This window comes from Canis aureus, chromosome 31 (genome assembly GCF_053574225.1).
Source record: "Canis aureus isolate CA01 chromosome 31, VMU_Caureus_v.1.0, whole genome shotgun sequence".
Taxonomy (NCBI): domain Eukaryota; kingdom Metazoa; phylum Chordata; class Mammalia; order Carnivora; family Canidae; genus Canis; species Canis aureus.
In genome coordinates this window covers 21,910,836-21,982,924 of record NC_135641.1, presented here as the reverse complement: position 1 = coordinate 21,982,924, position 72,089 = coordinate 21,910,836, and the positions used below count along the sequence as shown (strand labels likewise).

At 44.8% G+C, this 72,089-nt stretch overlaps 1 protein-coding gene and 1 pseudogene across 25 annotated transcripts; one reads left to right on the top strand and one right to left on the bottom strand.

Moving 5' to 3' along the window:
- Positions 1 to 14,737: 14,737 nt before the first annotated feature.
- Positions 14,738 to 28,530, top strand: LOC144302515 (transmembrane epididymal protein 1A-like). Of its 25 annotated transcripts, none has more exons than XM_077879924.1 (6): positions 14,738 to 14,950; positions 15,065 to 15,129; positions 15,252 to 15,358; positions 15,654 to 15,755; positions 26,188 to 26,308; positions 27,117 to 28,530. In XM_077879924.1, exons 5-6 carry the CDS (start codon positions 26,305 to 26,307, stop codon positions 27,770 to 27,772), a joined length of 660 nt encoding a protein of 219 aa, XP_077736050.1. In that variant the 5' UTR covers positions 14,738 to 14,950; positions 15,065 to 15,129; positions 15,252 to 15,358; positions 15,654 to 15,755; positions 26,188 to 26,304; the 3' UTR covers positions 27,773 to 28,530. The 25 variants fall into 25 exon arrangements, with proteins under 25 accessions (XP_077736050.1, XP_077736054.1, XP_077736048.1 ...); XM_077879928.1 differs by having other exon boundaries at positions 14,738 to 14,955; positions 15,069 to 15,129; XM_077879922.1 differs by having other exon boundaries at positions 14,738 to 14,955.
- A 21,561-nt stretch (positions 28,531 to 50,091) lies between these two features.
- On the bottom strand, positions 50,092 to 51,520 carry LOC144302514 (glyceraldehyde-3-phosphate dehydrogenase pseudogene; annotated as a pseudogene).
- Between the last annotated feature and the right edge of the window lie 20,569 nt (positions 51,521 to 72,089).

The window sequence follows — 72,089 nt, the reverse complement described above, 5'->3', positions numbered from 1 at the left end:
GCAAACCTTTTTAATATTTATGGTGTCAGATCTGTCAGCTTTCCCTTAATGGTTTCTGGGTTTGGTGTCCTGCAGAGGAAATTTTTCTCTGCTCTAAGACTAAGCAGAACTTCTAGTAGTTGCAAAATATGCCATTGTGCAAACATGCAAACGTGCCCTGATTTATTTACAGATGAATATTTAGTGCATTTCTGCTGTTTAAGCTATCATAAATAATACAATGAACATCCTTGGAATATACATTTTCCCTTCTGCAGTTTAAACCATTTCTTTGGGCTAGATTCTTAAGGAGTTCATGGGTCTTTCTATTTTAAAAGCCTTAATAACAATTAAATATTTACCTCTTATAAAGTTACACAGGCCAACTAAAATGCCAAAATTACTTTCTTTTGCTAGAACTGCAGCAGCTTAGTGTGATTTATATTTCATATTTATTAGAAGCTATGGTAGTTACAAATGTCTTTGATCAATAAAAAATGAGAAAATCAACTATTAGTTGACAAATGCAATTTGTTTGATAGACTAAATCTTTTCAAAAATAAGGGAGAACGTATAAAATTGTTTCTTATTTTATTTTAAGATTTTATTTATTTAACAGAGACGGCACAAGCAGAGGGAGGGGCAGAGGGAGAGGAAGAAGCAGACTCCCCACTGAGTATGGAGCCCAATGCAGGGCTCTAACCCAGGACCTAGAGATCATGAGCTGAGCCAAAGTCAGACACTTAACCAACTGAGCCATTCAGGCACCTCGTTTCTTATTTTATAGAGAAGTCATGAGGAGACAAAAAGATCATCTCAAAGATACCTAGTTCATTTCCAGTGATCAACTTCTAGATTTCATGTTATCAGGCCTTCTTTTGAACAATAAACTCATTGTGGCCACCTAACCCCCCATCACATGGCCCTTGTGCTCTGGCCAGCTTCCCTGCAGGCCAGGCCTGAGCTGTGCTATAAAGGTGTCACTACCCCAAGCTCACACATGAGAACACAGAGTTCCAGACATGTGCTTGCACGTGAACGGGAGGGCCAGGTTTCTGCACCTGGGTCTGCCATCTTGTGAGATACAGGACATTTCATTAGCTAAGATATTAGGCTCTAGAGTCAGACATTCTGGATTAAAAAGCCCAGGGCTCGGGATCCCTGGGTGGCGCAGCGGTTTAGCGCCTGCCTTTGGCCCAGGGCGCGATCCTGGAGACCCGGGATCGAATCCCACATCGGGCTCCTGGTGCATGGAGCCTGCTTCTCCCTCCTCCTGTGTCTCCGCCTCTCTCTCTCTCTCTGTGTGTGACTATCATAAATAAATAAAAAATTTAAAAAAAAAAAAAAAGCCCAGGGCTCTGCCCCTCACTAGATATTGACCCTGGGCAAGTTTATTTAACTTTCTGAGGTTTAATTTCTTCCATTATAAAAAGGAGATAATGAGAGCACTTACCTCAGAGGATCAAATGAGGTGATCAATAAGAAAGTACAAATAATAAGATGACATATAAATGGAAAGGGCTACCCAGGTCTCTAGGCTCAGCGCTCCCACATAATACAAGCCATATATAGCCATATATATATATATAAGTAATAGCCAATAAGAAAACTTCCCTTTAACACTGCCATTTAAACGTACTCCTAGAGTTTGCCAGAACCAAATTTCCCTCAGTGGGACCTGTCCCAGAAGCTCACTTAAGTGAGCACACATTTACTGAGGGGATAAGTTGAGCCCCCTGCCAAGCCCCGGGGGCTGTGGGGTCCCTCCCCAGCAGCCTGTAAATAGATGCTCTGAGCTCAAGAGGAGGAGCAACTAATCCAGTTTCCCACAGAGGCTGAGCTGTGAACTTCCGTGTGAGTCTTCTTTTTAAAATAAATAACTTCCGTGGTCTTGAGAGACTCTTTTTGCTTACAACAGGAGCATGCATTTATGGAAGAAATTTTAGAAAATAGACATAAGCAAAAAGTAAGAAGTTAATATCGTTTGGAATCCCATCTCCCAGAAAAAGATACAGGTGGTATGTTTTTGCACCTTTCGTGTATGTGTAGCTGTACACATTTGTGTGTTTGTGTAAGACAAACACTTTAAAAAGAAAACAGGGTTCATCCCACATAGACTGTTCTCTCATTTTATCATATAACCTAGATATTTCTTCACATTGATACATAATTCCTTTTTTCTCTTTTTAAAAATTATTTAATTTATTTTTTAAAGTAGGTTGTGATGTACGCCCAATGTGGGGCTTGAACTCACAACCCTGAGATCAAGGGTCCCATGCTCTACCGACTGAGCCAACCAGGGGCCCCTAAGCTATAATCCCTTACACTCTTGCGGCTCGTCCTGTGGTCCTGAAGCAGCAGCACAAGAATTACCTGGCAGCTTCTGAGTCATATAGAATCTCAGGTGCCATGTCAGATCTGCTGACTTAGAATCTGCATTTTAACTCACTCTCCCAGAGGATTTACAAGCAGGCACAGTTTGAGAAGCGTGGACTTACAGCACCATTTTTACAGTTTCCTGTAACATAGCTAAACCATAATCTATTTCATCTCTCACTGGCGGGGATTTTTCCCTGTGAAAAGAAGCTGGTCCCTGGAGGACCTTGGGCTTCTTCAGATCTTCCCTCCAGCAGGGTGCTCTTCCGTCACTGAGGGGTCCTTTCCCCCACTTTCCAGGTGACCTCTTGGTCCCTTCAGAGTCCATCTCCAGGAAACTCCTGACTGAGGAGGCACTATCCTTGCCTGTTCTCCACAGCTGAGTGCACACTGCCCACCTCCCTCATCACCTTCCCCCACCTGGCCTGGAGCTGAACACTTCTCTCCCCTTATGGAGGCTCCAAGCAGAGCCCTTTGCCCTCCCAGGTCCTGCAGGGCCTAGTACCCCCCTTTGCACACACCCCCAGGCCAATTCCTCCTCCTTCCTGAAATTCCTTTCATCCTGCTAGTCCACATTCCCTTCTCATTCCTGTAACCCCTAGCTGGATCTGAAAGCCCCCCCCCCCCCCCAATGCTCTCTGGATCTCCTCTTTGAGCCCTACGTCATCTCCCTATCCTTCCCCTGTCTCTCCCTTCCTCCTGAGGCCCGTTAGGTCCCTACCTGAGCCCCAGTAGGTCCCCACCTCTCTGGTCGGGAAACCTGCCCTCAACCCCTCCCTTCCTCCCCCCTCTGGTCTCCCTTCTCCCACTGCACCCCCCCCCCATCTCTTGAAACAGCCTCCCACTTCTCACCCAGTTCTTCACTCCTCCCTTTCCAACTTCCTCAATTCCCACCTCCCCCCCAAATTCCAGCCCTGCCCCTGGGAAAGGACAAGCTCCTGGAGTCCCACCCTGCCTGTGTGTGGCCCGCGGTGGGGTGGGGGCCGCCCACCCCTCTCCCCCGGCCTGGGAAGGGTGAATGGAGCCCTGTGTGCCCCGCTCTGTGGGCGGGACGTCAATGGCCTGTGTGTCACTGGGTGAAAAGAGGCCCAAGGACCGCTGCGAGAGGGCCCTGTGAATTAGCCCCCGCCCACCCGCCCAGGCGTGAACCCAAGGCAGGAGACCAGAGTGCAGGGGGGGTGGCGCCCCGGATCAGAGCCACGTTCCCCACGGGGGGGAAGGGCTGCGTGGCCAGGCCGGACCCGGACCCTCGGAGCTGCACCTGCCGGGGCGCCCCCCCCCACCCCGGGGAAGGACTGCGGGTCCCAGAGCGCCCTCCGCAGTAAAGCTTTTCTCCCTTTATAAACGAATGATAAGCAGCTGGGGAACGTGTTTCTCAAAGTAATACAAATAAGCTTCTATTCTCACCGGCCAAAATAGTTTTTTTTTCTTTCTTTCTTGGTTTTTGTGGTTTGTTTGTTTGCGAGAATATTTAATGCTGACAACGCTGCGGAAGAAACGGTGGCACCAGTGCTCCGCTGGGCGGTGTGAGGGCGAACTGGTCCAGCTCCGGAGCACTGAGAGCCTTGGGGCGCTCACACCTGTAACCTGCTACTGTAATGCTACCTGTGAAGACGTATCTGAAGGAATAATCCCGAATATTCCCCCAAGTACAGTTATCCTTTGTACTGAAAAATGAGAAATCACCCAAGTGACAGAGTATATACGGGACAGTCACAAGTATATAAATCAAGCGTAGAAGAGTGGAGGAAAATCAGTTAAATGGAAGTAGGTGATTTTTCTCTTTTTTTTTTTAAATACTGTTTTATGAACGATCTCAGAGTTACATTGAGATATGAGAATAGTTTAGCTATCACTAAGCATTAGAAATGCAACATTTTTCCTTTATTTAAAATTTAAATTCAATCAATGAACATGTAATGTGTTATGGGTTTCAGAGGTAGATGTCAGTGATTCATCAGTCTTAGATAATACCCAGAGCTCATTACATCTCGAAGTTACCCCATCCCTCCCACCCGCCTCCCCTCCAGTGAACTCAGTTTTGTTTCCTATGATTGAGAGTCTCTTATGGCTTGTCTCCCTCTCTGATTTCATTTTATTTTTTATTCTTTTAAAGATTGTTTGTTTGTTTGTTTGATAGAGCCAGAGAGCACAGACAGGGGGAATGGCAGAGGGAGAAAGAAAGGAGAAGCAGGCTCCCCACTGAGAAGGCAGCCTGTTATGGGTGGGACTCCATCCCAGGACCCTGCAATCATGACGTGAGCCCAGAGCAAACTTAACCAACTGAGCCATCCAGGCGCTCTTTGTCTTGTTTAAATTTTTCCTTTCTTTCCCTGTGATCCTCTGTTTTGTTTCTCAAATTCTACATATGAATGAGATTGTATAATAATTGTCTTTCTCTGGTTGACATATTTCGCTTGGCATGATATGCTCTAGTTCCATCCACATCATTGCAAATGGCAAGATTTCATTTTTGATAGCTGAGTAATATTCCATTCTATATATATATATATACATACGCACGCACAACATCTTTATCCTTTCATCTGGGCTGGTTCCATAGTTTGGTGATGGTGGACATTGTGCAGCGTCTTTCTGGTGAAGCCCCTCAGGGACCCTCACTTACTCCCCAGCATCACTCTCATCCCCACCCCACTGGTAACTGCTCTATACACATTTATTATATATGAACAAATTATTGAACATCATATAATTCTGTTTTAAATATTTCAAACTTTACATACATGATAAAGTACTACGTGAATACTTGTGTAATTTGCTTTTCTCCATCAACGTGGTGCTTTGGGGATTTATCCAGACTGACTCAGGTTGATACATCTAGCTCAGATTCATTCAGTAGATGAGCTAATATTTATAAAGAACTTAGAATAGAGCCTGGCATGTGGTGCTACCTAAATTTGGGGGTCTCCTTTATATATAAAACTTCATTTTCATGGAAGTATAGTATACTATTGTGTTAATATTATATTAAATTTATTTATCCATTCTCCTACTGATGAAAATTTAGACTGCATTTTGTCCTGATTGCTAACAGTCCTGCTATGGACAGTCTAGTCTATATCTCCTGTGCCTATGAGAGTTTCTATAGGGTACACGCCTAGGATTGGGACTGCAGGGTTGCAAAGGATGCCTCGCTTCAACATTACTAATTACTTCCCACTTGATCTCCAAAGTGATCATAACAGCAATGGATGAATTATTGTGTCCCTAATCTTCTTTTTTTATTTTCCTAATCTTCATCAACACTTGGGATTGTCAGATTTTTTCCCCAATTTAATGGGTTTGGTATTATTTCTTTATGGTTTTAATTTGCATTTCCCTGATTACTAGGAGGTTGGAGTTAGGTAGCTGTTCATATGCTTACTGATCATTTGTATATTTTATTCTGTAAACTCCTGTCCACAGCCTCTTCCTATTTTGCTATTGGTTGTTGTAATTTTCTTATTGATTTTTAAGAATTCTTTATATATTTTGGATATGATTCTTTTTTCAGATGGATGTATTGCAAATATTATCACTCACCCCATGGCCTATCTTATAACTTTTTATGGTGTCTTTTAAGGCACAGAAAATGTAAATGCTAATGCAGCCTAATTTATTTCTTAATCGTTTGTGCTTTGGGTGACTTGGTTAAAAAAGGCTTTTCTTGTTTCAAGGTCCTAAGTCTCCCTATATTTTCCTCTAAAAGTTTAAAAATTTTGTTGTTTTATATTTGGTCCGACATCCGTTTCTTTGTGAAAGGAGTTGTAGAGAGATCTTTCTTATATGGATAACGATTGTGCTCTCACCATTTATTCCAGTCATCTGAAATCCTAGCTTTGTCATAAACCAAATTTCCCAAAATGCGTTAGTCTTTTTGGGGGCTCTCTATTTTATTCCTTTGGTCTATTTGTCTATTTTTGAGCAATACCACCCTCTTTTAATTACTGTAACTTGATAATAAGTCTTGATTTCTGGATGAGCATGTATTCTCACATTTTTTCAAGAATACCTTGACTATTTGGTGTCCTGTACATTTTCTTTCTCCTTTTTTTTTTAAGATTTATTTATTTATTTATTTATTTATTTATTTATTTATGATAGACATAGAGAGAGAGAGAGAGGCAGAGACACAGGAGGAGGGAGAAGCAGGCTCCATGCCGGGAGCCTGACGCAGGACTTGATTCCGGGACTCCAGGATCGCACCCTGGGCCAAAGGCAGGTGCCAAACCACTGAGCCACCCAGGGATCCCCTCCTTTGCATTTTCATATGTTTTAGAGTTAGCTTCTTTTAGAAAATCTTTGTTGGGGTTTTGATTTAAATAATGACTTCACAGCTTAATTTTGGGATATTGACATCTTTATGATATTGGATCTTTTAAAAATATATATATAAGCATTGCAAATATCTCCATTTATTTAGGTCTACAAAATCTTACCATGAAGTTTTACATGTTTTCCATATACATCTAACACCCTTTATTAGGTTTATTACTGGATACTTTAAGATTCATTTTCATAATTAAAAAAACACCTTTACTTATCATTTTAACTGTGTATTTTTTAGTATTGAAGAATTTAAACGACTTGCAGATTGGGTTCATGGGAAAAGTCTACTCTAGTTTTCTCAGCTTTGATAAAAAGTGTTAGAACCTTTGGAGGAAGGAAAAAGGCAAAATATTTTTTTTAAAGCAATTGAAAATTGAAAAAAAAAAAAAACTGTGGGTTGGTGGAAGGAGGGAGAGAGGTGTAGAAGAAATTTATAAAATGCCAAAAAGTATAAAGTGTAAAACAATGCAATGAAATTCAATGGCCCAGGTTTTCAGGCTCCCACTAGCTTTTTCCAAAACATCTGCTGCTTAGAAGTCCTTGAATATGTTAGTGTCCTACAATTATTTATATGGTTGATGCTTTCTCAAAATCAATCCCATCCATTTTTGACACAAATGGAAGCATAAAATATACAACAGTTCAGCTTTTTTCATTGAACAATTTATATGTAATCTTTCTAGCTCATTATGCAAATAGCTAAACAGTAGTTCATTTTCAGTTTCCTATTGGTAACCATTAAGTTGTTTCCAGGCTTCCTCAATAACAATATGGCAATCAATAGCCTTAAAGTATATATGACTGTACACATACAGAAATATAAGATGGACAGACAGAAATGCATATGTAATTTTGATAGACTTCGCCAAATTGCTTTCTAAAAAAGACTGCAACAATTTACAATTCCAACAGATGCAAGAGAATGCCTGTTTGCATTGCCTTCATTCACGCTCACACTTTATATGATCAAATTTCTTAATGAATAAACATCTCATTTTTATTTTCAATTGGCATTTCCTTATTTATGGGCAAATGGAGTGTCTTTCCTTGTCCAACCATTTGTATATCTTTTTCTGCCCTATGTCCATTTTTCTATTTTTGCCTTTATTGATTTGTAAGCATTTATGATATAATAGGGAAATTAGCCATTTATCTGACATATAAGTTGCAGTTATTTTATTATTTCTCAAACTTTTCATGTATTTTTTATTTTGTATTTGTTTTTATTTCCCCACTCAGAATTTCTTTTAATGCCCATTTTTTTTCCTTTGGTTTCTGAGTTTTGCCCCTTACCTAGAAAGACTTTCCCCATTCCAAGATTTTTATTTTTTAATTCTTTCATCTTCTATTCTAGTACTTCACATGCTTTTTCATAGTGAAATATACATATATATTGTTTAATTAGCTTGTCAATTCCATACAAATCTTTGTTGGGATTTTGATTAAAACAATAACTTCATAGATTAATTTGCAAAGTTGACAGCTTTGATATTGTATTTTCCTATAATAAATATGGTATATATCTCCACACAGAAAACTGGGATTTTATAATCCATATACAGATAGCAAACTGAAATATATATATATATTTTTTTGTATAATAGTATGTATGCAATACTGTCAATGCCCTAACACCTTTGAAGTCTTCCCCCTTCCCCACTGTGCTCTATGTAGATTATAAACTTCTCTTTCCCCAGTAGAGGGAAGAATTTCTAATTCCTGTAATAACTGATTTCTGAAGTAAACTGTGTATGTATCACTAAACAATATAGGTTAGTTTTGCCTTTTGTAAGCACTATTCAAATGGAATGATATGATACTATGTGTGATTTTTTTATCCTTTGCTTCTTTCACTCTGTTACACTTGTGAGATTATTTCCTATTGTTGCATGTTACAATGAAATAAGCAAATGAGAGCTGATTTTGTATACTGACCTTGCTTCTAGCATCCTTCTTAAATCTACTTATTAAATAAATATATTGTGTATAGATTATTTTAGATTTCCACATACGTAATCACATTATCTAATTGTGTAGGGCACTAAAGGACAATAAAGAATTTAACATTTTTCTTTGTATACTTTTTTACATTAATTTTATTATTATACATACATAATAGTATTCACTTTTAAAGTCTTTCACATTTTCTACTCTTTTTTAATGAAGTATTTCATACCTACAAAAATACACAAACATGTATATAAAATGTATAAAGAATAATATCTGTGTATCCAACAGCCAATTTAAGAAACAGAATATTACTGCATTTTTATTTTTTTTAAGGTTTTATTTATTTGACAGAAAGAGAGAGAGAGAGCGAGAGAGTGCTCAAGCCGGGCGAGAGGCAGAGGAAAAAGCAGGCTCCCTGCTCATTAGGAAGCCTGATGTGAGACTCAATCCCAGGACTCCAGGATCATGACCTGAGCTGAAGGCAGACACTTCCCAACTGAACCACTCGGGCACCCCATTACTGCATGTTTAGAAGTCCCCGATGTGCCCTCTTCTTCTCAAGGAATTATTATTCTGAATGTTGTGTTTATCATTCTCTTGCTTATTATAATTTTACAACATATGTATGTAGCCCTAAATGAAATGTTGTTGTGTACGTTTTTCAGTTTTATATAAATGATATAATGTAAAGAAAAATACAAATATGCAGAATACAAATTAATGACAGTTTTATTTCCTGTTTAATTGCATAAGTTTTTTCTTTGTTTTGCCTTATTATACTGGCTAGGAGAGCCAATAATATGTTAAACAGAAGTGGTGAAACTGGGTATCTTTGCCTCATTCCCTATCTCAAGGTAGAGAATGAGGTAGACTTCTAATATTTTATCATTAATTATGATGTTTGCTATAAGTATTTTTGTAGGCACTTTACCATATTAATGAAGTTCCCTTCTATTACTAGTTAGCTAAAATATGTTTTTATTTTTAAATCACAAGCCTAGAAGCTAAGGACAGAAGAATAACACTACAGATATTGAAAGAGGGGATCTGATCCCTGGGTGGCTCAGCGGTTTAGCGCCTGCCTTTGGCCCAGGGCGCGATCCTGGAGTCCCGGGATTGAGTCCCTTGTCAGGCTCCCTGCATGGAGCCTGCTTCTCCCTCTGCCTGTGTCTCTGCCTCTCTCTTTCTGTGTGTCTCTCAGGAATAAATAAATAAGATCTTAAAGAAAAAAGATATTGAAAGAAATGAGAGTCACCTAAGAATTTTATACCCATGCAAGAAAGCACTCACCTGTCCTATAAAAGAAATATCCATCATGTACTGGCCACACTGTTTTGTGGCCATAAATAAAACTTGACAGATTCAAAAAAATGAAAATTTCATAGAATATATTTTCTAATCAATATTTTAGAATACAATGAAGAATGAATAAAGACCTTCCCAAACTATTAACTACTTAGAATAAAAGTAATCTCTAAATCAATATGTAAATCAAAATTGAAATTTAAAAAGTATCTAGAAAGTAATGAAACCTATGTTTTGGTATATTATACCCATATCCAAGGAAAAATCATAATCTTAAGTGCCTTCATTATTAAAGAAGATGGAAATCAAAGAAATTAATAACTCATTTTAGGAAGTCAAAAATGAACCACAAATAATCCAGCCAAAGTAATTAATAAAAATAAAAGCCAAACTCAACACCAAAAAAAAACAAATAATCTGATTAGCAAAAGGACAGAAAACCCAAACAGACATTTTTTCAAAGGAGACATATAGATGGCCAACAGACACATGGAAAGATGCTCAACATCACTCATCATCAGGGAAATGCAAATCAAAACCACAATGAGATATCACCTGTCACTTGTCAGAATAGATAGGATCAAAAAGACAAGAAATAACAAGTGTTGGCAAGGTTGGGGAAAATAGGGAACCTTCATGTACTGTTGGTAGGAATGTAAATTGGTGCAGCCACTGTGAAAAACAGTATGAAGATTCCTCAAAAAATTAAAAATAGAGGGATGCCTGGGTGGCTCAGTGGTTTAGCGCCTGCCATTGGCTCAGGGCGTGATCCTGGAGTCCCGGGATCGAGTCCCGCATCAGGCTCCCTGCATGGAGCCTGCTTCTCCCTCTGCCTGTGTCTCTGCCTCTCTCTGTGTGTGTCTCTCATAAATGAACAAATAAAATCTTTAAAAAAATTAACCAAAGTCTTAAAAAAATAAAATAAAAATAGAAATACCACATGATCTAGTAATTCCACTACTGAAAATGAAAACACTAATTCAAAAAGATATGTGTACTTCTATGTTTATCACAACATTATTTACAATAACCAAGGCATGGAAGCAACCTAAGTGTCCACTGACAGATGAACAAATAAAGAAGATGTGGCCTATATATACAGTGGAATATTATTCAGCCATAAAAGAATATGCAACAACATGGTGGAGCTAAAGAGTATCATGTTAAGTGAAATAAGTCAGACCAAGAAAGATGAGTACCATATGATTTCATTTATATGTGGAATCTAAAAAAAAAAAAAAAAAAAAAGAATAAACAAACAAAAAGCAGAAACAAACCATAAGTACAGAGAACAAACTGATGGTTGCCAGGGTAGAGGAAGGTAGAAGGATGGACAAAATGGGTGAAGGGGAGTGGGAGATACTGGCTTCCAATTATGAAATGAGTAAGTCATGGGGTTGAAAGGTACAACATAGGGAATACAGTCAACGGTATTGTAATAGGGCTGTATGGGGACAGTTCGTAGCTACACTTGTGATGTATAGACTAGCATAATATACAGACTTCTTGTACACCTAAGCTAGTGTAACTAGTGTAACATAACTAGTGTACATAGTGTGTCAACTATACTTCAATTTTTTAGAAAAAAAAATTTTTTTATTTATTTATGATAGTCACACAGAGAGAGAGAGAGAGAGAGAGAGGCAGAGACATAGGCAGAAGAAGAAGCAGGCTCCATGCACCGGGAGCCCGACGTGGGATTCGATCCCGGGTCTCCAGGATCGCGCCCTGGGCCAAAGGCAGGTGCCAAACCGCTGCGCCACCCAGGGATCCCTAGAAAAAATTTTTTTAAGATTTATTTATTTGAGAGAGAGAGCAAAAGAAGGAGAGAAGCAGATTCTCTGCCCAGTGCAGAGCTCCATCTCAGAACCCTGAGATCATGACCTGAGCTGAAACCAAGAGCTGGATGCTTAACCAACTGAGGCACCCAGGCACCCCTAGAAAAAACAATTTTTAAGGAAAAGCCAAAATTAGTGAAATCGGCAATGATATATTGGAAAGAATAAATCTTAAACCTAATTTTTGTATTGTGATAAAATATACGTAATACATTTGTCATTTCAACCATTCAAAAGTGTACAATTGGGCAGCCCCGGTGGCTCAGCGGTTTAGCTCCACCTTTGGCCTGGGGTGTGATCCTGGAGACCTGGGATCGGGTCCCACATCGGGCTCCCTGCATGGAGCCTGCTTCTCCCTCTGCCTGTGTCTCTGCCTCTCTCTCTCTCTCTCTCTCTCTCTCTATGTGTCTCTCATGGATAAATTTTTTTTAAAAAGTGTACAATTCAGTGACATTAAATACATTCACAATGTTGTGTAACTGTCACCACTAACTATATACAAAACTTTTTCATTGTCCCCAACAAAAATTCTGTACCCATGAAACAATCCCTTTCTCCCTCCCCCAGCCCCTGGTAACCTCTATTCCACTCTTTGTGAATTTGCTGAATCTAGGTACTTCATGTAAGTGGAATTATACAATATTTGTCTTTTTGTGTCTGGCTTATTTCACTAAGCATAATGTTTTTAAGGTATATCCATATTGTAGCATATATCAAAATTTCATTTCCTTCTACAGTCAAATAATATTGCATTGCATGTATATTCCACATGTTGCTTATCTGTTGCTGGACACTTAGATTGTTTCTCCTTTTGGCTATTATGAATAATTCTGCTATGAACAAGTGTACAAGTAACTGTTTGAGTCCCTGCTTTCATCTTTTTTTTTTTTTTTTTAGATTTTATTTATTTATTCATGAGAGACCCAGAGAGAGGCAGAGACATAGGCAAAGGGAGAAGCAAGCTCCATGCAGGAATCCTGGGACTCCAGGATCATGCTCTGAGCCAAAGGCAGGCACCAAACTGCTGAGCCACCCAGGCACCCTCTGCTTTCATCTTTTGAATGTATACACAGGCATGCAATTGCTGGATCATATGGCAATTCCATGCCAAATTTAATTTTTATAAGATCAACAGATATTTCATGCCCACCATTAAAGACAAAAGAGAAAAATCAAATACAAACAATATTAAAAATGAGAAAGATCATAGAACACCAGATATAAAAAAAGGAAAAGAATTGTAAAACAATACTACATATAACTCTATGACAACCAACTTGAAAATCTAGAGAAAATTGTTGAATTCCTAGGAAAATACAAAATTGACACCAAAAGAAACAGAAAATTTATTTATTTATTTTTAAAGATTTTATTTATTTATTCATGAGAGACACAGAGGGAGAGAGAGAGAGAGGCAGAGACACAGGTTGGGGGAGAAGCAGGCTCCATGCAGGGAGCCTGACAGAGACTCGATCCTGGGCCTCCAGGATCACGCCCTGGGCTGCAGGCGGCGCTAAACCCCTGAGCCACCAGGGCTGCCCCAGAAACAGAAAATTTAAATAGATCAGTTACCACAGAAATGACTGGAAGAGTAAAGGTAATATAGGAATAGACGGGCACTTCTTAAATATAATAAAGAATATTTACCAAAAAAATTAATAGCAGATAACTTACTAAAACACGTAAAGCCCTCAAGCTATTTCCATTAGAATTAAGCACAAGGGTTAAATGCTCACTATAACATTATTATGCAACATTATTCGAAAGGCCCCAGTGAGGGATGTCTGGGTGGCTCAGTCAGTGTTTTAGTTCCATGATTTCCTTTCCCCTTGGTCTTTTGTTCCTGATGCTTGAAGGACTGTTTGAGTCTTGTTGGTTTCTTTCTTTTTAAAGCTCTCATGATTTGGAAGTTTAACATTCTGTTTCCAGTCTTCTGGTCTATAGTACCTGTTCAGGGCCTCAGGAGTCATTTTTTTTTTCTTTAAGATTTTATTTATTTATTTGAGAGAGAGAGCGAGCAGAGAACATAAACAAGGAGTGGGGGGAGAGAGAGGCAGAGGGCGAAGCAGACTCCCCACTGAGGGGGAAGCTCAATTTCAGGCTGGATCCCAACATCCCCGGGATCATGATCTCAGCTAAAGGCAGACACTTAACCGACTGAGCCATCCAGGCGCCCCTCAAGAGTCATTTTAAGTATTAACCCACCCCTCTGTTTACCCACCGCAACCCCCCATCCTTTTTCCTGTTTTTAACATCCTCAGATCTTCCTGATCACTTCAAATCCTTTTAGAAGTAGTGAGTTTCCACATGACTAAGTGAACTTGCCCAGTACATAGATACTCATTTCTCCCTTTTCCCTCAAGAACAGTGAAGACCTGAGAGGAGTTGAGGCCAGCGTGGGGGACAGGGGACAGCAGGAGGAGGCCTCCGGCCTTCCTGGGTCCGAGCTGACTCAGACCCGGCTCACTCGAGGGCTGTGCCATCCCCACCGTCCCAGCCAGCCCCGGTCCGCACACCCCCCGGGGGGACACTGCTCCCAGCTCCCTGCAGGCCGGGGTCGCTCTAGGTCGCTCTAGGTCGCTCTAGGTCCTTTGCACCTTGGTCCCCGCAGAGCCGCGGGACCTCAGGAGGCCCCGAGCTCGGCCACTAGGGGGCACCGGCGCGCTTCCTCGAGGAGACCGTCCCGGGAGCGTCAGGGCTGGCACCGGCCGCTGCACAGTCGCACGTCGGCTGGGACGGGCTCCGGGCCAGGTGCGGGACATGCAGGCTCCTCCCCCCGCCCCCACGGCCCGGCCGGCGCGGGATGCAGGTGCAGCATCTGCACCCCCCCCCATCCACGCCCCCACCTGCGAGGTCCTGGAGCGGGCGGCCCCGCGGGCGGGAGGGACCCAGAGCGGAAGCTGCGCGGTTAGAGACCCGAGCCTCAGCCCTGGGCGCGCGGGACCGCGGGGGCTCCCGGTTCGGTTCGAGACCCCAAACTCCCGACCCTCACCCCAGCCAGGAGCCGTTATCTCAACCCTGCCGCCGTGCCTGAATCTCTACCGTTGGAATCCCTCCGTTTATTAAGGAAGACCCGTCAAGGGCACATGTGTGAACCACATGGGTTACCCAGGGACAACTCGTTAACCCTTTGGGACGCAGAGACACGTTAGCACAGATTAATTTGCGCCGAGGTGAGGTACGATTGAGGTGGCGAGACCTTCGGGCCGTAGGTCCCTGGGGATGTGGCTATTATTACCTGGAGGACTAAAATAATAGTCATTGTTTATTGACTTGGTCCTTGCCAGGCAGCTGGGAGCTTTGTCGCATCATCTCTTTTGATAAAACAGCATTTTGAGATCACTTGGTTAAGGTGAGATCTGCTGCTTTTCTCCACCGTGATGTTACTATGTTTCCCCTTGCAATAAATATTGGGGGAGGGGATACTGTGAGACTATGACATACTGTTTCTCAAGTTTGCCCCCTGCCTCTCAGTGTCCTTGGTCCACTCTGGAACACGACTCCATGCTGTCATTGATGGTTTGGGCGCTTGGCTCACAGCCTTCCTGTCACCCCAATCCTGCCATCTGCCTAAGTCGACGGTATTAGCCTCCCCTTGCCCCTCAACTCTGGTTCCCTGGTTACTGCCTCTTGCCCTGGTTTGACACTCCCCTGACTCAGCTTCCTCCTCTGCTTTCACATGACTCCGATCCTTTCCCTCCCTCTCCCCTAGAGGACTCTACCTTGGCAGTTACTTCGCTGCTGACTTCCCACATCCTTCTATCTCTGCAAATAATATCACTTATCACTTTACTGGGAACAACCAAGCCTCGAGCCTGCACTGCTTCAACTCCCTAATCCTTTCTCTATGTTCTCCAAATATCTCCACCTCCACAGTCATCCTCCTTCTAACCAATTTCGGGCCAAGAAAAGGGCTTTCTGAGGCCAGCTGGAGCTCTGAGAGCAGCCTGGTAGAGTAGGAAGGACAAGGACTTTGGGGTAAGTCAAGGTCTGGTGTGGATCTTGGTACCCCCCGTTTACTAACCATACTTTACAACCAAGTTGTTTTGGGTTTTTCCCCTTTGAATTTCCTGAGCATCAGTGAACTTACCAATGATGTCTGAATAGAAATACTAATTGTTAGGGGTTTTAAGAATTAATATCAGTGTGTGACAACTGCCTGAAATGGATACTGTCATGTAATGTTCAATAAATGGTCGGTATTATGGGTATAATCATTCACGGTATGGGCCCCTGCTCCTCTAAAAACGTCATGCATTATCTCTCCTCTCCCATATTTTCAGCCTGTCACTCTCAACTGGTTTCTTCCCTCAGCTTATAAACCAGGTCAAATCTCTCCCACCTTCAAAAACAAACCACAAGAACAGTGCCATAAAGAAATCCACCAAGTCCCTCAAGTACTCACACCTTGTCATGGAAGAAGAACGTCCCAAGCAGGATTTCTTGGCTTCACTAATACCTTCGAGATTTCTATTTCGTGTGGGAATCTCTCCTGTGGCTTTTTGATTCAGAGAATTGGCTCATTTCATCAATTCTGGAAAATTCTTAACTCTTAGCTCCTCAAATATTGCCAAAGAAACACATATTAGGTTTTCTGTATCTTCCCCTATTTATCATTTCTGTATTTTCCATCTTTATGTCTCACTAGGCCTCATTCTGGACGATTTCTTCTGACTTATCTTCTTTTCCACTGTTATTAACCCTTCTATTGAGTTCTTAATTGGATTATTGCAGTTTTTAGTTCTATAATATCTAATTGTTTTAAGGTTCTATTATTCATTTATTTGAGAGAGAGGGAGAAAGAGAGTGCAAGCAGGGGGAGGAGGAGAAGAGGGACAAGCCTCTTCTCCTCAGTGAAAGCAGAGCTGCACGTGGGCCTCCATCCCATGAACTTGAGATCATGACCTGAGCTGAAATCAAGTCAGTCGATTAACTGACTGAGCCACCCAGATGCCCCTCTAATTTTTTTTTATCTGCATTGTTGCTTTCAAAATTTCCATATCCTTACATAAAACTTTTAATTCTGCTTTTATCTCCTTGACACAGTGTGTGTGCATTGCTTTATTGGTTGTACCTAAGAACTCTAATATCTGATATCTTGGTAGGTCTATTTCTATGGTTATGGCTACTGTTGATCCTGAGACATGTTGTTTTGTCTCACATACCTCTATGCCTCTGTTCTCCTGGACATATTATATGAAATGACTATTTTGAAAATTAAAAGAGACCAAGGATCCTCTTCCAGAGGGATCCACCTTTCTTTTGCCAGCACCCAAGAGCACTCAGTCCAGGAACAGGGCTTGAGGAATATTCTAGCGGGTAGACTCTCTATGTAAGCAGAGGATGGGCTTATACTGGGTTTCCACCTTGGTAGACAGTGACTGCCAACTATGTCCCTCCAGCTCTACGATCTAGATTCTGAGGATTGGCAGACAACCCCAGCATGTCTTTAGGACAATGTGGAATGCAATATTGCCCTTCCCACTCACCCCAGAAGCTTGACCTATTAGCTGCCTTCTCCCAGACAAGGAACAGAGGCTCACCCATTTAGGCTCTTACCCCTCCCAATTCTACTCTCTTAATTCCTCCTTTTTTTTTTTCTTAAATATTTTAGTTATTTATTCATGAGAGACACAGAGAGAAAGAGGCAGAGACACAGACAGAGGGAGAAGTAGGCTCCATACAGGGAGCCCGATGCAGGACACGATCTCAGGACTCCAGGATCACGCCCTGAGCCAAAGGCAGCCACTCAACTGCTGAGCCACCCAGGTGTCCCATTTTTTTGTTGTTGTTTGTTTTTGTTAGGACTTCGATGTTATTAAGAAGATGGTTTGAGGGGCAGCCCTGGTGGCTCAGCGGTTTAGCGCCGCCTTCAGCCCAGGGCCTGATCCTGGAGACCTGGGATTGAGTCCCACGTCAGGCTCCCTGCATGGAGCTTGCTTCTCCCTCTGCCTGTATCTCCGTCTCTCTGTGTGTGTGTCTCTCGTGAATAAATAAATAAAATCTTAAAAAAAAAAAAAACATGATTTGAGGTCTCCTGTAATTTCTGTTATTTAGAGGGAGAGTGGTTTGTACCTTAGTCCAGGAACGCACATGCCAGGAAATTGCTAATGCCCTTCATACTGCTTTTCTGTCTGAACTTCGATCCTTCTTTTTATTCATCTGTAGTTGAACTTTTTATGGGAAGGCATTATAGTCTGGAGAGCAATTTACAGCAAGTGACTGGAGATTGCCTAGCCATGCCCCTGGGTTCACTAGAGGGCTTTAGTGGGGCACCTTCCTGTCTCTTCAGGAGGGCACCTTCCTGTCTCTTCGACCATCCATCAGGATATGAGCATCGCTGGAGTGGGTGCTGGCTTCTGGCGTGCTAATCTGATATGGATTTGACCCCGAGGTCTATATAAGTGGGTGGACAGTGTGAGCAGACTTCTTTGAAGGGAGCCACCTGGGAAAGAGGCCTGTTCTTAGGTAGGTAACACTTACTCAGACATGATGCCTTCATGAAGCCTGCTCTGACTCCCCTAACATGGACAGGGTCTCTCCCTGCCTTGTCTCACACGGTCCATTCTCAGTGCCTGCTACAGAGTCCACATCACCCTCTACCTAGTGTAATCAAGATTTTATGTACACATCATGCTTTCTCTTTTGTGATGGTGGGGTTGTTTTTTGTTTGTTTGCTTTTTTTTTTTTTTTTTTGTCTGTTTCATTTTGTTGGCACTGGTTGATGAGGCTTGAATTATTTCTATTGCTCAGTGCATGTCATATGCACAAAGTCCTTTGGCTATTTTATGGATTAATGTGTTCTCTTTTATCTCTCTTCTCTGCTCTCATTCCCCTTTCTCTACAGGTCATTATTTTACTGTATCTTTTTTAAGATTGATTGATTGATTGATTGATTGATTGATTGATGAAAGAGCGCAAGCTGGGGAGGGGCAGAGGGAGAGGGAGAAGGGAGTCCTCACTGAGCAGGGAGCCTGACGGGGGTGGGGGGGCTCCTAGCTGTCAAGGCCATTGTCTGTGGGCTCTCAGCCCCAGAAACCCAGAACAGCTGGCAGCAAAAGTGGATCTCCTCCATGATGACAACACCACAGGCCAAGTGAGGGCAGGAAGGCTGTGATCCAGGTGCTGCGGCTTTTCAGGGGGCTACTGAGGGCAAGAGCTGTGCAATGAGTGCCCAGCGAGCAGCATGGACAGTATGTCTGCAGCTGACCAGCGACATGCTGCCAGGGTAACCAGAACTGATTCTTGGGCAGCAAGATTCCATAATCATCCTTAATGTAGGAGCTGAAGGGAAATTCTGCAAGATTCTAAGGCCCTCTGTGAAAAAGCAAAGACTAAGACCCATTAGAATATAGATGCTCAGGTAAATCAGACTGGACTGATAGCCCCAGGCTGGTGAAACCTGGTGTATTGGTACCACAGTCATAATAACAAACACAACCATCATGCTGTGTACCTTCCTCACACATTAGCTTATACCTGGGCAGAACAGAGGCATGAATGACAGCACGGGGACCAAAGAAGTATTATCAAGGCACCCTCTTCTGTCCTCTGTGAGCACCTACCTGAAAGGTGAGCCCACCTAGTCAGCCACCGTTGGGCTGTCCTCACCCTCCTGGCAACGTAGAAAGTGCATGGCATTTCCTGTGAGAAGTCCTAGGCACTTCCCATCAGGGTGGCATCCTGCCCTATGGGGACCACGTCCTACCAAGAGACATGAGGACAGAGGTGGTGGCAGCAGGTGCCTGTGGAAGAGGGGGAGGAAGCTGTTGCTTCTCACTGACGTCCTTACTAAGTTCTTCTGTCCTCCAACGACAAGCAGATGGTGACAGGGGAGACAGGGGTGACAGGGGAGGGCCTGAGGGGCTGCTCTCCCTCTCCACGTGCTGGGATAAGCAGATCACTGTGTCTAGTATTCTTCCTGCTGAGCTCGTGGTGGCTGTAATGAAACACACATGGCTAGTGCAGCAGCACGATGAAGCTGGGCCAGGCAGCAAGACCATGGCCTGCCCGGTCACTGCAGCCATGTGTGATGATGTGCCTTCCAGCCACGGGAGACCCGGGGCTTCCTCACTACCTTCTGCTGGCACTGCCTCCAGCCTCTGGCACTATGGTTGCTCCTCCCAGCAAAGGGCAGGTTCCAGGTACCACCATGCCCCAGGGGGCCCAGTGAAGAGCTCGAGACCCTCGAGGCAGAGGTCACGCTGCAAGATGGTGTATCCAGGCTCAGAGCTGTCCTTTCAAGATGCCCACTGGTGGGCAGACCAAGGTGTCCTGAGGGCCACCACAGTTTGACTTCCTATCTATGCCATGAGCCACGTTCTTATTTACCTGGGCTTTTAGCATCTGGATGGCTTCAGAATCTTTTAGTCTGTATGTCTCATTGTGTAAAGGTGGTTTTGGGGCCTCTGTGGAAGGTCAGAACCAGAGACAGTCTCTCTCCTGACAGGTTTGAGGGTGGAAGGGTAGAGGGAATATGGGAAGACCCCTGGAGAGTGGGCATCTGGATGAGTCTTTCCAGTTCTCACTGGCATGATTCCTTCAAAGAGGTTTAGGAAGAAGAGTATGTGAGGGGCCCATCACTGACAATGTGTGTGTCTGCATGTTTTTTGGTCCTCTTTGGAGACACTGTTAACAGATCAGAATCCAAAACTGCCCTCTGGGATGCAGGCTGATTAGGTGAGAGAATTCCCTATACTAATCTGAAGAAAGTCTGGATGGAGAGAGAGTCAAGCAACATGCTTGAGCCTGAAGTTGTTGATGGGCTTCTTCTTTCCTCTTTAATTTTAATGTGAAAATTTTTTTGAAGCATAACAGAAATACAGGAAAGTATCCAAATCCCAAGTATACAGCTACATAGCTTTCCCCTAAGTCACCTGTGTAACCTGCACCTAATCCTCATGCTAACCACTATCCTGGCTTTCAACACCTTAGGTTAGTTTTGCCAGTTTGGGGACTTTATATGAATAGAACCATATATTGCTTAAGGACTTTTTTTTAAATTTAATTAATTGATTATTTATTCATGAGAGAGAGAGAGAGAGAGGCAGAGACACAGACAGAGGGAGAAGCAGGCTTCATGCAGGGGGCCTGACGTGGGACTCGATCCCAGGTCTCCAGGATCACGCCCTGGGCTGAAGGCAGCGCTAAACCGCTGAGCCACCCGGGCTGCCCTGAAGAACCTTTAAGAACAAAAATATCTGGGGTGCCTGGGTGGCTCAGTGGTTGAGTATCTGCCTTCAGCTCAGGTCATGATCCTGGGGTCCTGGCATCGAGTCCGGCATCGGGCTCCCTGCATGGAGCCTGCTTCTCCCTCTGCCTATGTCTCTGCCTCTCTCTGTGTGTCTCTCATGAATAAATAAAATCTTTAATAAAAAAAGAACAAAAATATTTAATACTCAATATCAAGAGTTTTACTTTGGGATGATGTAATATCTAATCATCATCCTCACATATATAATAAAGCCTGCTGTGCACGTAAATGCCTTTTGTAAACATTTCTGTTTTGTTTTGTTTTCCAAATGGTAGAGGTAGGAATCAATGAAAAAGGGCTGAGTCTCCCTTCTGGGTCAGTGAGAAACAGAGCAAAGAGTGATGCTGCAGATGTGCCTGCAGGTGTGAACACAGCCAGTGCAGAATGCACTCTCAGAGTTAGAGAGGAGCAAAGCCCCAGCCCTGGAAAGTTCAAGAATTTTAGACAGAGCATTGGACTTCCCACACCCCAGAGTATGGGACAGGGCTCAAGTAAATTCATATGTATTTCAAAAGACAGAGTAGCTTCTGCTAATATTTGGGTTACAAAGTAGATAAGCATTTCCCTAGAGAATACACGAAGAACTCCAGATCCCCATGGACTTATGGTCATCCCTATTTGATGTGAACTGGTGGTTATTCCTGTGTGACATATACCTGCACAAGTTGGATGACAGGGCTGAGTCAAACGTAGCATGCCTAAGTCCGAAAGACGGGAGAGGAAGGCTCCAGCCACAGATACCAGAAGGGACCAGAGAATAAAACCCCTGCTGATAGAGGTTGCCATTCAGCCACCTACACAGAAATGTTGCTACTAAGTACAGAAGGCACCGGGAGGGTTTCCAGGACCAGCGCTGGGCAGGAGACTAAATCTCAAAGGAAAAGTAAAAAGTGAAACTTCTTTGCCCCTATAGTAGCCCCAACAGTTGAACCACAAACAGCGCCCAGCTGAGCCTCCCAGAGAGGCAGGGAGCCCACACAGGTGGGAGGAAGAGGGCAGGACCCACCCGCCAACAGTGACCCCAGATACCAGAGGTGGTTCTCAACCTGACTGCAAGTTCCAATCACCAGAAACCAGTTGGTTTTTCACCTTTTTTATTGTAGATAACATAAAATTTATCATCTTAACCATTTCTAGATGTACAACTCAGTGACGTTAAGTACACTCACACTGTTGTGCGGCCATCACCACCATCCCTCTCCAGAACTCTTCATCTTCCCCAACAGAGGCTCTGTACCAGTTAAACAGAAACTCCCCCAGTCCCCTCTCCCCCCAAACTCCTGGCAACCACCTTTCTATTCTGTGTCTGTGAATTCAATCACTCTAGATATCCCATATAAGTGCTATCTATTCATACACTATTTGTCCTTTTGTGCCTGCAGGGGAGATTTTAAAAACCTAAATCCCAGACCAATTAAACCAGAACTTCCAGGGGAGGATCTAAACATTTAAACATCTCCCTGATGGGCACCTGGGTGGCTCAGTGATTGAGTGTCTGCGTTTGGCTCAGGTCATGATCCCGGGGTCCTGGGGTCAAGTCCTGCATCGGGCTCCCCGCAGGGAGCCTGCTTCTCCCTCTGCCTGTGTCTCTGCCTCTCTCTGTGTGTCTCTCATGAATACATAAATAAAATCTCAAAAAAAAAAAAATTTCCCTGATGATTCTAATGGGCAGCCTTGGAAACCCCTGGGTTAGAAGGTCTGAATCAAATTTACTTTCAGGAACCCCTTCAAATAGCAGACACATCTCAACACCTGCTGTCTGATGCCTCAAATTCCTTTAGTCATGGGCAAAGCTAAAGATTTTCCTCCTTCCACTGGAGATGAGGGGTTTACAATGACTAAAACACATCTGCTAAAGATTAATCAGTCAACAAGTGTGAGTGAGTATTATCAGACACCGTCTCCCTTTGAAAGCCAGAAAGACTCAGAGAGTAGCAGATGGTAAGTAACTGTCCAGTTGGGAGATGGGGAGAGACAGGCACACCCCGCCAGGGACTCTTGGTCACTTTGTGTGTGTGTTGGGCAGGGGGGTGATAAAAGCTAGCCTTGTTCACCTGTAATTGCCCTTAGGACCAACACATCTGTTTACTTGCCCAGTTTACTGGAATAGGGCCACTATGACATATGGTTCCGATTGACTGTATTTTTGCATGATTCTTGAGTCCTCCCCCCTCTGCCCCCTGCTACCCTTTTAATTTAACCACACTGATTTCATTACAAAGGAACTTCACTTACATGGGTTCTCATTGAGGCATGACCAGTGCCTTGTTCCTGGAAGACCTTTTTCTGTTGCTTGTTTCTTCAGAACTAGAAATACATAGAAAATGATAAGGTAGATTAAAGAGATGGAGAGAGACAAGACTAAAGGAGAGAGATGCAAACATATATAAGATGACAGAATGACAGGGAAGATCCACACCAAAATCGTGATGTTGGTTTCCCATCATGAAGGGAGGGAGGGATGGGAATGAGACTGGAAAGATCTGAAGGTTTAGTTTTCTAAACCCTGGAAGCAAACATGACAAAAAGTTAACACTTTTTCATTCAGCATTGGCATTTGTTATATTACTTTTTGAACCTATCTTTGTGCTTTTCAGTCCTTAAAAAAATGTCCATATGCATATATTTCTATATAAATAATTGTATGCATAAATATATGTGTATAAAGAAATGTTTTAATGACTGAGGAGAGCTCTTACAAAATGTTTCAGGTTGACAATTTTGTCATAAAATTAAATTACTAAAGCCTCAGGGAACATTTGAAAAATAAAAAAAAAAAAATACACAATTTAATAGTCCCCATAAAATTACCACGTAGAAATTACTGCATTTTGATGCCTGTATATTCAAGCTTTTCCTCCATGCATTAAATAATTGCATCATTTCAAATTTTCAGACAAACCATGAGAGACTCTTAATTCTGGGAAACAAACAAAGGGTTGCAGAAGGGGAGGCGGGCTGGTGGATGGGGTAACTAGGTGACAGGCACTGAGGAGGACACTTGATGGGATGAGCACAGGGTGTTCTACTATATATGTTGGCAAAGTGAACTTCAATAAAAACAAAACAAAAAAAAAAACAAATCAAATTTTCAGATAGTTTCTGATTACAAAAATACTTTTCATTGGGCACCCCCGGTGGCGCAGCGGTTTAGCGCCGCCTGCAGCCCGGGGTCTGATCCTGGAGACCCAGGATCGAGTCCCGCTTCAGGCTCCCTGCATGGAGCCCACTTCTCCCTCTGCCTGTGTCTCTGCCTCTCAGTCTCTCTCTCTCTCTCTCTGAATAAATAAATAAATAAATAATGAATACTTAAAAAAATACTTTTCATTGTAATATGCAGAAAAAGATAAGCAGAGACAAATTACTTATGGCTTTATGACCTGAAGAGCCCCCAACAAGGTTCTCAATGGCAAAAACCAAAATGTGATACTAGTTAGGAAGAGAAAGACATAACTGGAAAGATTGTAAATAGGATACATTGTCTATAGGGAGTGGTATTTTACTACAGTCTTTGATTTCATTTATCTCCTCCTCTAGGTCTTTATGTGATAAAGTTATCCAAACATTCAGTCAGATATTGCATGGCTGGACTGTAATACCAATTTGATCTTGGTTTGAATGTTTTTTTCTTTTATGGCTCAATCTGAAGGATTCACTCACTATTGCAATTGCCTTAATATTTTCTGAGGGCTTATTATTTAACATCCTCTACCATTTTTTCTTGTTTACTTGCATATTTATTTGTTTCTTATCTCTCTTCTTCATTGTGGTATCCTTAGGGCCAGAAGTTTCTGACATGAGTAGTATTATTGTTGAATGAAAAAATGAATCAGAGCCTTTAGTGGTCCTGCCTACATAGGATTGTGAAAGTGTCTTCCTTTAACTATCATTAGATACAAAGTCTAAGAAGACAACCTGGTGAGGCACCTGCTTTTCATCTACACCTCTTCCTCCCTACCTCCTCATATGGCTGCAATCCTATGTCCCTGTGTTATTCAGAACCACTTCCACAGTCAATACCATGTTCTTCTTTTTGCCTGTTTATCTTGTGCCTTGAGGAGCCTGAAATGTATATGTGATTTCCTCAGCTTCTGGTTCAATGAAATCATCAGTGTGTCCTTTGGTGGGCATATTCTTCCCTTTGATACTAAAAATGTTGAATTCTCAGGGTCCAGTATTGTAAGGATAGGAAAAAATATTTTGGTTAGCCATTTACTATTGCAGTAGCCTTAACACTTTTTAATTTATCATTTATCATTTTTAAAAAGATGTTATTTATTTATTTGAGAGTGAGTGAGTGGTGGGGGAGGGAGAGAGATAAATAGACTCCACTCTGAGCACAGAGCCCAATACAGGGCTGGGGCTCAATCTCACAACCCCGAGATCATGACCTGAGCCGAAACCAAGGGTCAGCAGCTTAACCTATGGAGCCACACAGGCCCCTCTCATTTATCATTCTTTACTACTTTTCCCATTTGGCACTGAGGAGTGTAAGAACTACATTATCCCTGTGAAGGGAAGTCTGTGTGGTTAAGGCTACAGATAGGCTCCACCTTTCGTAGATTTGTTGGCAAGTCACAACTTTCCACATATGGGATAAATAAAGTTTTATAGTTTATTTTTCTCTTGAAATTAATTTTTAATAGTAATTTTAATATATGATACATTATCAATTGTAATGTTAAATTTCTTTCTTTTTTTTAAAAAAAGATTTTATTTATTTATTCATGAAAGAGAGAGAGAGAGAGGCAGAGACACAGGCAGAGGGAGAAGCAGGCTACATGCCGGGAGCCCGACGTGGGACCCGATCCCGAGGACCCTGGGATCACACCCTGGGCTGAAGTCAGCGCTAAACCACTGAACCACTCGGGCTGCCCATGTTTAATTTCTATTACTAAAAACATTAAAAAAATTTTAAATATAATTAAAATCTTCATTTTTTTTAACAGGTCCTGCTTTGGTATTACTCATAGGACTACTTGAACAACTTCAGCATCATAGGAATTCAGCCAGGAATGTTAGAAACAACATAGTAAAATTACTAATAATCACTCACTCAATAAACCATTGAGTGTTTATTATGTATCAGACACTCTACATACCTTATTCCACTGAATACAACAAACCTATGAAGTAATTATTATTCCCATTCTACAGGTCAGGAAACCGAGGCTCAAGAAGACAAAGTAACTTGCCCATAGTCATATGACTTACAAGTGCTGGAGCCGGAATTCAGTCATTTAGTCACGTACAAACTCTGGACTTTGTCGGCAGATGAGTAGACCTGGGTCCCCATCCTGGCTCTGCTGTGCTAGCTGCTATATGTGATACCTGCACATGTGGTTTCACCCCTCTGAGGTTTAATATCACCTATAAAACCTGTTAAACAATAACTCTCTCATAGAGTTGTTGAGGGATTCAAATGATGAAAAAAAAGAAGTGATGTGGCTGGCACCAAGAGACAGCCAATATAAGAAAGTCAGCCACAGTCCTTAATTACCTCCTTCCCTCCCTTCTCCTTCTGGAGGGGTGGGGCGGAGGGCAGCGAGGAGAAAGGGTAAACTAGTGCCTGCCTGAGGTGCGCAGGTTGGAATCCCAAGCTTAGCTGACCTAAGTAAGGAACACACCAAGGTGCAGTGCCACAGGCGGAAAGAGATCCCACCCAGGGAGTGGCTCAGATGCTTCCAGCACAGACGTATGTCCCTTCATGTGTAGGAGGTAGGGGTGGAGTTGGATCAGGGAACTCTCACCGCAGCTTAGGAGCAGCCACTGTGCTGGTGAGGAGGGCCCGGGGAGGCTGCTGCTCGTCTACCTGCCAGCTCTTGCTCTGCGGCCCCAGCGCACACCCGCGACCATGGGCACCTTCCAGGGCCACCTGCTGGCAGGGACATTCTTCCTCATCTTCTCTCTCTACTACTCAGTGATGGTGTCCTTGGCGCTGCTACGGGGACAGAGGTACCTCCGACCCCCTCTGCCCCCGAGGGAGAAGCGAGGACACAGGTGGTGGCAGCTGGTGCCTGTGCAAGGGATAATGAAGGTGCTCATCTCCCTGGGTGGCATCATTCCCGAATTCTTCTACCCCCCAGGAGTGAACCGGCTGATGATAGTAGACTGGGAGGACCCCCGGCGCCCGTTCGTGTTCTACGAGAACTGGGACCACGTCACCATGTACGGCTTCTTCCTGCTCAGCGGCGTGGTGGACATCGCGAGCCGGGCGTGCCAGGCACGGCAGACCGCCAAGCTGGAGCAGGCGGCGGAGGCCCTGGCCTTCTGCGTGCTGGCGCTGCTGATGGCGGCGCACCTGGAGAACAGGGGCGCCCTGGAGATCCGCGTGCACGCGCTCTTCGTGGCGCCCGCCTTCCTGGTTGGCCTGGTGCTCGCCATAGAGGTCTGGGTGCCCGACCAGCCCGCGCTGTGGGTGCTCAAGACCTGGATGGGCCTGGTGCTCAGCAGCTGGATGGTGCAGCTGTCGGTGCTGATGTACGCGCCTCCCTCTGGGCAGCCCTGGAGAGCGGAAAACCCCGAGGACCTGGCCTTCCTCCCCATCTTCTTCTGCTGGCACCTGGCCTTGGGGGCGGCCCTACTGGCCGCCGTCTATGGTCTCTGCAGCCTCTGGCACCATCGCTCCTCCTCTCGGAGAGAGGTCCCGGGCGCCAAGTACCGGCCGTGTCCCAGGGGCTACAGCAACGAAGACCTGGAGAAGCTGGGCGCCGAGGGCGTGCTGCGGGATGAGGGCGTCTAGGCGAGCAGCGCCTGTCTCCGTGCTCTGCCTTTGGTAAGGAGAGTTTCCAGGGTGCCCACGGTGCACGCAGCACGGAGATGTCTCAGGATCCACGACGGGGCTTTCTGTCACAGGCGTCACCTTCCTTGTTCCTCAATAAACCTTTCAGCTCCTGGGGTTCCTTGGATCTGTTACTCTGTTCTCTCCAGGTCTCCCTCTCTCCTGCCTCACTGTCCAGTAAGGTTCCCGACCAGGGACTTGTGTGGACTCCTGTGATATGAGAACAGTAGGGCTTTACTCTGATGGCTTTTGGGATCCAAGAGAAGGCAATGCAACAAGGAGAGGGAGATGGGGGATCACTGGGGACCCCGGGAGGGTTCTATCAGTTTGAGGCAGAGCTGGCTTCGTCTGTGCAGCTCAAGGGTTTTAAGGTGTGAAGAGGGGGTTCCTTTTGGCACAAGGGTGAGGACTTCTGTTTTCTTCACTCCTCTCTCTGGTTTATTTACCTTAGGCGCTGAGCAGGATGCAGAACTTGTTTCCTCCTCGCTGTAGTTATTTTACATCTAAATGGAACGAGGCTACTTCTGCCTTCTGCGGGAGCAGAGGGGGTCAGTCAATGTAGCAGGTGCTCAAGTCTGAGAGGAGGCAAAGAGGAAGAGAGTCCCGGAGGTGGGTGGAAGAAGCAAGGATGGTGGAGATTAACTTTCAGTTGCTTGGGTTTTACTGTAATATAAAACTCCATTGTCACAACTCTTTCACTAAACTCTATGATACCAGTCTATGTGTGTCTTGTGTGAGTGATTCTGGGGCCAGATCAAAGAAAAGGCCCAGATTTCCGTTGGTGGGAGCAGAGGAAGGTGGAGAACTGCTATGAAATGCGGGGTGCCAATAAACTCAGTGCTTCTGAAGATGTAAAAACTTGGAGCGGAGAGAAAGCTGAGAATGCCAACCCCTGGAACATGCAGAGATTTTCAGCCAGTCATCGAGCTTCTCAACAGAATGAGAGAAGGGGCTAGTAAATGCATATACTCAGTGAAATACGTGAAAGCCAATTACATAAAAATACCTATCCTTGGGTGCAACTAGAAAGCCATTGCTTCTGCTAGCATGAGTCTGCATATGTGAGATGGATAAATCAGGCAATTGGAGATGTGAAGAGGCAGGAGGAAGGGTGGGGGTGCTGGCCACGGATGTAGAGAAAGGACCACAGAGAAAAGCTCTCTATCTGTCTGTCTGTCTGTCTCTCTCAGCAGCTGCAGTGACACTGCCTCTCATGCAGTTAGAAATGCTGTCCTCAGAGACCAAAAAGCTATCAGAAGTATAGAGAGGTGTTTGCATTTGCAAGATAGAAGACAGGTTGCACTCTGTCATCTGAAATGTCACCGGGCACCCCCCAGTGTGTAGCAGCATGGGAAATCGGCCCTGGAAACCAGGACGAGAGCTTGAGGCAGAGAAGGGAGCGAGGAAAGAGATGAAAGTGGGTCTAGGGCTAGAGTCAGGCAGCTCACACTGTTAGGGCTTGGAGGGGAGGAACACTCTGGATCTAGAGGAAGAGAAATGTGTTTTCCTGCAGCAGCTGGAACCAGGCCAGCCCCAGCTTCCTTCCCAGCAAAGCAAGAACCAGCCTACGGAGAAGCCAGCACCTTTCCTCTGTCCCCACCCTAAAAAGCACAGAAGCAGAGCCAGATTTGCCCTGAAGCGGCTAAAGCTCCAGCTCTAGGTCCTCATTCCACATCTCCAAATGCAAAGCCCTGGGAGGGGCCACAGCAAGGTGCTCATAGGATCACATATCATGGAAACCTTGCAAAAGCAAGATATTTCTGCATTCTTTTTTCCAAAGAGGGACCTCCTACCGGTATAAACTTTAGGCTCCCCCAAAACTGGCTTTGCCTCCACCCTGAAGGGTTAACACAGTTTTATTTTTAAGATGCCTTATGATAAATACATCCCCTGGCCTGTTGGAGTGGAACATTCCTTATTTGAGGATAATGGTAAGACTCTCTCCTTCAACTTGGAAATAAGAAGCTTAAAACTATTTTTTTAAAGATTTTATTTATTTATTCATGAGAGACACACACACAGAGAGGCAGAGACATAGGCAGAGGGAGAAGCAGGCTCCATGCAGGGACCCCCATGCAGGACTCCATCCCAGGACCCCAGGTTCATGCCCTAAGCCAAAGGCAGGCGCTCAACCACTGAGTCACCCAGGTGCCCCAGAAGTTTAAAAAATTTTTTTTCTTTAAGATTTTATTTAATAAATAAAAATTAAAAAAAAATTTAAAAAAGGGATCCCTGGGTGGCGCAGCGGTTTGGCGCCTGCCTTTGGCCCAGAGCACGATCCTGGAGACCCGGGATCAAATCCCACATCGGGCTCCCGGTGCATGGAGCCTGCTTCTCCCTCTGCCTGTGTCTCTGCCTCTCTCTCTTTCTCTCTGTGTGACTATCATAAATAAATAAAAATTAAAAAAAAATTAAGATTTTATTTATTTATTCATGAGAAACAGAGAGAGAGAGAGAGAGGCAGAGACACAGGCAGAGGGAGAAGCAGGCTCCACGCATGGAGCCCGACGTGGGACTCGATCTTGGGTCTCCAGGATCACGCCCTGGGCTGAAGGCAGCACTAAACCACTGAGCCACCCAGGCTGCCCAGAAGTTTAAAATTCTAATGACATCACCAACTAGCTGAAAACCACCGGCTAAAGTATAATCCATCAGTCAACAAATCCCTCAGTGACCTGTTATCAGATGCTGGGCCTGACTTAATAAAGAGGAATCTGATGTGTGGAGGATTGGTGGCTAGGGGGAAAGGTGGGGAGTGATTTACAGAGGTGTTTCTTGTTTATCTTGGTCTGTGCTATGCAGGGGAGTTTTTGTTCTGCACATCTGGCCTTTGTCCAGGGTATTAGGGTTTTCCAGAGAAACAGAAGCAATAGGATGCAGATAGATAGAAATTTTAAGGAATTGGCTTAGGAGATAGTGAGGGCTAGCAAGTCCAAAATAGGCAGGCCCAGAGACCAGGGAAGAGTTTTAATGTTGCCATCTTGAGTCTGAAGGCAGAATTCCTTCCTGCCTGGAGCACCTCCGGCTTGTCTTCTAAGGCCTTCAATTGATTAAATGAGGCCCATCCATGTTATGGAGAGTGCTTACTCAAAATCTACGGATTTAAATGTTAATCACATCTAAAAAGTGCTGGCACAAGGCAACATCTAAACCAGTGTTTGACTGAACAACTGAATGCCAAAGCCTAGCCAAATTACACATAAAATTAACCATCATACTCAGCGTAGGGGAACATGGCCACTTAAACATAATTTATGCCAGCTGTGTTTGTCATGACTTTGGAGAACTTCCAAAATAATAACTTTATTATTTTAAAAGAACATCAGGGCACCTGCGTGGCTCAGGCAGTTAAGCACCTGACTCTTGATTTCAGCTCAGGTCATGATCTCAGGGTTGTGAGGTCGAGCCCCATGTCAGGCTCCATGCCCAGCTTAAGATTCTCTCTGGGGCACCTTGGTGGCTCAGTGGTTGAGCATCTGCCTTTGGCTCTGGTTGTGATCCCAGGGTCCTGGGATTGAGTCCTGCATGGGGCTCCCCTCCCTGCAGGGAGCCTGCTTCTCCCTCTACCTCTCTTTCTGTGTCTCTCATGAATAAATAAATAAAATCTTTAAAAAAAAAAAAAAAAGATTTTCTCTCTCCCTCTGCCCCTCCCCACGACTTCTGCTCTCTCCCTAAAATAAAAACACAAAAATAGATGGGTGGGGGGATGGGGTAACTGGGTGATGGGCATTAAGGAGGGCACTTGATGTAATGAACACTGGGTACTATATACAACTGATGAATCACTAAACTCTGCCTCTGAAACTAATAATGCATTACTATATGTTAATTGAAAATAAATAAATAAATAAATAAATAAATAAATAAATAAATAAACAAACTTCATCATTATAAGTTCTGATTGCAGTGTGACTATGACTATCTAGTGTTATATGGCCTCCTTCTCTTCCTTGTTCTCTCTAGAGAAAGGCAGTGATGGGTATACAAGTAAGTGATGCTTATTTTTAAAGATTAAAATAATGTTTAGAGAGGATTTTTTTAATTATTCATGTTATACATTTTAGACATCTTACAATATAGCAAAAAGTACTTTAAAGTATTTTGAAATCTATCATACTGCCCCCACCCAGAATTAATTACTGCCTGGGAGAGCTGAAAGAGGAGGAAGTTATTTCAATCAGAGTGGATGATAGGGTTTATATATCAGAGATGAACTCTTTCTTGGTAATGACGAAGGATGTGCCTGATGACTAAGGTGTGGATGACTAAAGAGACTTGGAGGTGAAGGTCACTGAAGATGAAGAAATCCAGAGCTGGGAGTCTAATGTGGGAAAGAACAGAGCAAGGATCATGAGAGGCCTGGGAAGATGGCAGCCTTGGACTGGTGAACCCCAGAGCCCAGTTCTCAGTGAATCTGGGGATGTGTGCATGGGGAGATACCTAAGGCATCAAAGAGAGCAGAAGACAGAAAATGTGGCTAGCATCAGCTTCAAAGGAGGAAGTGACCGGGGTTATGCAGAAATGGTAACACCTACCCCGCAAAGGTATTGTGAGAAATAAATGAGGTGTTGCATATACAACACTCAGTTCAGAGCATAGTGTACAGTAGATGTTCAATTCCTATTAGTTCGAGAGATTGTATGTACAAATGGGCAATGGTCAGACTCTATATGAAAATAAAAATCTGACCTACAGCCTGCAGCAACCAGTCCAGGAAATCAACCCATTTCTACAGTAACTACGCAAGAAGCCAGCCTGTTACCTATAAGTCAGACTGCAGAAAGTCAGTTAGCTATCAGTAGTAACTGGTCCAAGAAGCCAAACAATAACCCCTGGAACAACTGACCCGAAATGGGCAGGACTTGGTTAATAACCAACAGCTTCTCTAATTTTTTCCCTCTTTCCAACTTAGACCAAACAGAGACAGCTAAATATGCACCCCTAACCAATCACGTAGGATACCCCACTTCTAGCTAGCCTGCCTGTAGCAACAGGCCAACAGCCTCCAATCAGGGCATATCTGAAGCCTCCCCTTCTTGCCACCATGAAGTTTTCCCACTCGCTGACTGGCAAAAAGTAAATGATGATGGCTGACTCCCTTGCTACAGCAAACCAGAGTTTTGAATACATAACCTCTGCTTGGTCTTCCTTTATTTCCACACATTCATTCAATTCTTTCATTTACTCATGCAAGCAGATATTCAATATTTATTGAGCATCTACTATACACCAGCCTCCATGCTAGACCAGGAGAATAACGAAATGACCCAGATGCCAGGGTCTCTGACTCCAAGCTGATTATGGCTCTGTGGGAGAGGAAAGGCAGAGAAACAGCAAGCTAAGTGCAGTCTGAAACAGGCTGTAACGAAGGGCAGGTAAGCCAGGCTTGGGCACCAGTGAATGCTTCCAAGGAAAGTGATGTCTCTCCACAGGAACCCAAAGGATGAGTGTGGCCAGGGGAGGAGAGGTTGGAGAGATCCCCAGGTGAGGGGGAAAGGGCCAAGGGAAAACTCCTTGGGTCATAGCAGAAACACCAAAGGAAGTAGATGGAAGCAGGATGGTTGGACCTCCGTGTTTGAGCCTGGAGCAGCAGCCATGAAGGTGGAAATGTAGACAAGAGTCAGATTCCTTTTAGACTCCATGAAGGAATTTGGTGTTTATCCTAAAGCCAGTGATAATGATCAAATTTCCATTTTGAAAACGTCACCCATACTTGATGTGGAGTGTGGCATTGGGGAGTGGGGGTGGCAGTGGTGTGTCTGTGCACGCAAACCTAGAAAAAGGGACACTGGCTAGGAGACTGCCAGGCTGTGGGGCTGAGATAAGAGAAGAGCTCATTTAGATGGTTCGTGGCCTGGAAGTCATGACTTCAGGTGAGGAAGGTGAGAGAGGGTGAAAGCCAAAGATTGGACCACTGGGGAGGACAGTAAATGTGATCACTGAGAAAATGAAAATCAGGACCAGGGGCTGTGGGAGAAGAGAGGAATTCTGATTGAAGATACACAGTTTGAGGTGTTGTTCTAGAAGTAGGTGTGTGCAGGAGTCTGGAGCTCAAGAGAAAGGGTTGAGTCAAGAGCTTTGGAAGTCATAAATGGTCATTAAAGCCATTTCTGATCATTCAGGGATGGATGAGCTCATCCAGGGAGAGGGCTTGGAACACAACTCTGGGAGGCAGTGTGTGTAACTAGGAAAAAGAAGAGAGGCACTTGTAAAAGCCGACCAAGAAAGAGCAGCCCAGGGAGGTAGGAGGAAAGCCATGGCCTTGTTGTAACACAGAAACCAAATACTGAGATTGTTCCAAAAAAGGGAGTAGCCAACAAAACCCTGTTTCTTATTCCCAGTTCCTCCTTCCTTTCCTTCCCCTCCCAGAGAAGGATGGCCCGCAGGACATTGGGAGGGAACTCACTCTTCTAAGACTAGTGGAACTGGTCCTGCATTGCCCCACAGTGTGGCCCACGCTGCATCAACAAAATGCAGGTGCCGTATGGGTCATAAAGAAAACTGACTGAGGAAAGAATAAGATGAAATGAATATGCTTAAGACAGAAGAGACTTGCCCGTAAGTTATTATGCCCAGCTAAGGATTATACCTGTTATCCTTTATTAACCAGGACTGGAAGTTAATTCTGGGACCTGGTGAGCTCTGTCCTTTTCTGATGATTGCATATGACATAGTTAACTCTTCATTCCCTGGTTATGGAGTGCCTACCATGCAGCAGGTGGAAACAGAAATCCCATTTCCTCTCGCCTCACTAGTCTGTGGGTACAAAACGGACCACAGAAGGGATAATGATCCATAGTCCAATGGCCTCTAATCCCTTAAAGCCTTGCACAGATATCCCTGAGTCCCTACAGATCTCCCTCTATCCTTTCTTCTCTGACCCTCTCAATTTCTCTCCCTGTTTCCCTCTTATTATCTCCTTGACCCTCTCCTTTTCTCCCCATCACCTGCCCTCCTTCTCTGTCTTCCTCACCTTCTCCACTACCTAAACAGACTTCCTGCTTCAGGCTTCCCCAGAGATTATCCCTCCCCCTGTCTCACTGCCTATGGTGTCCTTGGTAACAAGGACACTTTCTCCTCTACAAACTTCTTTGAAGACACAGTGTAGAGCCCACACTTCATCTGGAGAACATCTCCCTGCCCTGTGCACCCACTCCCATGGCCCTTGCGAAAACAGCTCCTTAACTTCCCCTGGCAGCCTTCTCTCTCCCAGGACCCAGCTCCCAAGAAATAGTCTCCAAGACGGAATGCCTTCTCCAGGTGACAGCATCCTCATGGTCTTGCACCTCAGCTAGTCCTGGAGCCCTAGGACAGAATCTAGGATTTTCTTTTGTTTGGTAGTTCTGATTGTGTTACTATGTACTAGAGAAAGGATACAAGTGATACGCTAGATTTTTTTTAATGACAGCAAAATTTTAAAAGTTTGCCAAGAGCACAAAACTGGCTGGTAAACCGTAAGGAATGCGAGGAGCCCAAGTCGGCCAGGTTGTCCTCCCACCCTCCACTGCCACCCTCTCATTAAAGGGCTTCTTGCCAGAGCCTGGCCCCACAGCCCTGCGTGCATCCCTCCCTGCCCTGCTGGGGGGCTCACCCGACCCCCCAGCTCCGCCCCAGGCCAGGGGCTCCGAGGAGTCTGGAGCTGGGGAGCGGATTTCCTAATTTGCCCCCAGGGAGGAGCGCGCCGCCCACGCCCTGTGGCCCGGCGGGCCGCACCTTCACTTCCAGCCTCCCGCCTGGGAGGGGGCCAGGAGGAGGTGACGCACCTGCCCCTCCTGGGTCACCAGTGTCCTCCAGGCCTGGAAGGGCACCAGATCGGGGACGACCCATAGGCTGTGCTGGGAAGGTGTCCCGCGGGTCCGCGTGGGTACCAGGGTGAGGCCCTGGCGCGCCCCAGTGTCCTTCTCCCACCATCGCCGGGGCCAGGGCCAACTGGCCCTTGGAACTCACAAGGTCACACACCTGAAGCCAGGGAGATGGATGACTCATCGATTGATTGATTGATTCACCCAGTCAGCGCAAAAGTGTCTCTCTAGCGCCTGGTAAGCACTTGAATCCATGAACAAAACCAAGATTTCTCTCCTGCAGACCTGGGATGGGGGGTGGTTGTTTAGAAAATAAGCAATGACCTTGTAAGAGCATGTACTGATATTTAGTCCTAAGTAATTTAAACCAACTCCTACACTCTATTAAAAGCAAAATTCCCTTGACAAGTCGCTGGTTTAACTTAATAGCCAGTTCCTGGCAGGATGGCTGAGATGCCAGATGTGGTGACCGACAGTCAGAAGAAAAAGCACACAACTGAAAGGCAAATGATAGGGATGCATGAAGATCCTTAGTGGAAACAACAAGGCTTAATGCCCCAACAATACTGCCCAGTGTATCCAATTAACAGGGAAGCGTGAGACCATGACAATAGTTTGCTGTGTATTTAGTGTGAGAACTTTTTTTTTTTTTTTTTGTAATTTGACACCAGGCACACATTTAAGCAGCATTTTACACAGCCCTACATTTACACACAGGCAAAACTACACGCCATGGTTTACCTGTAGGCAGGGTCAAGTTCAGAAATTTCTATCCGTGGTCCTACCAAATTCAATGCCCTCTTTGTATAAAATACTTTGTAAAGCCCCTTTACTATCTTGAAATGAAATCCATAGACAATATAATCTACTTACAGATATAATTGCAATTATACTTATATATAAGTATGTAGATGTATATCACTAAAATATCTGTTGGTGTCTCCCAACCAAAGACCCTCAGGAACACAGTTGTAGTTGAACGTTGCAAGGAGGGAGAATTTGCACCTCTTTTCACGTGGTAGAAAAGATTTGTAGGATTTAGGTTGGTGTTAGGTGACTTCATGGAGGACTCACAGATGCAGTGCTTTGCTTTGGCTTGGATGCTGTCAAGAAGCAGGACCTGTTCTATAATTGGGCATTTTAATACATGTTACCCAGAAGGAGGGCAGACTAGAGCAAAGCTAAAGCTATCGTCATAAAGAGAAGCCGTCACTTGTTTTAGCCAAGACCAGGAGATGTTTAGTCACTTCTGTGGTTTGGACCATGTTCATATTTTGTCTGTGTTCAGACACCATTACAGAACGCTCTTGTTTTTATCTAGATCCATGAAGGTCAGAGTGGCCTTGTCAAACACTGGTGTCCTGTGAAATTGCTTATGTGCAACAGGAGAATACAATGAGTATTCTTAGTGCCATGCTGACTCCCAGGGATCAGGGACTGCTTTTCTCTTTCTCATATCCTAACTGAAATAAAAAGGAGATATAAAAGCAATCAATAATAAAATAATATACACTTCCATATAGAAACACTGTAGCACAACTATACTAGATACATAATAGATTCAGATAGTTGTACTTTCTTCATTTGAGTCAGTTTGGAGTTAAAGTAAGAATATTAGAAGTGTTTCCTTACTGTAAATACAGAAGAATGAGAGAGGTCCAGAATTAAAATCAGAATTAAAGTTAGAATTAAGACAAATAAGAGGCACCTGGATGACGCCATAGGTTAAATATCAAACTCTTGATTTTGGCTCAGGTCATGATCTCAGGGTCATGAGATTCAGTCCCCCCATCAGGCTCTGCTCTGAGCATGGAGCCTGCTTGGGATTCTCTCTCCTTCTCCCACTGCCCCTCTCCCTGCTTATGCTTTCTCTCTCTCTCTCTCTCTCTCTCTCTCTCTCTCTCTCTCTCAATAAATAAAATCTTTAAAAAAAAAAGATAAATAATAGCATGCCACATTCATGCATATGTGATAATAGAAAGAAGGATTAAACTCGATGGAAATAGGAATAACATTAAGTAAATTACAGGCTGACAAAAATGAAAATAGAAGGAAGAACAATATTCTCATAGTAATATTGACTTTATATGAACAGCAATGAAAAAAATTCTTTCTATGTGGAACAAGCTAGTGATGGACTATCTCAGAGATCATCTCTCCAGTCATGAAATTTCAATATTCATTCCAGGCATGCCTCCTACTACTTAAAAAGACCTTGATGAGCATGTACAATAAACCCTAAGATAATGCATATTTTAATCTAATGGGATTTGCTCCAGGCCCCTGACCAGCACTGGTTCCCAAACCTCAGACTGAGGAGGTAGACTAAAAAGACAATGACACTTACCCTGCAGGCTGGGTGCTATGATTAGAGATAATGTTTGAGATGTGCATGGTTCACAGTGTTCTAAGAGTTAGCATTGTCATCATTCCAGTCTGTGCCCGCACGCACACGTACACACACTAAAAAAACAGAGGACGTGTCCTTGCTTGGGTCTCTGGGACTGCAGGGAATGTGCTTGATTGAATGTGCATGGTCATGTTTGCAGGAGAGTCCTAGGCAAGGCTGTTGTGGGGCAGTGTGGGCCAGTACTAGGGGGTCGTGGGGGCTGGAAAGGACAAGTTGCACATGACTGAATTGGGACTTGCTCGGGTGGATATATGGAGACGGAGAGCTGTGTACAACATGCTTTCATATATTTACCTCTATGTCTTTTTTCAGATAGTACAGATCTTCTGGAACATAGTTTCTTGGTTAACATTACAAAAATGCAACCCTACGTTTCACAGGGTTGAGTTTTGTACCCCATTTATTTCATTGTGGCCTGGGGTTATTTTGTGTCATCGGGTGGTGGAGAATAGAGGCTGGATTGGAATACAAAACATCTTAGAGAAGTCAGGCCTTCAAAGGTGGACCACTTGGGACGGAATCAGAGTAACAGTAAAGATCCTGGAGAACAGCAAGGAATCCAAAGTCAATGAAATAATACACGATTTTCACAAAATATTTTTCTTTGCATTGTGCTAAACATCTGGTGTTAATTTTTTTTAAAGGCCTACAAACCCCATGCCAACAAATTGTAGCTGAGGCTCAATCTGTGGCACATACAATGACATTGGGAAAGGGAATTGTTTTTTATGGAATTATTTTTAAGGGTTTCGATCACTGTCAACGCCTTTGTAGCCATTGTCAGTAACTTCGAGAATAAATTTCCACTCTGGCTGTTTTCATTCCTTAACCTTATCCATGTGAACAGGGAGCTTCCTTATCCCACCAGGGCTCTCATTCGCTAGTAACAAAAATGAGCTTGCCTGATCTCATTACACAGATGATAGTCAACAGCTTTCACCATCTCATTGATGTTTCTTAGAACAGTATCATCAGAATTAGTGGAAGAAAAAATCATTTCAACTGGACTTTTTTTCTGTTATTATTCTAGTAACCTATCATTTGCTGGTAACTTGAGTTTCTTCTACAATGGGTTGCCTATTCTATTTTGCAAGCATTTGTATTATTTTGAAAGAAAACAGCAACAACTTTACCTTCTAGTCAAAGATGTTGTTTTTAGCATTCAAGTGAAAATTCTAGTTTTCAAACTTTTTCTTTAAATCTCAGATGAATGATACACTGCCAGCATAATAAATGTGTTTCTTTGTAGAACCTTCGCTTTATCTTGAAAGGTCACTGTTTACTTAAAAAGAACTGCAGAGCTGGCACATTGGCAACTGTTCGCATATGGGCAGATATAAAACCAGATTTTCAGTATTCAACTGAATATTGTTGACTGTTTCCTTTATATTTGACATTTTGAGACACGGGCTAAATCAGCGTATTACCATGTAAATGTAGAATCACCATGAAGAAGACAGTTAACATGCAGTAGATTTGGTGGCTCCAGTGATAAAGGAGGATTGCTGTCAATGACTTTGAAAAACCGTGAACTCAGTAAAGTTTTAAATACAATAGCACAACCTTTCCTTGATGTATACAATTGTTGCTTCCTAGGAAATTTGGTGCTTATTAAACCTTGCTTTAAAAAAGCAAAAACAGAGGCACCTGGGTGGCTCAGTGGTTGAGCATCTATCTGCCTTCGGCTCAGGTTGTGATCCTGGGGTCCTGGGATTGAGTCCTACATCAGGCTCCCCACAGGGAGCCTGCTTCTCCCTCTGCCTGTGTCTTTGCCTCTCTCTCTGTCTCTCATGAATAGATAAATAAATTATTTTTTAAAAATTTAAAAAGCAAAAACAAAAGATAAAAACAAATGCTTTATGCTCATGTGTAAAATGGAATTCATTCTGGGCTCAAATAATTGTATGCTAGTTTTTCATCTACATAATTCTATTAGATTCTAGAATTGGATCATTATAAACAGATTTTTCACTTACATTTGAAAGTCCTAAGGGACACAGGAGAAATCTTGGTCATGCTAATCAGGCCCCACTAAATGCCAGCAGTAACCCCTATTTCATAATGACCAAAACCAAATAAACATTTTCAAAATACCCCTGGGAGCAGTATTGTCCTGCCGAGAACCACTAATTTTTATTAAGATAAAATCACACATCTGTGGTTTACAACCTATGTTACACATGATTTATATAAATACATAATCACATAAACATGATCAGGGCTGTTTTAAGAGCTTTAAGAGGCTCTGGCCCCTAGTTTGGAGGCCCTTGCTTACTTATATCAAGCATATTAAAATGCACACTCATCCTACAGCTAATGCTAATAGCCAGACCTGCTACGTGCCAGGTATCATTCTGAGTATCTTCCAAAAACCCTCTAAAGTAGGCATTATTATTATTTCTGTTTTATAGATGACAAACAGAGAGGTTCAGCTACTTGCCCAGAACTACACAGCTAGTCAATGGTGGAGCCAAAAATACAAAGCTAGGCACTCCAATGCCAACATATTATGGTCTATAGTTTATATTTAAGAATAATTATCACTTATGAGTTAGTTTAGTTGCAGAGGATCTAATGTTTGTCAATTTCAGATGTGGAGTTTGTTTTGTATTTTGAGCCAATCCATTAACTGGAAGTCTCAAACATTATTATAAGGCCCTTGAAAGGCCCCAGATGCCCAGTGTCAAGCCTGCACTGTCTAAAGCCTACAACAGCACCCCTCTTGGACACTCACTTTCTCTCTCCTGTGTGTGTGTGTGCGTGTGCAAGTGCATGCATGCAAGCGCACACTGTAAACAATGACGATGACCAACTGCAGAGGTTGTTCTGGATGGGAAACTCCAGAGGACAATTTTCTGAAGGCCAGTCCTTATCCGCTCTTCTTTCTCTGGGCACTAAAATCACCCATCACTTCTCCTGATCACACTGTCTTCTCAGAGATCCCGTCCCCTTACAACCCCAGAGTCCATGACTATGCCAAGTTTCCCCTCATCTCGGCTGCCTGGATCCTAGAAGACCCAAAGCTTGAGGTGGGGCGGGCAGATGTCACCAGCTAGTTCCCCTCTCTTGAGACCGACAGACTCCATGGGCCCTTTCCCCAGAGGTCTCACAGAATGAAGCTGAAATAGCCACATTTACTGGGCATGTGGTAGAGAAAGCTCAGGAAGGAAGGGAGTAGAGACACTGGCAGAGAGAAGCAAATAGGAGAGAACTTGCGAGGCCAGAGAGAGGGAGCAGGCATGTGAACAAAAATGAAAGAAAGTCCCCAAACCTTCCTGAGGTGTTCCACCCTTCCTATCTTTAGGCTCCGTGAGATCTGGCCCACGGTGGACCCCAGTCCACTTTCCTCTAGGTAAGCCCTGACCATGGAATGGCTGTACCTGCTCCCTGAGATCCTCCTTGTCATGCTGACTTTGCCAATTCCAGACTGAAGACTCGGCAGTGACACCAACGGCCCAAAGCCCGCCTGCCCCACCCACTGGATGGTACCTCTCAGCGAGCTATTTACCTGAGCTTGCTGGGCCCACACAGTGGAGCATCACACAGCCAGAGATGGTCACCTGATGATCTGGAAATTATTCACAAATCGACATCACAGAGAGTAGGTATGTTAGATATGCTGTAGCGTGCATGTCTTCACGTGAAACAGCCTAGTAAGTATCATGGCTGACTTTTCTTCTTTTCTCTTTCTTCCTTCCTTCCTTCCTTTTTTGAGTGGGAGAAGGGGAAGAGCAGAGGGAGAGGAAGAGAGAATCTTAAGCAGACTCCACACCCAGTGCAGAGCCCAATGCGGGGTTCAATCTCACAACGCTGAGATCATGACCTGAGGTGAAATCGAGTCAGACACAACCTCCTAAGGCCAGGCGCCTCTGATTTTTCCTTCTGTTTCTTTTTTTGCTTAAATATTGTTCTGGTTTTACTATTCACCACAACATGGATGAATCTCGCAGAGATGATGATAACAGGAAGTATGCACCAAAGAGCAGATACTGTATAACTCTATATATATGAAATTTGAGAACAGGGAGCCAATCTAGAAGGACAGAAGATGGAATAGTGGCAATTTCTGTGTTGACCAGAAGGGGAGAGAAGGAGAACTCTGGGGGGCCAGAGATGTCCTGTCTTGATCTGGGGGGTGGTCTCATAGGTCTATACATGTGTAAAAATCTGTCAAACAGGACCCTTAAGATTTGTGCACTTAATTGCATGTAAATTATACCTCAATTAAAAGTACAAAGACATTCATCATGGGTTCCTCCCTTCCCCAAGAGTATTCCCTGGTTGGGTATACTCCTCACCTTGCTAATCTATCTTCCTGGATTCCTGACTTCCATTTCCTCTGTCCAGTGCCTGGAAATTTTCCTTTCTGGAAGTGAGCTTTGGAGCTGAGAGCTACCAAATGGAATCAAGATACTCTTGAGGGATCCCAGGTTCTGTGCTCCACGTGCCTGTCTTCAAGTTGTTCCCTGTCAGCTCCAAGTCTCTTGTTCTGTGATAACGGAGCTGGACCCTAAAACCTTTCCCCTTTGCCAGCTGCTAAGCTTTCCCAGTAATAAGCACTGGAAGGAGGCTGGATTGGAAAGGGGTCAGCCTTCCAGGGGCCAGTGTTCTCTCGTGGGCAGCCTCCCACAGCAGGAGACTTTTGCAGCAGCCAGCAGCCAGCAGCGCCAGCACCTCTGCATGACCAGCTCCACACCCTGGCCCCACACCCCAGGGAATTGCTTCTCAGTGAGTTCCGCTGGCACAGCACCTCAGCAGACCTGACCTCCTCCAGTGAGTCCTGGCCACGCCTTTCCGTGATGCGATCTGGATCTCAGCCCTCTTGAGATCTGCTCTCTTGCGGATCTGCTCTGCCCTAGCTCTGGAGGGAGCGGCTGCTCTCTCTATCTGCTAGCCCTGTGTTCATTTGAGTTTTCTCCACCAATTACTAGCCAATCTTCCTTTATCCCAATGCCCTGTTATAGCCAGTAATTCTTTACAGCGAACTTGCCCTGTTCAAGTCGAGGTGCAGTTACCATCTTTGGATTGGGCTCTGACCAATTCATTTTCCTTGTGGGGCTTGGGACTGGCGAACAGAAGTAGCAATTGTCTGAGTAGTGAGACACTGAGGTAAAAGGCCCTGCTATCAAATTGCTGTTTGGTGTCTTAATCTGGTTAGGCAGCTATAACAAAGTACCTTGGACCGGGTAGCTTGAACAGCAGACACCTATTTCTCACAGTTCAGGGGGCTGGAAGTCTGTGATCAGGGTGCCAGCAGGGTCAGGTACCTGGTGAGCACCCTCTTCCGGTTTGCAGATGGGCTCTCCCCATTGAGTCCTCACATGGCAGAGAAAGAGATCCTCTCTCTTTGTCTCATTGTATAAGGGCATTAATCCCGTTCACGAGGTCCACCCTCTTGGCTAGTCACCTCCCAGAGGCCCCGCCTTCAAATACCTTCCCCCTGGGAGTTAAGATAACAACACAGGAATCTGAGAGGGACACAAACATTTAGTCCACAACACCAAGAAGTTATTCTTCCTCTCTGGCCTCAGTTTCTTCTCTAGTAAAATGGGGAAAGTGTCTACTATCCTCTCCTAACTTTGCAGAGATATTACCAGAAGAAAGTGAAAGCACTGTGAGCTACTCAGTGGAATGGTGCTGCTCAAATTTCTGGAGCTATTTGTTGTCACTATAGCCATAAAAACAGCTTTACCTTAAGCACCCACCAGCCCAGGATCACTGCCTACTGAAGGGACTCATAAAATGGACTGTCCTGTAAACTGAGGCCTCTTCATTTATTGCTACCTCTCCTACTACAGGGAGAGAGGAAACAGGTGGAAGAATGCAAGAAGGCCTGGAGGTGTGGGGAGGTAGCAGGATCTCTGGAAGATTCAAGGCAAGGGCAGATTTTAAGGCCTACACCCTATCTACACCCTCAGACTAAGCTGACTGTATGGGGTTCACTTAGCATCAAATTTGTGACTCTGCTCCACAGTGCTGAAGTATGGCTTTTTGTAGGAGGTCTGTTCTGCACAACTGCAGGTGGTGCCATGTGGGTCATAGTTTTGCAAATGGCACTCCCTGGTGTTGTGCAGTGTACAGCCTGGGCAGCCATACACCATAGCCCTGATCAGTTGAGTGAACCTGAGGCTGTTGACATAAGTCCCCTGTGAGTTATCTCCTCCAAGGTCCTGAAGGGAAGGCCCTTCAAGCAAATTTGTGACAACTTGTGAGAATTTGGGTCAACCTCCAGGGGCCATGTAACAATCATAACGATTTCTACCTGACTGTCCATTGTCCCTTACAGGGCAGTGTAACTTCCCTGGTTTCCTTTCCCACCTATAGTTCTTCCACTAGGACCACCATCTTCAGGCTTACAAGTTCCCTTACCTGTTAGTGCAATGTATCACATAACCTTACCGCAGAACAGGAACCCACTTTACAGCAAAGGAAGTGTGAAATGGACATGTGATCGTAGGATCTACTGGTCTTACTGTATTCTTCAGCACCCAAAACAACAGTGACACCTACTACCTGAACCCTCTGGAATCCTATGCCACTAGACCAATAATCAGATTACTGGCAAGGGTGACAATCGACTCTGATTGCCACAAAGACCTAGGGTTGCTATCTGATGGAAGCAGGAAGGACTAGACTGAAACTCAGAGGTTCTATGCTCAGTGATGGTGAGCAGGCAATGATTGCAAGTGCAGCCCAAGGCTCAGACCCCTTGGGGTGAAGGACTAAGTCTTCCCACCAGGCAGCCAACCCATACCTATCAAAGTGCTGGCTGGTGGATAGAGGAACTGTGATGGTGACAGGAGAAGGAGATGATAAATGCCAATGTCAGCTTTCGGACTGGCTACATCAGTGGGGACCACAGCTTATTCTAACTTTCTTAGGGTATGTTCTTACAGAGAGTGTGACTGACCACCTTCTTCATGGGGACACTTGCTGGACTGGACTTGATGGAAGGCAAGAGCAGATCTGAGTGGTATAAGGAACTCTCTCGTACCACTTCAGACCTCTTGGTCACACTCTTACTCCAACCACTGCTTTGACAACCAGTCTTGCACAGATCTCAATCAGTTCTTTGCCTGTGCAACCTGACAGTGCCTTGCCTTGGGCCCAGTGCCACGTACAACCGACTCTGTCCTCTATGCTATTGGCACCTTTATATGTGCAGCCCAAAATACAGGGAAATTTAAGGCTTATGGGGCTATTCTTAGAGTCTAGGGCTTAGATCGATGGGGGATGGAAGCCAAGGATAAATTCTTCCTCTTTCAACCCCCAATCAGACAGCCCTGCAATACATTTATGAGGCTTATCAGACAGTGCCCTAGTTTGAGCATCAGTCACACATAGCAATGGGCAACTCAAAAACACCTTCTTCCTTCTCTGTTTCATTTCCTTTACTCTTCACTCTTGCTCCCTGAAATCACACTCCAAACCAACTGCCCACATGAAAGCCTTTATCTCGATCTCTACTGTGGAGGAAACCCAGATAAGATGCATGGCCACACCTAATAACTGCAAAGGAGGTTGCACCAGTGATGTCACTGGGCAGCTCTGTGTCCAGTTCTGTCACTATGGAAGGAGGAAGGGAGTTTTGGTGTCCAGCTAGCAGTTTCAGCAGGGAAGCGTGGAAACATTTGACAAGGGCTCCATCCAAAGAGATAAAAATAATAAAAGTTTTGACATTTGAAGAAATAGGTAGTAAAACTTCCCTTGCCCTGGGAGAGGAGGACATTCCCTTGGCCATGACCAGTACAGTGGAGAGAGAAGAGTGGAATTCCAAGGGTCAGATGGCTAGAATGTGACCACACTTAGTGGACAGGAAGGAAAGAAGGAGCCACTAAGGGAGGAAAACATGAGAAGCTTGCATAAGGGTGAGGGAGGATGGCAAAAACAAGGGGTAAGGTTGCTACTCACAAACCTATTGTGGCCATAGGTAAACTATAAATTTGGCCATAAATACCATCAATACAAGCGTCCTAATTTGCCTCCCTTTCCTGTCAAAACACTTCCCTTTCTTGACTCAGCATCTCTGCTTTCTTTGTTGTCTCAGAAGGAGCTGTTTCTTCTTGCTTATGTTCACCCCCTTCCCCTTCCGCCACCATGTCTTAGACTCTCACTTTTTCAGAACTTGCTTCAAATATCCCTGTTCTCTTTCCTCTCTTCATTTTCACAGATTCTGTCTCTGTCTAGATTTCCCTCATTCTCACTTCTTTTCCCTTTCCCCAAAACTGGCAGAGAACAGTGCATTTGCCTTGTCTCCGTATCCTCAGCACCCACTCTTAGCTAACCCAGCCTAGCTCCAGTCCTTGTCCCTTAATGGAAACTGTTCCAAGATCAGCAATGACTCCCAGTTGCCACTCTAGGGCTTCTCATTTGTCTCAATCCTACAGGACTTTCTGCACAATTTGTCACTCTTAAGCTCTGAAAACTCATTTCTTCCTGTGTCTTGCTGACCCTTCTCTGACATTTCTGCCCTGTCCTTCTCATTAGCTCTTCTGGTTCCTCCTGCCCTGTAAATATGGGTTCTCCCAAAGCCCAACCTTCTTGCTGTGCATATTCTCTCAAGACAATCTTGTCTACTCACATTGCTTCAACTTTTCCTTTTTATTAAGATATTCCCCAGATAGCCATCTCTACTACTGTATTTCAGACCCACATTCCCAACAGCTATCTGGGCACTTGCACACAGAAAACCAACCAATATTTCAAACTCAAGGAATTCTTGCCAGAGAATAGCTATTTTTTGCTATATGAGAGTTGTAAATTATATGTATTTATTTTCCACTTTTACTATAATGATAAGAAAAGCAAGGTTCGACACACACACACACACACACACCACAGGATCCTGAGCATTAGCAAGCAACACTCTGGATTCCCAGTATGTGATTTTGTTCTCCTTCTTCCACCACATACTTCCTGGCCATTCTATAGATTTGCACTTGTCAATAATTAAAGCCACAATGTCAGTCATGCATCCCAGTTTCTGCCCTCATCTTCTATCTTTCTAGCCCACTCCCTCATTACCCAAACTGCAGAGAACTTTGCCCCACAAGGACCTCAGATCAAGACCCTATCTCCTTTCCCAGTCCTGTGATCCCCAGGTATCCCCTCTTCCCTCTTTACCAAATTTAAATTCCTCATCCAATTATCATGATTGTTCTGCTTATTACAATCTTAATTCCTTTGCCCCTCTTTCACTTCACAGTATTCTCTTAGAAAAACCCTACAAACCAGGTTAAATCCAGCCCTCCACCTCCTGCACACAGGCCCTCATACACTTGAATGTGGCTGGAGAAAGACATAAAACTTTCCAGTTTTCACTCTAAATTTATAACCATAAACCTCAATCACATCTCTACTGTAACCAGGCAATCATTCTAATCATCCTAAGCCTTTCACTCTCCTATGTCCTACATAATGATTTTTTCACCTATTTTCCCCTCAGATCCTCAACACCTTGTCCTTCACTCTCACTTGTGATCTTGCTTCCTACTTCACTGAGGGAATTATATCTGTCAGGAGAGACACATCATCCTACTACTGCGCCTGTGCCAGCATATTCTGTTTTACCTCCTTTGACTGTGGATAAACCATCAGTGGTCCTGTCTAAAGCCAAGCTCGCACCTACTCAAGGATCTTTCTCCAGTGATTCTATCCTCATTCTCTCACATCATCAGATTTTCTCTCTACTGAATCCTTCCCATAAGCATATAATCATACTGTTATTTCTCCCATCCTCAAAGGAAAACTCTTTCTTGACCCTTCCTTCTCCTCCAAGTACCATCTTATTGCTCTGCTCCCCTTCATAGAAAAGCCATTTGAAGCATTACTTGTACTTATTGTCTCAAATCCTTTTCCAGTTCTCTACTGAATCCACTGCAGTCAGGCTTTCGCCCCCAGCACACTACTAAAATGTCTCTGAACAAGGTCACCAGTGACTTCCATGTTGCAAAATCCAATGATCAATCCTCAGTCCTCATTTTGCTTAACAGCATCTGGCATAGCTGATCACCCCTTCCTCCTTAAAATACTCTCTACCAAGACACCACACTCAGGGATTTCTCCTCCCTCACTGACTGTTCCTTCTCAGCCTCCTTCCTCTTCACTTCGCAGTACTCCTTCATTTCTTTGTCTATACTAACTCCTTTGGCAATCTCATCCAGTGTCATGATAGTGTTATGATTTTAAATATGCTGAAAATCCCCAAAATGTATCTCTCTAGTCTTGAACTCTTCCTTGAATTCCAAATTTGTATATTCCACTGTCCAAAAGAGAATTCCTGATTTTACACCTCCCCCAAATCTGTTCAACCTGCAGTCTTCATGTAATAGTAATTCTGTTTTTCCATTGCTCACTCCAAAAATCTTGGACCTTGAGGCTTTTTCTTTTACACCCAAATCCAATCCATGCTTTTGCTCTATATTCAGAATATGTTCAGAATCTCATCACCAAAACTAATACCACCCTGATAAAAACCACTATTATTTCTCACCTAGGTTAATACATCAACCTCCTAACTGGTCTTCCTGCTTTCGTCCTTGTCCCCTACCCCATCAACCAAAACAGAAGTCAAATAAAATCACTCCTCTGCTCAAAATCTTCTAATGGTTCCTCAAATCACTCAGAGTAAAAACGAAAGTCAGATGTTAAGAATAGCTACCATGGCTTCCATGGTGAAACCTCAGGTGTGGGGCCTTCTAGCCAGGTGTCTATGACTTTGTATCATTGGAACATTTGTTCTATTCCTAAGGCTATAGCACTCTTCAAGTTTGCTATCACTGAACCAAGAAAGAAGGCATACACAGATTTCTACAGAAATTATAATTCCATAAAAGGTTCTGAGGAGATGAGAAAGGCTGACATCTTTCAGAGCATGAAGTGATTTGAAATATAAAGAATTTCTTGGGGTGCCTGGGTGGCTCAATTGGTCAAGCGTCTACCTTCAGCTCAGGTTATAATCCTGGGGTCCTGGAATAGAGCCCCTGTGTCAGACTCCCTGCTCAGTGAGGAGCCTGCTTCTCCCTCTCCCTTTGCCCCTCACTCATGTTCTATCTCAAAAGAATAAAATATTTTTTAAAAATTTATTTGGATTGAGTTCTGTGGAAGTTTGTCACTGACCTATGTTCCTGAACTGCATCACATGAATATGCAGGCTAAGGAATAGTTTGTCTTGATAAATGCACAATTAACAAGAACAACAACAAAAACCAAAGTTATTTTGGTGGCTTCCTGGGCTCTTCATTCTCCAGCCCCATCTGCAGCTACTCCCCACTCTTGCTCACTTTGATTCAGCCACTTTGGCCTCTTCACTGTTTCTCAGACACTCCAGACCCACTCATGACCTCATGGGTTTTGCATAGCAGAGTCCTTTCCAAATGACCTCATGGCCTACTCTCTCAACTCCCTGAAGTCTTGGCTCTAAAGTCACCATCGCAGTTGAGGCCTCCCTTGACCACCCTATTTAAAGTTACAACTTCCTCTCCCAATATTCCCAGTTTCCCCTACTATCCTTCATTTTTCACATTTATCAGCTTCTAACACATTATGTGATTTATTTATTATGTTCATTGTCTGTTACCCTCACTAGAATATAAGCTCCATGAGAGTATGGATTTTCTTTGCTGATGCATTCTTAGTGCCTAAAATAGGGCCTGAGACATGCTAGATTTAAGTTAATATTTATTCAATGGATGAATAAAGTGGATGGGTCTTGAACATTTATCAGTCTCAGGATGTTTCAGTCAATTGGGTTCTACCATAAGGGAGCTGTTTGCTTGAAGTGTTTCCAGAAAACAGGACCACCCAGAAACCCACCAGGGAGCATGCATTTATTTATAACAACCATTGCCCGGATGCCTGGGTAGCTCAGTGGTTGAGTGTCTGCCATTGGCTCAGGGCGTGATCCTGGAGTCCCGGGATCGAGTCCCAATTGGGCTCCCTGCATGGAGCCTGCATTTCCCTCTGCCTAGGTCTCTGCCTCTCTCTCTCTCTCTCTCTGTATCTCTCATAAATAAATTTTAAAAATTCTTTAAAAAAAAAAAAAACAACCATTGCCAATGTATTACCACTTATAAAATATCACCCCTGTTGATTTTATCCTCAAAACCTTGTATCATCTTTTTTTTTTTTTTGGCTGGTACATGACAAGGTAGGGCTCCCCAAGCCCCTCCCCTTCCTCAGGGTCTAGGATGTAAATTAGAGGTCAGGAGATTCTCAGTGTGTTGGGGGATTAAGTTGGGGCAGGGACTCCCCAACAGCTGAGGGCCTCTCTCTTCCTCTTGTTCTTGCTGGGGCTGGTGGTCCAGGAGGCTCTTACTCCTTGGAGGCCATGTGGACCATGAGGTCCACCAGCCGGTTGCTGTAGCTGAATTCATTGTCATACCAGGAAATGAGCTTGACAAAATGGCCATTGAGGGCAATGCCAGCCCCGGCGTCGAAGGTGAAAGAGTGAGTGTCACTGTTGAAGTCGCAGGAGACAACCTGGTCCTCAGTGTAGCCCAGGATGCCCTTGAGGGGGTCCTCCGATGTCTGCTTCACTACCTTCTTGATGTCATCATATTTGGCAGCTTTCTCCAGGTGGCAGGTCAGATCCACAACTGATACATTGGAGGTGGGGACACAGAAGGCCATGCCAGTGAGCTTCCCGTTCAGCTCAGGGATGACCTTGCCCACAGCCTTGGCGGCACCAATGGAAGCAAGGATGATGCTCTGGGCAGCCCCTTGCCGTCACACCATAGCTTCCCAGAGGGGCCATCCACGGTCTTCTGGGTGGCAGTGATGGCATGGACGGTGGTCATGAGGCCCTCCATGATGCCAAAGTGGTCATGGATGACTTTGGCTAGAGGAGCCAAGCAGTTGGTGGTGCAGGAAGCATTGCTGACAATCTTGAGGGAGTCGTCATACTTCTCGTGGTTCACGCCCATCACAAACATGGGGGCATCAGCAGAAGGAGCAGAGATGATGACCCTCTTGGCCCTGCCCTTCAAGTGAGCCCCAGCCTTCTCCATGATGATGAAGACCCCAATGGACTCCACAACATATTCAGCACCAGCATCATCCCATTTGATGTTGGCGGGATTTCGCTCCTGGAAGATGGAGATGGACTTCCTGTTGATGACAAGTTTCCCGTTCTCAGCTTTGTGCCATGGAATTTGCCATGGGTAGAATCATACTGGAACATGTACACCATGTAGTTGAGATCAATGAAGGGGTCATTGATGGCGACAATATCCACTTTGCCAGAGTAGAAAGCAGCCCTGGTGACCAGGCGCCCAATACGGCCAAATCCGTTCATTCCAACCTTCACCATCGTGTCTCAGGGACGTGGCTGGCACTGCACCAGAAGATGCGGCTGTCAGTCAAACGGGGAGGAGCAGAGAACCTGTATCATCATATTTTATAGATGGGGGAACTAAGGTGTATAAATGTTAAGTAACTTCTGAAAGGTGACATAGCTAATAAACGGCAGAATTAGGATTCAAATCCTGGCTATTTTGATTGTGTATCATTTCCCTACACTGACCAAATTTTAGCAATGGGGAAAATAATTTTTCTACTATTTGAATGAGGGGGAAGGAAGGCTGAAGTAAACAAAAGTGGAGAAACCCCAGGAATATAGGGCATGCCCAAGTGCCCACGTGGACACTCAGGAGATGAGAGCACGTTACTGTATGATAAGACAAATAGGCAAGAATTTTAGCTTCATGTAAAGAAGATGTAGCCTTGCATTCAGCTAGAGAGCATGCTTCAGATGTGCTCCCAAGAGTCAGATAGAGATAGACCAGGGGCAAGGTTGGCCAAAGCCAGGGAGATCACTAGCATAACTGAACACAAGTCTATCTGGCCAGTGAACAACAAAGCCAATTACTGAAATATCAAGTTTGCAGTGAGAAAAGGGTTTATTTGAGAGGCAGCCAAATGAGGAGACAGAAAGAGGAACCTCAAATCTGCCTCTCTAAAGGGGGAGAGAACAAGTTTTTTATAATCATAGGGGTTGAGATTATATACATATTGATGAAAAAGGAAACCTATGACTATTCATGAGGAAAGATGGAGCATGCACATTGAGGAAACACATATGTAACATACATCCTATAATCACTTTGGGGTGGAGACTTAACATCAGAACAAGGCAAAATTCAACCCCTGATATCAGGAGGTCATTTTAGGTCAAGGGAAAGGGACTATGGGCATGGTCCAAGAGCCAGGATAAACTGGATGGGGTCTTGGGCTTATCCTGAGTGAAGAAAGCAGGGCCTTGTTTTTGTTTTTTAAGATTGTAATTATTTATTCATGAGAGAGGCAGAGACGTAGGCAGAGGGAGAAGCAGACTCTATGCAGGGAGCCTGATGTGGGACTCGATCCTGGGACCATGGGATCATGTCCTGAGCCAAAGGCAGATGCTCAACCACTGAGCCACCCAGGCATCCCTTATTCCTGGACTAGAACCATATTAGTTGACCTTAAGTCCAGTCTTCTACAGAAATAGCCAGTGTGTTTATTAGTGGGGATCTAAAAAGACACAATACCTGATTGGAGAGAAACGGTTCTCTGAAAAGCAAACTTTAAACTTTCTGCTAGTTTCGATCTGGAGCATGGTTTCACTAGGTCAGTGAGGAAAGGGATGTTCAAGTAAGATGATGCACCAAGAACCTCACATTCATTAGTGCACTGAAGTCCCACCGCCAATAAGGTGCAGTAGGGACTCTTACCCAATTTGGGCTCAGAGAGAAAAAGAGAAAATGACCTCCCAAGGTCACACAGTGGTCTCAACCAGTCATGTAATATCCTCAAGAGTAGTGCACATTGGCCCGGCACCCAGAGGATTTGTGGGACGACATCAAGTATGTACTCCTCAATCAAAAGTCCAGATTCCAGGGTCACTCTGGACCAACATGGAAATGATGCCTAATCAGTGCATACCAGGGTCACAGAAGAACTCTGATCTTGGTTTCAGAGAAAGGCCTAAGACCTAGTTCTTTCAGCTCAAAAGAGGGATCCAGGAGGGCTAACTCCCCGGCCTAACATCCAAGCCAAACCCTGTGAGGAAAGGGCTCAGCTCAGGCAAGACGGTAACTGCAGGAGGACAGGGCTCTGTGCTGGGATCCCATCTCTTCCTCAGTGCTTTCTCAGCATGCTTGGGCCTCCTTTTCTCAATAATTCTGTAAGCTCATGAGCAAAACATGCTGGGGCTTGAACAGGTGGTCCACAGGGAAAAAAAAAACGGAACCACACACACAGGGGGGGCTGACTGGTTCTAAACAGGATGAGGGTGCAGGGAGCTCAGGGTTGTTGCTGCTGGTTTGTTTGTTTCTTTTTTTTAAGATTTTATTTATTTATTTGAGAGAGAGAGAGAGAGCACCTGTGTGCACATGAGCAGAGAGAAGGGGCAAAGGGAGTAGACTCCCACCAAGCAGGGAACCTGATGCAGGGCTTGAATCCAGAACCCCAAGATCATGACCTGAGCTGAAGACAGATGCTTAGCTGACTGAGCCACCCAGGTGCCCCCAGGCTTGGTTTTATATCAGAGCAAGTGCAATCTAATGGGCAGCTCCGATGTAAGGGAAGGTTAAATGAAATGTGGTAGTTCTCAGGACAGGGTAGAAAGTAACTTTAGGGCAGCCCGGGTGGCTCAGCAGTTTAGCACCGGCTTCAGCCCAGGGCCTGATCCTGGAGACCTGGGATCAAGTCCCACATCGGGCTCCCTGCATGGAGCCTGCCTCTCCCTCTGCCTCTCTCTCTCTCTCTCTCTCTCTGTGTCTCATGAATAAATAAAATCTTTAAAAAAATTTTTTTAAAAAGAAAGTAACTTTAAACAGCAGATGGCACACAAATATCTAATGGCAAGGGAAAGATGCTCCATATAACACATAAGCACATTTTTTGTTAAGTTCGAGACATTTTTCAGCAGTGCATACTGTGGGAAACTTCCAATCCAGGGGCAGGGTCTTCAGGGCCAGCCACCACCATGGATTCTGCTGTGAACCATGAGCTCTGTCAATTCTCAGGCACGACCTTACCAGACTGCCCTCTGTCCTGGAAGTGATGGTCAGGACCACACCCAGCTTCTGGTGGCTTGTATAACCACAGAACCACCCTATTCCCCTTTCTAATGGGGCTGCTTTTCTTTTAAATCCTCAAAACTCCAAAAGCAGAGATTTTAGGTTGAAGATGGCAGATTAAATCTCTGTTTACTTCCATTCCCTCCCACATCCTCAATAAAATTAAAATGAAGGATTAAAAAGCTGATAAACCTACAGCCAGCCACAAGAGAATGAGATGACCCATCAACAGATGGGAGATTTTGACAAAATTCTGGAAGATGAGAACAGAAGGAGTTGACAACTCAAGCAGCAGGGTGAAGGAAGCTACAGGCTAGACTACTGGCACAGAGGGAAAAATACAGAAAAGAGCTGTTTAGCCCTACAGAATGTCAGAGAAGTGCGGTTCTCTCAGAAATCAGGTACAGAGGTACAGCGGAGGACAAAGATGATATGTGGCTAATTGAAATCTATTTATAATATAAAGGATTCTCCACTCTCCTCTTCCCCCAGTTCCCTTGTGGTCAAAAACAGACATTACCCTTCAGAGAAGAGAATAGAAATGTCTGCCTGGGAGAAATTAGCAAACCCACAGATCATTGCACATTATGGCATTAGAGGACCCCTCAGCAGCCTGGCCGGCTCCAGCACCATCACAATACACACAAGGCTCCCCATAACCTTTTGTAGGCCACACTCTCAAACAATAAGCAGTCAATCAAGCATCACTAGAAATGTGAGGAACTCTTCCAAAATGAATAAAACCACGATTTTAAAAAAATGACTCTGAGTTCCCATGGGATAATGATGGTTTCCTGTATCCAAATCTCTTCACACAATCTCCAAAATCCCTACAAATTAACAAGGAGAGCAACTCAAATCACATCTAATCCATACCTATGCCATAACTACAAGGCATAGTTTCTACAAACTTTAATTTACATGGAAGAGAGAACTAAACACATACCAGCAAAGCTGTCTCCAGAGTCCACTCCAGAGCAGAAAGCCAGGGGAAGACCGCCTGTAGAAGGAATTGGACAGTGGGGTCCTAGAAGTGGAAGGACATGAATAAAAGTCACCGCTTCCAAAAGGAGATGGTCTCATCTTAAGTGTAGAAATACTGAGGCCAGGACTGCAAACTGGCTGGTCAGAGCACAGGCTACTGAGGACTCCTGCAGAGACTCAAAGTGCCCAGGACCAGAAGAAACCATCTCAGAAAGCCTCTACTTCCAGGGAGAGGAAGGCATCTTAGAAGGGGAAGCATTTGGGGTGCCTGGATGACTCAACTGGTTAAGCGTCCGCCTCTTAGTTTTGGCTCAGGTAGTGATCTCAGGGTCCTCAGGAGCCCCATATGGAGATCAGGCTCCCCACTCAGCAGGGAGTCTGCTTCCCCTCTCCATCTGCACGCCCCCTCCCCAGCTATGCATTCTCTCTCTCTCTCTCAAATAATTAAATCTTTTTTTTTTTTAATAAAGGAGACACATTACTTGGACACTAGGAAGTGAAGAAAAGAAAGGAGAGAAATGATGGAGAAAGTAAGAGGTCTACAGAATCAGCAGACACACAAAACTCTCCCTCACAAATCACCATGTTAAGGAAATCTCACTTCACTTACCACTACAAGAGGGCTCTCTGGAACTAAGAATCTGAGTAAACCCTCAAGCCCTTCATCTGTCATTGACAGGCCAGGAAAATTGAACACACTTTTATTTTTATTTTTTTTTTTTGAACACACTTTTAAATAGACAAATGATAGGTAGCATCTACCTCCAATTCACCACGAGAAGAAAAGGAAAAGTAAGATCCTTATATATTCAGCTGATGAATTTGGCCCCTCCTAAACAACAAGGAACAGGTGAAAATCATCACACAATATCCAATGCAAATTAAATGTTATTAAATAGGGATTTGAGATATAAAAGAACACCAAAATTCAAGGATTCAGGATAGAAATGGACAAAAAAAAAAACCCAAGATGTAAAAGTAGTTAATCAAACTCAGAAAAGAGAAGAAAAACTAAATAGCAATAGATACAAATATCAAATCCATACCTTGTACACCTGAAGCTAATATGTTTTATGTCAATTATGTCTCATTTAAAAAAAATTTTAGTTAAATCATTTCAGAAATATGGGCACCTGGGTGGCACAGTTCGTTAAGCATCCGCCTCTTGGTTTCAGCTCAGCTCATGATCTCAGAGACATGAGGTCAAGCCCTGCCTCCGTCTCCACTCAGCATGGAGTCTGCTTGAGATTCTTTCTCCGTCTCCTTCTGCCCTTCCTGCTGTGCGTGCTCTCTCTCTCTCGCTCTCTCTCTCTCAAATAATTAAATAAATCTTTTTAAAAACTCATTTCAGAAATAAAGATTAAATCACAAGATGCCCAAAGGAGAATAAGTTCAACCTCAAATGAAAATATAAGGGATACAGCCAAGAGAACAAAAACAAAGAGGTAAAAATGATCAGAGAGAGGGTAATAACTCTAGAGAATAAGTTAAAAAAAGATTCATATACATTTAATTGGAATTGTTGAAAAAAGCAAAACAAAACATGGAATGGAACTAACATTTAAAACTATAATCCAGGGGATCCCTGGGTAGCTCAGGGGTTTAGCACCTGCCTTCAGCCCAGGGCATGATCCTGGGGTCCCAGGATCAGGTCCCACGTCAGGCTCCCTGCATGGAGCCTGCTTCTCCCTCTGCCTGTGTCTCTGCCTCTCTCTCTGTCTCTCATGAATAAATAAATAAAATCTTAAAAAAAAAACTATAATGGTTTGTGGAAATGGTTCTACAACTGCATGTTATTTTATCAAAACTTATCAACTTGGACACTTAGGATCGGTCAGTTTTATTTTATGTAAGTTATATCACCAGAAAAGTTGATTTAAAATTAAACAGGGACACCTGGGTGGCTCAGCAGTTGAGCGTCAGTCCCACATCGGGCTCCCTGTGAGGAGTCTGCTTCTCTCTCTGCCTATGTCTCTGCCTCTCTCTCTGTGTCTCTCATGAATAAATAAATAAAATTTTAAAAATCAAACAAAAATAAAGTGTTTAATCCAAAAATAATGATCTCTGCAAACTTTCTGAAAATAAAAATGATCTAAATGTATATGTTGAATGCACCTATGTACTTTGGAAAATTGACCAGAATGGTCAACTCAGACATAGGAGAATGAAACTATTATAGACGTAAAGAAGAAAAAAATCCTCTTGACAAAATTTCCAAATCGCATGCACGGTAATGAAAATCAAGTTGTCATCCTATGGAATCATCTCTAACACAAAACTAAATAATAATAATAATGATAATAATGATAATAAAAGGACATATAACTCTTTTTTTTAAGATTTTATTTATTTATTCATAGAGACACACACAGAGAGAGAGGCAGAGACACAGGCAGAGGGAGAAGCAGGCTCCATGCACAGAGCCTGACGTGGGACTCGATCCAGGGTCTCCAGGATCACGCCCTGGGCTGCAGGCGGTGCTAAACCACTGCGCCACCGGGGCTGCCCTATAACTCTTAATTTAATAGAAGGAAGAGGAATTATAGAAAATATTTTATTTAAAAAAAAAGAAAATATTTTATTAATCTAAAAGAAAATATTTTATTAATCTAAAAGCACCAAGGAAGGAAGAAAAAAGGAACATAAAACAGATGGGTCAAGTAAAATAAAAATAGAAGGTAGTTACAAACCAGTCCAACTGTAATAGCATTACCTGTAAATGGACTAAGTAGTAAAAGACTAAGATTGTCAAACTGTGTTTTAAAAATGCTGCTTTTGGTGGCTCAGAGCTTGAGTGTCTGCCTTTGGCTCAGGGCTTGGTCCCGGGGTCCTGGGATCGAGTCCCACATCGGTCTCCCTGCATGGAGCCTGCTTCTCCCTCTGCCTATATCTCTGCCTCTCTCTGTGTGTCTCTCATGAATAAATAAATAAAATCTTTTTAAAAATAATAAGAATAAAAGCGCTGCTTATAAGAACCAAGACACACATCCATCATCGTGGAAGTGCAAGATGCTGGGGATACAGAAACTGTTAAAAGATTCCAGAGGTATAAACAAACTAACATGTCACCTACAAAGGACCAAGGGTCACATACGTTTATGCACATTTTTACCAGGCAACACGCAGCTAGGCACCCCTGAAGAGCACACCCCATAGCTGGAGGCCCTGCAAGGGAGGGCCTGGGCTCCTCCCCCTCACCCAGGAAGGGCCCTTATACATTGCTCAAGACCATAGTTCCTAAAAAAAAAAAAAAAAAAAAAAAGACCATAGTTCCTGGCACCTCTTTTTCCACAAGAAAGTGAGTTACCTGAAAGTAGGAATACCAACTTATCTACCATTATATCCCCTCTCTTCTTTATTCCTAAAGTCCTGCAGGGTAAGACAAAATCCTATCGAATAAGCCCTAGTAGTCTCTAGCTCCTCGTTTCCATTCCTCCCATTTTCTGTCCCTTCTTTCTCTGCTCCCTTGTGCATCCCGGAAAGGGGGGGCGGGGAGTCTCACAGCAGAGAGACCCCCACGCAGGGACCTGGCCCTCCTGGGAGCTTGGCCTTCTTCCTCTCCAGATCGCAGCCCAGAATCCAGATGTCCCTACACAGTCGTGTGATGCTCTCTATTCTTAAACTTGAGTTACACATGAATTAAATTTTCTAGCTTAAACGTTTTTTATTTATGAAATTTTCTAAAGCACCGGGGCTCCTGTAGGAAGCCACATTTCCTCCTTAGTGTAATCCCAGTAGAATCTCCGTGTCCCCTCCGACTGCTGCCCTGGCCCCTGTGAGTCGGTGGGTGGAAGGCGAGGCCTCCTCGGCGAGCTGGGCCTCAGGGTAACGGCGGCCCTTCACCAGCAGCCGCCGGAGGGCAGCTCCCCCTCACGGCCCAGAGCGGAGGGCCGGCCAGGGGTAAGGTTTTCCACGCGCACACCCTCCACCCCCGCGGACCCTGGTCACCCTTTGCAGAGTCTGGCCTCTAGAAAAGGCCCAGGCCACCTGGAGTCCGTGTGCATACAATCCCCTGGGCCCTGGGTGGAACTTGCCAGGGCGGACCCTCCTGGCTGCGCCAGATCGGAGCACCCTGCGGGGCCTGTGAAGGCAGCTGCTCCCTGCCCTCCCCGGGCACCAGAAGCTGGATGGTGAAGCTGCAGCTTCAGCAGCCATCCGTTTCACGAGCCCCTTCTAAGGCCCGGGCAGGGGCCTTAGCAAATGTTCATATGGACATAGGTTTATACAAAATCTGCGAAAGTAAGGGGGATTTTATTTTTCCTAAAGAGGGTCATAAACAGTGTCAACTTCAGACCGCACAAAGTCTATATCTGACCCTGATGATCGCATAGGGGCCACTTGGTCCAGAGCTCTCTGAAGTCCTTGAACTCAAATGTCCAGTCCCCAACCCCATTTTACACACTGGACGCCACACAGAGGACTTGGGGGGAGGGGTGCGAGCAGGGAGGGCAGTCAGGGCAGGGGTCAGTCAAGAACATGGTTTTATGGGCTCCTGGGTGGCTCAGTAGTTGAGCATCAGTCTTCAGCTCAGGTCACAGTCCCCGAGGTCCTAGGATCAGTCCCACACGCAGGGATCCCTGCATGGAGCCTGCTTCTCCCTCTGTCTGTATCTCTGCCTCTCTCATGAATAAATAAATAAAATATTTTTTTAAAAACCCACGTGGGTTCGTGGGTCAGATAGATTTTAGTCGGCTCTAAGTGTGATACTTGAGTAGTGCCTCTCTTTCTTCACCTGAACAAGAAGGAAAATATTTTTTAAAAGATTTGTTTGTTTATTTATTCATGAGTGACACAGAGAGAGAGAGGAAGGAAAATAATTTTACTTCCTCTTGGGGATGCTGCGAGAATAGAATCCGAGAAAGCAAGGTAAGACCGCTGTTTGAGACCTGGCCTGTAGGGGGCGCTCGGGGAATACCGGCTGTGGGAAGGTCCCTAAATCTCTACCCTAGTCTGGGAATACATAAACCCCTAACTTAAACTCAGCTCTCTATATTAAGTTGATCCAAATAAAATTACCAGTATTTCACGGTTTCCTGACCTCCAAAAATGGCAGCTTCACATGATTCCCTTTGATAGAACAAACGACAATAATGATAGAGGCCAGCTGGGGTGTGGTTATTAGAAGAGCCCCTCATGGTACCCCTTCTTATGGTGCATCCCTGCTTTGCCTAAAGAGGCTAAGGGAGGTAGTTTAATTCCTTTATCTCTCCCTCTAGAACCATGCTCTGTGACCATAAAGACCTCTGATGCAAAATAAATAAGTAATGCGGATGTAATATACAGCATGGTGACTACAGTTAGTAATAATGAATTGCATATTTGAAAGTTGCTAAGAGAATAGATCTTAAAAGTTCCCAACACAAGCAAAAAAAAAAAAAAACCTGTAACTATGTGTGATGACAGATGGTAACTAGACTTACTGTGGTAATCATTTCACAATATATATAAATACTGAATCATTGTTGTACACCTGTAACTAATACAATGTTGTGTGTCAATTTTTTAAAGATTTTATTTATTTATTCATGAGAGACATAGGCAGAAGGAGAAGCAGGCTCCCTTCAGGGAGCCTGATGCGGAACTTGATTCCAGGAGCCTGGGATCACGACCTGAGCCAAAGGAAGACGCTCAACCACTAAGCCACCCAGGTGCCCCATCTGTCAATTTTTTTTAAATTTTTTTTTTAATTTATTTATGACAGTCACACAGAGAGAGAGAGAGAGAGAGGCAGAGACACAGGCAGAGGGAGAAGCAGGCTCCATGCACCGGGAGCCCGACGTGGGATTCGATCCCGGGTCTCCAGGATCGCACCCTGGGCCAAAGGCAGGCGCCAAACCACTGCGCCACCCAGGGATCCCCCATCTGTCAATTTTTTAAAAGAACTCTGATAAAATGACCCCTCCCTACCCCAGTGCTTTTAGTTAGAATGGCCAAGTCAGTACGCAGAGACGGTTTCAGCAACCACAGTCACCCCCAGGTTCTCATCAGCCAGACCACAGAGGGCTCCTCTGCCCTGACATTCTGACATGCTGTCCTCTGTCCCCAGTCTATCTGTGGCACCAGCTGCTCTGGAACACAGCTCCTGTTTCGGAGGTGCTGGGGCTCTTGTGGCCTCTCCCCACCACAGCCCCTGGCACCTAATCCAAAAGTCTCTTCCTTCATCTGGCCCTCAGGGAGGCAGGGGAGGGTCTGGTGGGAAGGGAACCAAGGGCCTGCACACAGCAGAGGCCCTACCTGGCGGCCAAGTGCTCCAGCCTAAAGCTGTTCCTGAGAACCACAAACTCATAAACATCCCTAGCTGTTGGGGCCTGGGCTTCTCCTGTTGAACCATGTCCCCCTCATCCCTCCAGTGGCCCGCAGGCCGCATACTCTCAGAGAACACACAAAGGATCCTATAGCCCCCGCCAGAGGCACGAAGCACAGTCCTGACAGCCAGGCTGGGTATCCGCTAGTCAGTTGGTCAGACCACAATCAAGTAAAAAACACAAGTGCCCTCAGAGGTCAGAGGGGGTGCTCCAGGCAGACTGTCCCAGTGGAGGTTTCTGAGAAGCAGAGGCCGACACAGAGTTGGGAGAGTGCAAGGTTCATCGGCAAGTTATGTCATGAAAGAAAGGGAGGAAAGTGGTTTGGGGAGAGACAGCCAGCATGGTACAGACACGACAAAGTTTCTGCCACCCCACGGGATCCCCGGAAAAAGATGCCCAAGGTTTCCTATTAGGACAGTCTGTCACTGGGTAGAAACATCCAGGGCCCATTCTCTCATCCTGCTCAGTCATTGGCTGAGGCCACCCCAGGAAGAGCATGACCTCAGCTCAAAAGCTGAAGCTGGAGATCCCTGGGTAGCTCAGAGGTTTAGCGCCTGCCTTCCACTCAGGGCGTGATCCTGGAGACTCGGGATCGAGTGCCGCATCAGGCTCCCTGCACGGGTGGAGCCGGCTTCTCCCTCTGCCTGTGTCTCTCCCTCCCTTTCTCCCTCCCTCCCTCCCTCCCTCCTTCTCTCTCTCTCTCTCTCTCTCTCACACACACACACACACACAAATTAAAAAAAAAAAAAAAGCTGAAGCTGACTCTGCCGTGGACCCCAATGCTGAGGCTGTCAGCTTACTTCACTGCCCTTGCCTTTTTTTTTTTTTTAATTTTATTTATTTATTCATGAGGGATACAGAGAGAGAGAGAGAGAGAGGCAGAGACACAGGCAGAGGGAGAAGCAGGCTCCACGCAGAGAGCCTGATTGTGGGACTCAATCCCGGGACCCCAGGATCATGCCCTGAGCCAAAGGCAGGCGTTAAACCACTGAGCCACCCAGGGATCCTCTGCCCTTGCCTTCTTGAAGGAGAAGCAAGCGGCACAGCTCTGTGTCTGCCATAGTGCACAGCTGTAGGGACCCATCTCTCCCCAACACATGTGGGGAGCAGGTCCCCTTGGGTGCTGGAGGCCCTCTTCCTTAGGGAAACCTACAAGAGGGTAAAGGGACGACATGCAGACCCCATTCACCACAGCTGATCTCAGGGCCACAGATGGCACCCATTGTCTCCCTCCTCTGCTGTTCATTCTAACACTCCTCCCCCTCAGCCAGCACCTCTGCTGTCCCAGTGGTTCACCTGCAGTGAGACACAAGTCCTGGTTCTTGAGGAGTCTGAGCCCCTGGTAACAAGGAAGATGGATTGTTCAGATTCTTCAAGAAAAGATGTGCTGCTAACTGCAAGGAGTGTGCTTACCTGACAGCCTCCAGCTGTCCGCTTCATCGGGGCTTGGTAGCACACCAAGAGTTGTTTTCCACTGCAGATGGCATGGCCTTGCTCCAGAATCCTAGAGCCCTGAACTGTTATAGTCTCCCACTGGGGTTTGCAAAAACTCCCTATGGCATCTTTTCCACCACCAGTACCTCCAACACCACTGGATTCATGAGGCCACATACCCCAAGTGGCAGGGCTGCTGGTACTACAGCCTGCACCTGCTGCAGAGCTATTTCCTGCTCTGGAGCCCCTTTGAAATTGGCATCCTTTTGTATTACCCGGCTTATGGGCTAGAATAGAATATCCTACAAACAGATTATGTTGCCTCCAGAACCCAAAGAAACCCACTAGATGCAATCATTTGTCTTGTACTTTGGTGAAACTCCCTCGGCACACCACTGACCAGTGGACCGCTGACAATTTTACTGATGTAGCAGGCCCCTAATTCTCCAGAGAGTTTATTCTCCCCCCAGTGGGTCACATGTATCTCACCAAGAGCTCTAGTCATCTCCTGCTCACTTGGCTTGATCAACATAATATTATGAATGTTGGGAATCAATGTGATATTTTGATAAGTATCTAAACAGTCCAGATCTCTTCAGACCACATTAAGACAAAGGGTGAATGGACAGGGCAAACCATAAATGAATATTATTGCCCATTCCATGTGAATGCAAATTACTGCGGGTCCTCTTTTCAGCTGGAGATACCTAAAAATCTATTTGCCAAATTGGTGGCTGCATCCCTTGTACCCAAGACCTTATGAATCTGCTCCAGCAAATACACCACCTGTGGCAGGAAAGCTGTAATGGGGGTTATTACCATTTGCTTGAGTTTGCAGTAGGCTATATACATTCTCCAGAATCCATCTCATTTCTGTAGAGACCAGATTGCTGATTTGTGTAGAACTATGACAGGACCACCTTCTCTGCATCATTCAGATTTTTAAGCTTGACACTAGTTTCTTTCCCCTTAGGATGTGATAGATCTTGTGTTTTATTTACTATTGTGGCTGAATGGCCGGGGGCAGTTTCAGAGACTTGCATTTGCCCTTCACCTGATACCTCTTAACGTTGCAGGCCAAGGTTCCAGCATGGAGTTACTCCAACTGCCAAGTATGTCAATCTCAATCACATAGATCACTGGACATGTCTATGAACACAATAAACCCACTGTAAGCTGAGTCTTTGGCGAGGATTCCATATGCTTTTATGCAAACAGAGGACGTTGATAACATTTTCAGTCTCTGGATCAACATTAACTCAGACCCTGAGTCCAACAGTCTTGAAATGTCGGACTATCATCCTTTCCCCAAGGTGTAATTACCACAATAAATGTAGGTCCCTCTGGGAAAGGACAGGGATTGTTAAAGTGCATACTTGCCATGATATTGTAGGATTTTCCCCCTGGTGTTCCAGCCATCTCTTTAGTCAGCAGATTCTGGGTCTGAAAACTGGCTCAAGTCCAGAAACCAGGCAAGATATCATGACTTGGGGTGACCACCGTTAACCTCCCGCTCATTCATTGTTGGTCTCCTTTGATGACACGCGCATATATATACAGTACCCTTTCGGCTGCCCATCTATTTTCCACTAAGGACATTATGTTCTATTGACTTTCTAAAGATCAGGCCTCCATGCCTGTCTCACTGACAGTCTCTTTGGGCATCAGCCCTGGTCTGGAGGGGAGAGACGCGAGTGAGCAGCTTAGTAACGGCCTTGGTGAATGATGTATTCTTCGGTCTCCCCGGAGGATAGAATCTTCTTGCCTAATGAACAATATCCATTCCAGAATGCCTACCCATTTCCCTGAGCCTTTTAGCCCCTTCATCTACCATCTTTCCTGACGATTCAGATATTTCAACTTCCCTCAGCCTGACCTATGGCCTTTGATTGGCTTCTAGAAGCCATCCTAGCAATGAGCTTCCCCCTTCTCCTGGGGTCTTTGCCAGTGTGTGAAGTCCTGTGTCTTGTAGCTCCATCATCCAGTCCTGCGACTCTCAGTGAATTCAGGCCCACAAGTACCCCCAGCCCCTGCTGGTGTGTGTGGACTACACCTCCCAGCTCCTTCCTCCTCCATCAGGCCAGCAACGTCCCCAACCAAATTATGCAGTGACTTAACCCCAGCTGTAATCTGGCAGCCAGGAAAGGAATTAGAGGTGGAAAAGAGTTAGGGAGCCCTGTTGCCTTGTGTGAGAGGGAAGACCTCAGTATTCTCTACCCACGTGGGGCTGGGAGCTCACACTCTTGATGTCAATGGTGAGCCACCTCTTCAAGCCCTGAGAATTCCAAGGATTCAAAATCCTTCAGAATAACCACCTAAAAGTCCCCATCCTATGTGTTAGGGTCCTACAGATCTGCATTGACTGAGCATTCAACCATCTTTAATGCTCAGCCTCTCTGCCTATTAAATCTGGGGCTTCATCTTCGGCTCTTTTTTTCTTCACCAACTGTATGAGACAAAGGATTCTTTGAAGGTGCCAAAGAAACCCTCTGACTCTCCCATTTAGTTTTCAATTGCTTAACTCTTCTCAGCTTTTCCTTATGTGCCTGTAGGTCATCAATGCAATTATCCATTTCCACTTATCCATGTGTGGGTATACAATTATAAATGTTACATATATATTTATCAGTTACATGTACATGATTCTCCTCTGCATACCTTCCAAGGGCCTAAATTATCCCAATAAGAGGATCATTCTTCTCCACCCACCCATTCCCCCAAGTCATCATCCATGAAATGTTAAACACGGGACCACTAGCTCATGCTGGGCTGTCCATACTCATCCATCTCCCAGGAGTGGCCCTCGTTGCCAGCTGGGTGACTGGGTGATCAATCGGTCCCCAGATTCCATCTTATTTACTCATCTCTCAGACCACCCTTGGAACAGATGCTGAGTTGGAGCTAGGAGTGCCAGCCTCTCCCTGGAGCATAGGACTTGTGAGAAGGCAGCAGGCACCGGGGAAGGCGAGGAGAACTCGCTGGCTACAGCACACACCTGCTCTGGTCTCTGCCTGCCCATTAGAGAAGGCCAGCCTTGTAACATCACCTGAAAATGATGTGGCCTCAGCTGAAAACTGAGCTTGATTCTGAGGGAGGCTACAGACGAAGCTGTCAGCTCACCATACTCTTGGCAGCAGCGCAGTGAGTATTTTCTCAAAGAGCTGACAGGAACATCTCCAAGCAGCCACACGACGATGGCAAGACCATCTGAGAGCTGTTTCTGTGCAAGCCTGAGCAGGGTGCGGTCAAACCGTGGAGCCATCTCTCCTGTTCAGAAAGTGGTGTTGGGTAAAAGTTTACCAAGAAGGTAAGGTAGGAGGAGATTTTACAGACGGAGGGAACCAAATGTACACAGACCAATGCAAGGCAAAGCATGGGAATATTCCAGAAAAATAGAGAATCTAGTGAAGCTGAAGCATAAATACTGGCAGGAGGTAGAAAGGGCTGGAAGGAGGACTTGCGGGGGGATGGAGGAAGGGAGGAGCCTGGGATGATCCCCTGCTTTCTAGCTGTTCTCCCTCTCCCAAAAGACTGGCCCACTTTCTCCTCTAGCAATTTCCTCTTCCCTGTGACCTACGGTCTCTTCCCTTCTGGCCCAGGTCCCTTACAGCACCTTATGCCATTAGACATTCCTCATCCACCAACCACCTAATGTATTAGAGTGGGAGACAACACAGGAAGTAGTCCCCTAGACGGTCCTATAGAGGTCCCTATAGAGTCTCTATAGATGCTGCCAGGCATTGCCCTGGGGAGAGGGGGGCCAGCTTACTAGCTTAGCCCCTGTCTAGACCATCACTTAGCCCTGAGCTGTGGGTTCTTGGTCCTATAGAACTGTGTAAGTCCAACAGGTAAGGCCCTCCCCAGGCTGCCCAGACCCACCTCCCCCTCTGCTCACTGTTTCCTTTCTTCAGCCTCACTGAGCCCACACTCTCCTCTTGTGATTTCCCATCCCAGGGCCCTCTCTCTGCTTGTAATGTCCAAATCTTCAAGGCCCAATTCAAATGACACCTCCTCACTAATTTCCCCAACTGAGTCTCTCTGTCCCCGATCTGTACTGGCTTCCCATGTGGTCCTCTCCATTCCCAGCTCTGTGCTGGGGACCTATTATGCATTCTTGCCAGATGTCAAGAACCCAAAGCCAGGCAGGAACTTGCTCAGAGTGAGGGAAGGGGAGTGCACAGGTGGGGGCCAGTGCAGAAAAACAGGTCCAGGCCTCTCAGGGCAAGAGAAGCTGAGTGTCAGTGGCTCCGCCACCACTACTGCCCATCCAAAGACATGCCCAGACCAGTGCCACCCCCGTGGGTCTTAGTATCAACAGGGATCAGTGCTCTCCCCTCATTATTAATCACTGCAACCAAGAGACAAACACGCCACTAGGTCACACCCTTCCCATGCAGGCCTTACCAAATCCTCCCAGCTGCCTTCCCACTGGCCCCCGACCTCACCGTCTTCTGGACTCAGGGTCCCAAAGGATGTGCCTCGGTGTCATTCCAAGGAACTCACTCACCAAGGTTTGGCTCACAACCTCAGGGAGTGACAAGGCCCCAGGACATCCTTGCACCTGAGGATACCAAGTGACCATGTTATGTGAAGTCAATACTAAAGTGGGCTCAGGAATTTATCAGAAGGAAAAGTAGAGAAAAACAGATTGTGACTGAAAAACACACACCTAGCATATTTGCAGCTAGGTTCTTTCTTTGTTCTTACAGAGGGGAAAATGCAGAAATAAACAGATCAGTATGGGAAACTCTCCTTTAGGACCACAGATAGGAGCCCACATGAAGTCCATACTATAGCAACCTTGGGCAGGTTATTACTCTGGGCTTTGCTCCCTCAGTCATAAAACAGGCATCAAATGGGGTTTTGGGAGGACTAAGTGAGTTGATGTATATGTAAAGTGTTTAGAACAGTGCCTTGGCACGTAATAATTACCATTATTATTTGTGTGAGCTTTCATAGGATGATTAGAATTGCGGTAATGTGTGTGTGTGTGTGTGTGTGTGTGTGTGTGTTGACATTTAATTAAAGGCCCAGAAAGGTATTGAGAGCATTCGCTGTCAGATGGAAGGGATGATTTAATCCACTCTAGCTTGGTGCAAACCATGAACAATTAAACAGTAATTGAGAAGGTTAGCAAGAAAGATAATTGAGCACTCTGGATGTTTGCGTTCCTTACAATTCTGTGTGTAATGATAGGTTTTTATATTTAGAGCAGAAAATTATATACTTTCTAATTTAATGAAAAGTAATTTGTAATTTAAATGAAAATCATATTTGGTGAGGTCATGGGTTGTGATAAATAAATGAGTTCAGAAAGAAAAAAGGATGAAAAAAATTGAACGTATAGCAGGAACCCAACTATATAACGTTAAACTCCTGCATGTAGATCTGTAAAGTACAGCACAGTTTCTGGCTGGTCTAGAGCTAAGACTCATAGATATCAAGAGTCATCTATCTGACTTCTCTTCTACAAAAAGATCTACTCAACAGAAAGGCTGAGAGACTCATAATGGTTAATTTTACATGTCAGGTTTTTTTTTAAAGATTTTATTTATTCACGAGAGACACAGAGAAAGAGAGAGGCAGAGACACAGGCAGAGGGAGAAGCAAGCTCCATGCAGGGAGCCTGATGCGGGACTCGATCCCAGGACTCCAGGATCACGCCCTGAGCCAACGGCAGGCGCTAAACCACTGAGCCACCCAGGGATCCCCTTACATGTCAGTTTGACTGGGCCACCAGCGCTCAGAAATTTGGTTAAACCTTACTCTGGGTATGTCTATGAAGATGACATGAGCATCTGAGTCCACACACTGAGTAAAGCAGATTGCCCTCCCCAATGTGGTTGGGACTCACCCCATCCATGGAGGCCTAAATAGAACAAAAAGAAGGAAGGATTCACACTCAGCCTGTTAAGCTGGGACATCTGTCTTCTCTCCTGAGACTGAGACTTACGTGATCGATGCTCCTGGTTCTCAAGCCTTCAGACATGAACTGGAACTACACTACCAGCTTTCCTGAGTTTCCAGCTTGCAGATGGAGATCATGGGACTTCTCAGCCTCCATAAACACTCAAACTGATTCCGCATAATAAATCTCTATGTGCATACATATGCATATGGTATATATAGTTTACCACGCCATATCTATAGTATGGAATAGTATATAGTGTATATGTATAGTATAGAGTATGCTATATATGGGGGGGTGTATATGGGTATGCACCATATGTATATCTATATAATACTATTGGTTCTGTTCCTTTGGAGAGTCCTAATACACTTGTGTATCTGTGTGTACACATGTGTATACAAACATACATGTAAAAATATATACGTATATGTACATGTTATATTATCATTGTTAAGGTAGAATTCTAAACATTGGTAGACATTTTAGGCAGGACAAAATAGCTGGCAAATGCTAAAATGTGCAGATAAATAGGTCTCCTCAGAGAGAATTTCCCACGTTGGAGAAAAAGACTGGCAGAGCCAACCAGGCCTGAAATGATCCCCAAAGGTTTTTAGTGCAGCATTCATGACACCTGATACTCAAATACACCCCAGCTCAGTCATGCCGGCCTCAGGGAGATACATCAAGACAAAAAAGTCTGTGCAGAATAACTGAATTGATGGTCCACAAAACTTCCATGATGTTTGGGGCCCTAGCAACCCCTCACCCCCAAAAAGACAGCACAGACGAGGAAAGCTCTTCCTATCACTGGTCAGAGAATGAATCTACTTGTGGCAGGGGCCGGTGCCCAGCCCCCTGCCCTGGCAGTAGCCTTCTGACACAGAGGGCACCAGGACAGCTGTGGCTGTGATGCCGGCCATCAGATGGCAGTAGAGGAGGTGCGCCTTGGCATGGGCAGCCTGGCCAGAGCTCCCAGGGCCTGCAGCCACAGGATCAACACGCAGAAGCAGCACAACTGCAGGGGAAGGCCATGCCAGGCGCCTAACCACACCCCTGCCCTTATAGACACTGAAAGACTGAGGGAAAGGGAGCTACCCTGGGGGCTCAGAAGGGTTGGGAACTTGGCTGTCAAAGGTGGTGAGCCTGGGTTTGTATTCACTGGCCAGTGAAACCCGGTGCTCCAGTTAGAGCAGTGATAAATGATAATAAGGACTGTCTAGCACTGTCTGCTGAGTCCTGCCTGTGTTCCAAGTCCATCCCATGCGTTCTCCTGCCAAGGCTGAACAACAGAACGAAAGCTCAGGGTTGAGGCAGGGAGTGAAGCCACATTGTGAAAGTATCGCCCTATCCTGGGGCCCTGCTGTCGGAGAGGACCCCGGCCAGTCCTCCACTGCCTGAAAGCAGACCTGGCACCCTCACCGGTCCTGTACCCTCCTGCCTTGTGGGCTGCAGAGCTGGGGCTGGCGGGCCTATTCTGGCAGTTGAAGGATGCACGTGCCTCATAGGCAGAGTCACTCACATTGTCGCTCCTCCCAAGCTGACGGGTGGCCAAGGCATAGGCCCTCTCATGGGACACCTGACTCTGGGACTGGTCACCCATTATATTGAGCTCTACTAGGCAAGGATGGTATCCCAGGCCCTCTTTCTGGCCCAGAAGCTCCTCTTTCTCCCAAAACCACCAACAGGGCAAGGCCAGAGGTAGTAGCAACAGGTATGTGTGGAGGGACCAGTGTAGTTGGGAGCAGGCCCTCGCAGAGGAAGAAGGCCCACTCTGCTCTACAACTCATCCTTCATACCTGCTAGAGTGATTTCACCTTCTGACTCCCAAGCTCAAGCCATACTGCTTCAAACAGTAGACAGGAATTAGTGGCTTGGATAACCAAAAGGTCTAGGGCAGAGAGAATGTCCACAGGACTTTGATCCCTAGGCCCCTACTCTGTTTTCCAGCATTTCTTTTCACATGTGGCCATCCCTGCCACTCACACTTTGAATAGAATAATTGAAAGGGAAAACCCCTTCCCTATCTCCCAGCATTGCACCTATCTATCCAACAGCATTAGCTAGAGCTGGATCCATGCATCCCTCTTTTGTGTATACACCTACTCTTTTCTGTCTCCAGACTTTTTGTCTGATTCTCAAAAGAATCCAAGACCCCAAGGAGGCTACAAACCATTGCCCAAGGTGAAAAAAAAAATTAGTTCATCATAATTGTCCTTAATTCTAAACGCTGAACAAATGTTCAAAATCTGTTTATAATTGTAAGAACTTGGATGTGGCAAGAGTTCATTCCTAGGGAGCCCAGAGATATTCTCAGAGCACAGAAAAGGCAAGAACAGGGGGCAGTGGAGCTGAGGGAAAACAGAGCTGAACACATGACCAAGTAGACTTATTCCTCTTGGGCCTCGGCTAGCTTTGAATGTGAGCAAATGCTTAAAGAGGAAAGATTCAAAATAGTTATCAGAGCTCATTTATTATTTGTGCTACTTACATAATTATTTCTGTTTCATCAGGAACATTGTAGGGACAGAATAATTCACAACTTACCTTTCTTGTCATGTTTCTGAAACCCTAAATTGAAACTTCCCCTGAAATACAAATTAAAATCACAATGAGGGATCCCTGGGTGGCGCAGCGGTTTGGCGCCTGCCTTTGGCTCAGGGCGTGATCCTGGAGACCCGGGATCGAATCCCACATCGGGCTCCTGGTGCATGGAGCCTGCTTCTCCCTCTGCCTGTGTCTCTGCCTCTCTTTCTCTCTCTGTGACTATCATAAATAAATAAAAATTAAAAAAATAAAATAAAATAAAATAAAATAAAATCACAATGAGATACCCCTATACATCTGAGTATCTAAAATTAAAGAGACAGGGGCAGCCCAGGTGGCTCAGCGGTTTAGTGCCACCTTCATACCAGGGCCCGATCCTGGAGACCCAGGATCGAGTCCCACATCAGGCTCCCTGCTTGGAGCCTGCTTCTCCCTCTGCCTGTGTCTCTGCCTCTCTCTCTCTCTCTCTCTCTCTGTGTCTCTCATGAATAAATAAATAAAATATTTTTTTAAAAAGTAAAATAAAATTAGAGAGACGGGATATACCAAATGCTATACCAAAGGGAGGCCATGGAGCAACCCAGACTCTCTATGTTGCTGGCAGGGATGGAAAATGAAACAACCACTTTGGAAAACATTTGGAGGTTTCCTCAAAAATTAAACATTACACTTAACCATCTATCTAGTCATTTCACTCCCAGGTATATACATGGGAGAAATGAAAGCACATGTCTCTACAAAGACTTGTACACAAATATTCACAGCAGCTTTATTTGTGATAGCTAAAAACTGGAAGCAATCCAGATGTCTACCAGCAGATGAAATAA

Excerpts from the sequence above, each read along its gene's own strand:
- LOC144302515 (XM_077879920.1), top strand. The coding sequence starts at position 26,885 with ATGGGCACCTTCCAGGGCCACCTGCTGGCAGGGACATTCTTCCTCATC.